Source organism: Miscanthus floridulus, chromosome 14, assembly GCF_019320115.1.
Source record: "Miscanthus floridulus cultivar M001 chromosome 14, ASM1932011v1, whole genome shotgun sequence".
NCBI lineage: Eukaryota > Viridiplantae > Streptophyta > Magnoliopsida > Poales > Poaceae > Miscanthus > Miscanthus floridulus.
In genome coordinates this window covers 79,598,713-79,670,801 of record NC_089593.1, presented here as the reverse complement: position 1 = coordinate 79,670,801, position 72,089 = coordinate 79,598,713, and the positions used below count along the sequence as shown (strand labels likewise).

Sequence of the window (72,089 nt, the reverse complement as noted above, 5' to 3'; positions counted from 1 at the left end):
TTGTAAATTATGTTATTGTAAGACTTCCGCTGTTTTTACTCTGGTGCTGATATTTGAATAAATGTTGTAATACTACAATGACTCTGTAACGTGATCCTGCTCGGAAATTGTGGATGATTCGGGGTTCCCCGAGGACACCCGACAGTCTTTTTAAGTTATTGGAAACGTATGCATAAATGTCAAAGGTCATCGGACAGTGACAGGTGCATGTGGGCCCTATAACTTAGGAGGTTCTGCCACAGTAGGTTGAGGCCCTAGCATCGCAAGCGTAGGTGACCGCGAGCGTGACAAGCCAGGTGCAGTCAGACATAGCCATGGTGGTGACCGAGGAAGCGGCATGATCCATGCCACTGGCGGCCTAGGCGACGGTGCCCGAGGTGGGCCAGACGGAGGGGGATATGACCGGAGGGTCCCCGAGCATCATGGCGGTGGTGGAGAGGATCAGCGGTGGGTCGCCCTTTGCCCTAATGTCGGGGGGTAGCCGCTCGCCGACGTGGGGTGAGCCACCACTCTAGTGGATGGCTCCTCAAGACCCAACATCGACTCTCTTAGACTATTCACCTATTTACTATTGATGACATGAGTTCTCTCTTAGATTGTAGTGGTTGTCATATGCCTGTGTTAGTATTCACGCCCGAGGGCTGATGGCGGCGCCTACAACACTGTAGGACAAAAGTTGACGCCTACAACACTGTTCGGGCTCTGTTAGGTCAGAAAGGGCTTAAAGCGCCCGTCCCATCGTATCCTGACGGTACCTTCCTATAGGCGTGCCGGGCATGGTCCTCGGTACTGTGGTTGACTCGAATGTCCTGTCGTACCCTGTGCTCATCATTTTGAAGGAGCAGGGTGCAGTCGTTGAGCGAGGCGGAGCCTTCCCTTAGACATCGGGCAAGGTGGAGCTAGCCCTCAGCCGTCAGGCGAGGCGGAGCCAGCCCTCAGCCGTCGAGCCAGGCGGGGCCTGCCCTCAGCCGTCGGACGAGGCGGAGCCTGCCCTCAGCCGTCGGGCGAGGCGGAGCCAATCTTCAGTCTTCTGGGCAAGAAGTGTAGCTGCGTTCTTGCCTGTTTGAGAGCATCAACGTTTGATGGTTATTAGTTCCACCTCATTGGGTACCCTAGTATTAGGTCCCCGACAGTAGTGGTGTTCATTGATGACATATTGATATATTCTAAGAACAATGAAGAGCATGAACAACATCTTCGCATAGTCCTAACTCGATTACGGGAACACAAGCTGTATGCCAAATTCAGCAAGTGTGAGTTTTGGTTGGATCAAGTATAGTTCTTGGGACATGTCCTGACACCTGAAGGCATCTCTATGGATCCTAGCAAGGTACAGGATGTGTTAAATTGGAAATCTCCAAAGTCAGTGCATCAGATTCATCAGTTCCTTGGTCTTGCTGGTTATTATCGGCGCTTCATCCCCGAGTTCTCCAAAATAGCTCAACCAATGACCAAGTTGCTCTAGAAGGATGTCAAGTTTGTGTGGAGTCTAGCTTGTGAAGAAGCTTTCCAAGCCCTAAATAAGTTTCTTACCTCTACTCCTATTCTTGTCCAACCAGATATTGATAGGCCGTTTGATATGTATTGTGATGCCTCTAGGACTAGACTGGGATGTGTGCTTATGCAAGGCGGACATGTGATTGCTTATGCTTCACGTCAGCTGAAAAAGCATGAGTTGAATTATCCCACCCATGATTTAGAGCTAGCTGCAGTTGTGCACGCTCTAAAAATTTGGAGACATTACTTGTTGTGAAATAAAGTGCATATCTACACGGATCACAAGAGTCTCAAATATATATTTCACTCAATTCGAGCTAAACATGAGACAATGGAGGTGGCTTGAGTTAATCAAAGATTATAACTTAGAAGTTCATTATCACCCTGGAAAAGCTAATGTGGTAGCTGATGCCTTACGTCAGAAGTCGCATCAAGTTGATGAAGAATCTTTGTCCCTCACCCATTCTAAAGTGTTAGCCCATATTGCTCTAGTCTTGGATTTACTTGAGCAAATTATTATAGAGCAAAGGCAAGATGCTTCAAAAATTTCGCATATCAAGAAGTTAATTACCGAAGGGCGTGGTCCTTATTTTAGTATTGATGATCAAGGTGTGGTGAAGTTTAAGAACCGATTGGTGGTTCCCTCAAGTGATGAGCTTAGGAGAAAAAATTTGGATGAAGCCCACGACTCCAAATTATCCATTCATCCAGGAAGTAACAAGATGTATCATGATTTGTGTCACTTGTATTGGTGGCCAAATATGAAACCGGATATTACCAAATACATCTCAGAATGTGACATTTGTGGAAGGGTTAAGGCGGACTATATGCGTACGCCTAGATTTTCACAACCCTTGCCTATCCCTGTTTGGAAATGGGAGGATATTTTCATGGACTTTGTTGTGGGTTTGCCCCACATGTCAAAGGGCTATGACTCTATTTGGGTCATTGTGGATCGCCTCACCAAGTCAGCTCATTTCCTCCTGGTGGATACAAGGTATTCAGCCAAGAAGTATGCCAAGTTGTATTTTGATCAGGTTGTGACCCTACATGGAGTTCCTCTTACCATTGTTTCCGATAGAGGGTCAGTCTTTGTCTCTTGTTTCTGGGAGCAACTCTAGAAATGTCTTGGTACTCGTCTCCTTAGAAGTTTAGCTTATCACCTACAAACTGACGATCAGACAGAAAGGGTCAATCAAGTACTTGAAGACATGTTGAGAGCTTGTGCCATTTTTTATCCAGAAAAATGGGATGAATGCTTAACTTTAGCTGAGTTTTCCTATAACAATAGCTATCAAGAGAGCATTCAAATGGCACCTTTCGAGGCTTTGTATGGCAAGAAATGTAGGACACCTCTTAACTGAGTTAAAGTGCGTGACCATGGTTACTTTGGACCTGATTTCATAAAGGAAGCAAGAGAGTAGGTCAGTGTTATTCAGAGTCATTTGAAAGCGGCTTAGAACCGGTAGAAAGCTTATGCGAACAAGAGGAGAAGGCCCTTGCAGTTTGGAGTTGGTGACCATGTGCACCTAAAGGTATCCCCGATGAGAGGTGTGCATCGGTTTGGAGCTCATGGGAAGTTAGCTCCTCATTATGTTGGACCTTATAAAATTTTGGAGCGGTGTGGTTTTGTTGCTTACCGTCTCCAACTCTCGGATATTTTGTCAGCAGCCCATAATGTATTCCATGTTTCTCAGTTAAAGAAGTATCTGAGGGTTCCCGACGAAGTGGTGGAAATTGAAGGACTCCCTCTCCAACTTGATCTTTCTTATATTGAGCACCCTATCAAAATCTTGGATGAAAAAGAGAGAGTCACTAGGAACAAAGTGTTAAAATTCTATAAAGTCCAAGGCAAAATCATTCGGAGGACGAAGCAACTTGGGAACAGGAGAGTTATATTCTGGAGCATTATCCCCATCTCCTTTCTAGTTCACCAAGGTAATTATGTAAATTGAAATTTATTTCTTATCTCTTTCCCACACTAGGCACACACATGAAATCTCGGGACAAGATTTTGTTTAAGGAGGGTAGAGCTGTAACACCCTTGGTGTTCTGCCCAAAACAAACTACTAAATCATGTCATGAGCATCATGTTTATGTGATAATGTATGTGATGGAATGTGTAGATAACATTTTTGTAACTTCAGATGATCAATAAAAATGTTAAATGATAAACTATTCCATAACTCATATGTATCAAGTAGGGTTTAAAACTAATTTTTATTGAAAAAAATGATATAGAACATATATGTGGCACTAAATAAAGTTTGGAACATGAACTTTGTAGATGACAATGAAATACTTGCCGTGGAAAAATAACAGTGCTAGCCAACATTTCTAATAGCCTAGAAATGCAATTTGAAATCAAGTTCAGCTCAAAAATTTAGAATATTTTCAAGTATGTTGACAGCTAGACAATGCAATGTTTGGCGATTTATTTTGTGAAATCAAGTTAGGAGGTGGTGTCTCATTTTAGCTCAGGTTGGTAGCCTCATATCCCCTCTGGAGCAAGGTGAAGATGGTTTGGGTTCCAGAGCAACCGTTTAGTTTTTATAGGCGCTTTAAAATTCGTGCAAGACATGATTTTGGGCTAGTTCACCGGGTGAGCGCGGTCACCACATCTCGGGAGCGCGACGTCACCATGCCTGCTTGCTCTGTGTGCGCACACGCGCTGCCGCGTGTGTCTGGCTATAACTGCCTTAGCCTGGCCACCACTGGCTCTACCACGTGGAGCTGCTGCTGCTGCTCGCACGACCGGGCAACGCTGCAGCCTGCCTCACCACGCTGCCGCACCGCCGATCCGCCCCACGCCACGACGCAGCTGCTGCCGGTGCCGTCGTCTCGCCATCATGTCCTTGCCTCCCTCTGCACCTCTGCGCCGCTGCCGGCCCAGTTCGATGCCGCCACTGCCACGCACACATGGTTGAACTCGCCGTCACCTTGTCATTTATGTCACTGCCATGCCGATCGGGGATGCACATGCTTGTCCATTGTGTCTGCACGCACGTTGCACCTAGATCACGCCGGCCACATCCTGCCAAGGCGAGACCGAGACGAGCCCACTTGCCACCTCGTCTCTCTCTCCCCCCTCTGTTGCCGCCGTCGAGCCACGCCATCCAATTAGCCACCGAGTGATCACTTCCATTTAATTCAGCATGTCTACGACTTCATCATCAAGTCCTCTCGCTGCCTGACCCCACCCAGCCTTGAACCGTGCACGACCAAGCTCTAATTTGGAACTTTCCTCACCGCTGTGCCGATAAGGTTGTGCTCGGCCATGGCCGAGGGCAGCCCTCCATCACTTCACCCCAAGTGAATTCCTATGCACCACTAGATTTGCTTTCATCCCCTCTTTGCCCTGCGCGCCATAGCCAAACCTCTACTGCCTACCCGTCATTGCTGACGCGACCGTGCCACCACGGTGCGCCGCCGCATGGCTCGACCGCACGTGGCCACACCTCCTCCGCCATCCTCCACCCCAACCGTCACCTCGGCTAGGTCCACGGTAGTCTACTGATGCTCCCTCGCTAGCCAGTTAGGTTCTTAGGTGCTCTGGTTCGCTGGGGCAGCCGCGCCACCGTCGCGGACGGCCGCGTGTCGCTGCAGCTCGCTCCAGCAGGTCCCGCCGCCTCGCGTTGCTGCTTGGTGTAGGCGGTTGGACTATAGTCGAATGTTGGCCTGACCAACGGGACAGCGCGAGCCTCTAGTGGCCGACATGGTCGTGTTGTGTCGTCATCCGCCGCGCCGCCGTGCACTGAGCCGCTAGGGGTGCGCACGGGTGAATTAGGGAAAGGACGGGGGGGGGGCTAAGTGAGAAGGTATGAGAGAGGGAGAAATAGTGTTAGCACTTAGTTATGATTTGGGAGAAGTGCGAGGCCTCTTTTGCAAAAGCGCCAGCGCACGCGGGACTCACCCGCCGCGGAAATAGTGTTAGCACTTAGTTGAGACAACTGGGTCGCACGGGCCGCGCGTGTGGGCCGTGCGGGAGATTTGCTTTTTGTTTTCCTAAGGAATTAGAAATAGTTTTCTAATTTAATTTCTGATCTGATCTTTGGTAATTAATATAAAATCATGTAGGTGTCCAAAAATTGTGAAACACATTATGTTAGTATGCGTATTCTTATTTTAAGAGTTGCTATTGCTAAATGCTAAGTGTTGCATTATCATCGCATGCATGTAGAGAATGAGTTGGTGGAGATCGTGACCACCGGCAATCACGAGTTCGAGGAGATCATCGAGGATTACAAGGAGGAGATTCTCATGTAGGAGGAGGTCCCAGAGCCACCACTGACTGACACAGTTGACACCGTGCCTGCCCAAGGCAAGCCCCGGTGCATAACCTCTATTTTATAATTCACCATACATATATGTGTTGTGCATTTACGTTACAGGAATTTTATGGAAACCACATGCATAGATATAACTGTCCTAAGAGTCTTACTAGTGCAGGTTCGAGTAGATGCTATGCTTAGGTCATCGATGGCGTGAGTAACCTGCCGTTGCTCACAATAGGGGATTATTATTACTCTGATAATAAAATGTTGAAAGGAGAAATGAAGACAGGATAGTGATATGGTATGGGTATTGGTGGGTATAACAGGTTGTGTCCCGCGGCCAATGGGGCTTAGCTTGGTTACACTGTTTTCCCTGTCGTGTCGATTAAGGACCGTCCGTTGCTGTGGATGGTAGTCAGGTCACAGACTTATTATCTTGAGCACATACTTGCTTATGGGAGCGGGAAGGCTCATTACACTCTTGTCGTGGGTTCCGGGTCTTTTCGGACCGATTGATTGGAGGCGGAGAAAGGTGGAGGTCTAAGCACCATGTTGAGATCGGGTCTCAAGTGTGGGGGCTTGGAGTCCAAGTTTGGACGGGGACCTAGACCCCTTGACAGGAGTGGAATGGGTTGGTCTTGTTTGTGCCTGGGGTACAAATGAGGCGTGTGTTTCGGAGTACCCAGCTCAGAAACATTGGTTCGCCAATCGCCATTTCCATGAGACGGTACGACTTGGCCATGGTCTAGCACCATAGTAAGAACTGGAAGATAAAAGATGGTGAAATAGTTCTGATTGCTTAACCCTTGCTTGAAAGTAGAACATGTGCTTACCTAGAATGGTTAGCTAAGGAAGTAATCATGACTGCTAATAAAACTTGACTGTAAGGATAAACTATTAGTAATGCTTTCCGCAAACAAAAAGAAAACAACAAACACATATTGCCTATCATATCCTTGAGAGTTGGGAAACTATTCCCACTTGTCGGATAAGTCTTGCGAGTACATTGTGTACTCAGGGTTTATTTTACCCCTGTTGTAGGTGCAGCTTGAGGAGTAGCTCTTGTGTGGAGGATTCTTCTGGTGGGCACAGACAGATCCTTATGTCGTTTCCGCTAGATGTTTATTTTCATTTCGTTGTTTAATTATCGCACTCTGAACCCTGGTATTGTAATAAATAATTTCCAAGAACTCTTGTTGTATGAAATAGACTAAGTATTGTAAGCTCGTACTCATTATTGGATTCTGGATGTAAAACGTGGATTATTTTGAGTTCTCCCTTGGGGTGTGCTCGACGGAACTATCCGATGTAGCTCACTTTCGAGGTGCTTAGTGTCTAGTGTAAGACGAGCGCCTCCGAATGCGTGTTATTTTGGGCGGTTCTGCCATAGAGACGTAGGTACTCTCTAGTGGAGGGGGTGAACTTTAGTAACAAATCTCTGTGTGCTTACTCATGTATTGTTGGGATTTCACTTACACCATGTGTAAAATCTATTGCAAGTAATTAGCTCAAAAGTTCTCTAAGGTGAAAATACAACTTTTGATTCAAGTGGAGTTTAGTTAAATCTTCTTATCCTTTTAGTTCTTGCAAGTTTATATTTCTTATGGGATTGTTCAAGAACTTGACAGATACTCTGCCTTCGAGGTAGCCAACAAGGCGATGGATTGTCTAGTGTTTAATTCTGCTATTTAGATTGATTTTTTTAGGAATTACATGTTCACCCCCTCTAAGAAACATAAAAGTTCTCTCACATATATATGGACAATGTCATACCTTTTCATTTATTCGAGTTTTCTCTACCGATTTATGCATTTCACAAACAACCATGTTATAGGATGGAAAATCAATTAGAGCAAAGTGCATAGGATCTCAACACAACTCATAATGCACCACTATTCTAACTGCCTAGGTCACACAATTCAACTTGTGTACCATCTAGCATCAACCTTATGAACGATTAGGAAGCTTGAAAGAATCCCAAAAATGCTACAAAAGTGCCACACAAAAACATGGAAAAGTGAGAATGAGCATCCAAGCCAGGCACCAAATTAAAGGACTCATGATAGCTACACAAGTGCATTTACGCTTCAAGCAAAGTTCGACTACATTGGAATGATGACCATCCACGCCGCATATGTGGTTTTTAGACAAAATTTCGCAACCATGCATTCTTGATGCTTGTCAAAGCTTGTCTTCATTCTTGCTTCCACCCTAAGTAAGTCCTCTCAATATTGAAGCGTGCCACCTTGTTCTTTGATAGTCCATGTTGGCAACTACCATGCTCTCTGCTCTCGGGTTGCCTTTCCGCTTGCATTGACTACTTGACCGCTTTTGACTTCAACACCATCATCATGTATTCAAGTTTCCATGTCTCTTGTACACCCATGTGTGTATCGTGTGGATCAATCGCGACTTCACTTGGCTTGAGCATTCCAAGTGATGGTTTGTTTTTACCAACAAATAGGAAATCATCAAGGTTACACTACTTTATCGACTAAGGATTTATTGGTAATTATCTACTTTTAGGGATCGATGTGGACCTACGCATCAAGACATCATGTGTCATAACACCATACGCAAGTCCTAACTGAATAAGCATGCATGCACCAATAACACATAGTCGCCATATAGAAACCAAACCTATTCTACAAGCTTTCATAAGGGCGCTTCTATCCATCACACCATAACCCATTTTGCTCAACTATGCATAAATCATCCCAAAAGCATGCATGCACATGTAGATTAGATCATCCAATAAACAAGTGCTCCGATCCCTCCGTCCATAAAAGAATGCACTCCTCACTTTTCGAGAAGTCAAATGATTTGAAGTTTGACCAAAGTTATGTAAAAAATATAATAATATTTATGATACAAGATAAGTACCAATAAATTAATTATGAAATATATATTTCTAGTAAACCTAGCTAGAGACATAAATGTTATTAATATTCACTATAAACTCAGCCAAAGTCAACTAGTTTGATTGACCCCAAATTCTATAGTTCCATTTTTTTTTGTGAATAGAGGGAGTACAAGCATTTAGCAACTCATTTGTTACTACCATTATATTATAAATGATGGTGAGGGTCGCCAGCCTACTAATTCAATGCCATGAACAAACCATGGCACATGATTTGCATGCACGTATGGTCCAGAGACTCGCTCTACGGATGACCATAGCACAGCAAAAACGTATTGCAGCATGTATATGCACTGAAAAAAATGCTTTCATAGCACAGTAACACTGTATGTACCATTCGGTCCCGGCCAGTTAACTATGATCAGACTGTGTACTGCCCACCTCTCACTGCAGCACCGCCAGATCAAAGATAATGGTGCGGCCTACATGAACCTGTCGGATGATTTAAATTATTGCATTGATGCACCATATGGTCCATGCATGCCCATGCGTATGCATCCTTGTGTGAGTGCGGTGGCGTGTCTGAATTTAGGCCTGTTGGCCTAGTATATTTGGATCTGATCTGAACATGTATGCCTACTGTAGCAATTTAGAAAAAAAATATGTGACGACTCTGACTCACTTCCTTCACTCTCCGGACTGGATTGTGTGCGTCGTTTGCATACTACAGCTCACATGGATGGCCATGGCCGCCCCCAAGTTTGGGTGGTTGGTTGCATGTTACTTGAGACTGTGTATGTGAGTTGCCTCACTTGTTTTCTGCATGTTTCTTTGGACCACTTGCCTATTGCTGCTGGGGTAGAAGGTTCTGATTCAGCCACATTGCCAACTGCACATTGGTGCATGGATGGAGATGATTGACAGGTTGGCATGGAGTGTGGTGGTTTGCAACTTAATGAAAAGCTCATTCTATTTTATTTATCAGTCAACAAATGCATTTCTTTAGGAACTCCATCTTATAGTAGCATCATCTTGTTCATCTGGAATTAATTATTTGTGGTTAAAAATCATCTCTATGTTTAGTGATATAAAAAAATAGAAGACAAATAAATTAAAAGAACCATGCTGGTTTCTTTAACCAAACATACAAGACAAACTGCATGGAAAAACTGCGGCTAGCCTACTGGGCGTGTACTATCCAACGCTCTCGTTTGGGCCGCCATCGGTTTGCTGGACGAATTCTTGCTTTCTTGGGCCAGCCTACTGGGCTTGTACTATATCAGAAGAATATGCCAACCCAAATGACAGGTCAACGTGTAGCAGCCGATTTTTTTATAGCACTGACTGTGTGCGTCTCCTGTGTACACTCTAAGAAGAACAAATGCTCTCCTTTGTCCCTAAAAAATTGCTCTCCTTTCAATTAAGGAACCATATCTTATGTGATAATGCTCTTGTGAGGATGTCCGTCAAGACAAATCCGTCTGGACGCCCTGTCCCAGGCCTATGCAGCGATCGGGCCAAATAGTTCTGCTCCGCTCCACCTTTAGCACGGTTTCTCAAAAAGAAAAAAAAGACAGCGACATTTCCTTTCTCACCGCAGCAGGCATGCGATCTTTTCCCCACTGCCATACGCATGCGCTGCCACGGGTGCCTCCATCGCGGGATACGCTCGCCGCGGCCTTCTCTAGCGCGGTGGCGCCGCACCTAGCCCATCCCGCGCTGCTCCGCGCCCAGCACCCCATCACCATCCTGTGTTGCGCCCCCATCCACCTCGTTTGTCGCAGCCATGGCGTGCACCGTGACTGGCCGAAGACACCACGACAGAAAGGGGAGGCCCGTGCCTGGGTGTATGCTGGGCCGTTGCTCGAGGCGTCCCCCTGAACCCGAGCTTGCTGGGTACCGTAGTTCCCCACCAAGGACGTGGCCGCCGGTGACACTGTCTTTCAAGTGTTTCAGACGCTATATTTCAAGTGTTTCATCTAGATGCTTCAGATGTTCCAGACGTCTGTTTCAAGTAATTCATCTAGATGTTGCATATGTTGCTTTGGCTCTACCTCATGTTTTGAGCATATGTTTCAAGTGTTTCAGATATTTTAGACTTATGTTGCAAGTGTTTCATACCAATTTGTCACACCCAATTTTAAGGATAAAATTGAATGCACTAACTCATGTGTGCCCAGGGATCAATCACACACACAAGCTGACAAATTATAAAAGAGTATCATCACAGTGTATCTTACATCACGATAATAACATAACTTAGTCTTATACATCACAGCGGAAAATAAAATATAACTCTCTCTCGTGGAACACCATCACAGGGAAGGTCAACTGGTTGACCACAAGCCTAATAATCCTCAGGAAATTTCTCATACCCGTTGTCATCTGTTACCCATCCGGGATTTTATCCAAATAAAGAAAATAAACAAGTGTAAGTACTTCCCGTACTTAACAAGATAACATGGGGTTATGTAGCTCAAAAAGGACGACACTGGTTTACTGCAGTTAGCACTTTTAGTAAGTCAGGATTTTATTACCAATTATTATCAAGTTATGCTTAAGCTCCCATTTATACCCACATAATCAGATATCAGAATCTTTTGCATCGTATTATCATCGTATACCATCATAAATGAACCACAATGAGTAACCAATTATTCTGTGAGTTTCTCGGGCCGCTCGTGACCGTGAGCACGGCTGTTATAACAGTTTGTAACCCTTTGCAGAGGTGGTGCACATTCACCGCGAGTCATGATTCTGATATGCCCGGGTTAATTACTCCAATGTCACTGCCAAGGTGAGCGGGCAGGGTACACTATGAAGCCATTTCATAGGTTTCTCTAACAAGTTAGGGCCGCTCGGTTTCCTCGGCAGACAGATATAGGAACCCCCCTTTCCTATGGCACATATCCATCACGACTATACACATAGGAACAGAGGCAGCCTTATACCCAACGTGGCAAGCCCCTCTTGCGCCATAAAGGTAACCTCTAACATGCTAGAAAAGGTCCTATCACTGAGCTAAAGTCAAAGCCATATGACTCTCACGGTTAGACTGTCAGTCCCAGCTTTTGCCGACAGATAAGTCCTTATGGAGGGCCAGGAGCAACATGATCAAAAGTCATTTGCACCTTCGCCCTAAGGATCAGTTGTTACAAATCATGTTATACTTTTAGTTCCATAGAACCATTAACCATGGTATAGATCATGTTCAGTTAGAGCACTAGCAATCTACCCATATGCAATTAACCCATAGGAGTCAAGGGAACAAGTCATCAAATGACTAGAATGTCCTTATGGTTATCAAAGTTAGACACGTGCACATGAGTAAATGATTAAAGTGAATAGGACATCAAGGTAGGCCCATGCTATACTTTCCTTGGTTCACAAACTCTTGCTAGTCCTGCTGGTCATCGAAGAACTCTGGATCTCCAACGTTCTCCTCACCGTCTAAACACCACCATCACGGCAACACACAACATTCCAGGAACATTCATGCAAAGCAAACAACCCTACAATTAGAACAGTACACCAATAGTATAGAAAACAAGATAAAATGTTTATGAAATTAATCTACGTCTCGCTACGATCACGTCAACGCGAAGTTCACAAAAATCGGAGCTAAAATGCGAAAGTTATGAATTAAACGAGTTTTCCTATAGCACTTTATTTAATTAAACCTAACCATGAAATTTAAAAAGTTACAAACTTGATTAACAGTGGTACTAACACGTAGATTATGAAATTATGAAGCTAACGCAATTTGAACGGGTCAATTTAGAGCTAAAACGAAGTTTTTATGAGCAAAACAAATCTAGTGGCATTTCTGTAAATACTGAAAACGTATTTTGGACTAAAACAGTGCACTTTATGTTTTCAAATCGAGGAAGCGTACTCTGGAAACTACGCTAGGGACGGCGGGTTCAATTCATCCGAAAGCGAGAGACTCTTTAGCAATTTTACATGCGAAAGGGTATCTTCTAATCCTGGGCGCAGATCTGGAGATGGACGGCTTGGATCGGCTCTGGGGAAGGAAGAGAAGAGGGGGGGGGGGGGGGGGTCCGGCCGGCACAGTGACACCGACGGCAAGCTCCATGGCCGGTGGCGTGGAGGTCACCGGCGAGCGCGGTTAGGGGCCTACGGGCCATGGTTCGAAGAACCGACAGCACCGAGGAGTAGCGGGGGTACTCGCGAACTCATCCAAGCCGAGAAGGCGGCTGGAGGGCGCGGCTGGCGAGGTGGCGGCCATGGCCGGCGGCCGAAGCTCGCGGGTGCACGCAAAAACGGGTCTACGGGCCACGAATCGAGAAACAAACTGCACGGGGAGAGAGAGAGGGTTCTCACCGCGGGGAAAAACGGGGCGGAGGCGGCTCGGGGACGACTGCTTCCGAGCGGCGGATCCCGATGTTTCTTCGGTGCGGCGGTAGTTGCTTTCGTGAGCTCAGCGAGCGCGAAGGAGGGAGCGGGGCAACAGAGGGAGCGGTGACGGGCTCGGGACCGCCTTTTGTAGAGGCCGAGGCGCGGGGGACGCTCCCACGACGCGAGACGTGGGCGCGGAGCGGTTGCGGCTGACCGGCGCGGGTGCGGGACGCGCGAGAGGAAGGGGGCGGCACTGACACGTGGGCCCGAGCGGTCAGTGGCTGAGGGAAGGAGGAGGGCGTGGCGGTGGCAGTTGCCCGAGCTGGGCTGGCGCGGTGGCGGTTGCTGGGCCGGCCCAGGAAGGAAAACAGGAGGAGGAGAAGAAGGAGCGAGCGGGCCGAGTCGGAAAATTGGGCCAACAGGCCGAAATGAGGAAGGGAGGAGAGGGAAAAGTATTTCTTTTTTCTTTTTCCAAATCAAATTTCCAAATGTATTTTCAAATGAGTTTTGAATCGTTTTGAGTTTAAATAAAAAACCACTCAACATATTAAATACAATGCTCCAGCATGAGTGCATCAACATGTTACTAACCTTATATTTGATTTTATTTTCACCAAAATTATTTCTTTCCTATATTTCAATGCTCACAAATTGCTTAAATAAATCAATTTGGCTATTTTAGAAAATGCAAAATTTTCAGGGTGTTACAATGTTGCAAAAGTAGATCTGGATGTTGCAATGCCTATACACGCATGTTTCAAGCGCATGTTTCAAGTGTTTCATCTGTTTCAGACGTATGTTGCAAATGTTTTATCTGAATGTTTCAAAATAGATCTGGTATTGCACAACGCCGGTGGCCGGCGGACAGCGCCCTGCCACAACCGCTGCTGTGGCGCGCCATGGGTCACCAGGTGCGTGCCCGAGGCTGGTAGATGCGTCCGCGATGCGCGTCCGCAGGCAGGGCATGTGAATGGGACCCATGTGGGGCACTGGGCGGGATGTAGACGTGTGGGGCGTGGGACAGGATGTGGGCGCGAGCACGGGAGCTGCGTTTGGACGCGACATCCTTTCGGACGTCTGGGCGCTAGCCCTTCTGTGTCTTGGGTCACATGGAATTCTGTCATTTGCACTGCTTTGTTTGTTATGCCTAGTTTCTTTTTGCCCACCCTTCCATCTCAACATCAGTTGACATCAATAAGACTTACTAGAAAAATATTTGAAATTTCAAAAGAAACCAAGGGATATACTGGGACACAATAGAAAAATCACTACAAAAACATGCTAAAATATTCCCTCAATTTGAAACTCCTATGAAAACTAAAATTTTTGTTTAGTTATCTCGTTTTTCATTCCTACACCAGTTTAATTCTGGTATCTAACTCAATATTTTCTTAAGGTTTCTATGAAATTTTTTGTATGTTACTTGATGGTTCAATGCTCGTTGACCGGATGGGATTGTAGAAAGGAAATTAGAAAAAGGCATAGCAGTGGTAAAAGAGAGAACACGAGTTCTTTTATTGGCGAAATGACAAATTTTCTAGTTAGTAATCCTCAGAGGCAGTTCTTAGTTTCACTTTTCTTGAAGACAAATGTACTACTACCTCCGTCCCAAAATAAATTAATTGTTAAAATCACCTTAAGTCAAATTACCTTAAGTTAGGGTAACATTATCTAGGCCACGTGTCAGTATATTATAAAAATATATTTTATGATCTATTTAGTGATACTAATTTAGTGTTATAAATATTGGTGTTCTTTTCTTAAAGTTTGTCCAACTTAAAATAGTTGGATTAGGACAACTGTAAAGTTGATTTAACTTGAAAGGAAGGAGTAGTTTGCAAATATGATAAAGATGTAGAGCATGACAGGATCGATGAGAAAAGAAGTTGTATGCATTTAGGCCATGTTTAGATTGCAAAAAATTACAACCCGATGAATAGTAGCATTTTCGTCTTATTTGGTAAATATTGTCCAATCGTGGACCAACTAAGCTCAAAAGATTCATCTCGTGATTTCTAACTAAACTGTGCAATTAGTTATTTTTTACCTACATTTAATGCTCCATGCAAGCGGCTAAAAATTGATGTGATGGAGAGAGAGTGAAAAAACTTGGAATTTGGAGGTGATCTAAATAAGGCCTTAGTTCGATTCCACACCGTTTGGTCGGCCGTCAAACAAAAGAACAAGTACGGAGTATTTGAATCCTTATATATAATACACAAACACACATACACCCAAAAAAACTGTGCCATGTCCCACCCATATATATGCAAGAACAATCCAAGAATAGCAAGAGAGAGGTACATCAAAATTCATATATATCTCATTGAAAAACTGGAAAGGGGAGGTTACACAAAACCTCGCAGGATCTCATCATCAATCAAAAAGGAAAAGTTCTCTCAACCCAACGACCCGTTGTGATCGGACAGTCCAGATAGGTTCCTCATATCTTACGATTAGTGAACGCACTCTATAGCCTACCCATGCATATATATGAACGACATCAGTATCAGTATATACGTACTTAGCTCTTAATTTAAGAACACCCCCCCCCCCCCCCCCCCCCCCCCCCCCCCTCCCAGTAGGATCGGAGTATTTAATTAGTTGCATGCATGGAAATAAGGTGCAAAATTCGGGGGGTTACGTTACGTTCCAGCTGCTAGCAAAATTCAGAGCCATATGGCGTCGGGGCACGAGCTTGCCGGCGAGGTGCAGCGACATGATCTTGTGGGTGGAGCCGACGAGCCTGCCGCCGATGAAGAAGGCGGGGACGGGTAGCGCGCGGCCGAGGCGGCGGGTGAGCTCCCGCTCCATCTCACGGCCGCGCGGGTCCTTGTCGAGCTCGTGCACCGCCGCGCACACCCCCAGCTCGGAGAAGAGGCTCGTCACCGTGTGGCACATCGGGCACTGGCTCGTCGTGAAGATCACCGCCAACTTCTCCGTCCACAGCCTTGACACCCTCTCCGCCATCGGGCACTAGCACGACAGTCGATCGAGCTGGCTATCTAGCGAACAATGAGCTAGCCTGCTAGCTCTAGCTAGTGCTGGTGTTTGTGGGCTAGCTAGATGTGTGCTTTGTTGTTGCGAGTGCAGGGTGGGATCGATGCCCTTTTTATAGTGTTCATCCAATAGAGGATGAGGAGAACAGTGGGTGCTTGTATGAGATATGTATCGATAGGGAGGACAGAGATTCGGAGATAGAGATCTAGAGAGAGAGAGATGTGGCCTGTGGGCATAAAGAATCTTCGACGTGTGGATTGCACGCTCAAAATGAGCAGTGCTATAGAGCATAATCATATCCCTGTCGTTTAGCTCCTTGTCATTTTTTTTTCTTCAGAGAAGAAATGCTCCATTTTTTCATTATTTTTTGTATTGTATTCTCATGGTGGGTCAGGTCTGAATCCCAGCTACTCTCCTAGTCATCTGCCCGAAAGCAAAAGCACTGAGAGAGTACGTCTATGAGGAGGGAATGGGATCTACCGCCTGAAGAAACAATATAGTTAAGTGATCAAGATTGGCTACTTAATCCTTGAGCATTGTGGGAAGACAAATTAAACATGAAGGAGCTCCCATGTCGATTGAGGGTTCTGTACGTATTTCTGGTTAGCTATCAGCAAAGTTTGGTGGAAGGCCGGCAACAGGTACCAAGTGATAGAAAAGGAAAGGCAGGAGTGAATACCATCCCACTGAATCACAAGTCTAGTGCATAGGGAGATCGGTTGCAATATTGGTGGCAACCACCACAACCTGTGCATGTGAAAGTAAATGCTGATGCGGGCCTTAGCGATAGTCATGCTGGTTGCAAATTGCAGTTTTATTTGCTTCAAGCCAAATTCTCTTTCATTGTTCTGATCCTGAAGTAGCTGAACTTATGGTGCCGACGGAGGGGTTGGGATTGGCGATTCAATGGATTGATTTACCTGTTGTCTAGAGATAAAAAAAGATTTACCTGTTGTCTTGGAGACTGACTGCCAGTCAATTTGCAAAGCTCTAATCTCTAATGAAGACAATCGATCCAAATTTGTAGTACAACCGAAATAGGCTAAGTTGCTTGGTGATGAGCTTAGAGAGGTTGAGTTTGTCCACTGTAATAGAATGTGTAATATGGTTGCTCATGAATTAGGCCAACATGCTTGTGAACATCTCTGTTAGACTGTGTGGATCAAGAAAGCACCAGACTTTGTTGTCCATTTAGTACTGTAACCCTGTTTATCTATAATATAAAGCTCAACCTTTCCCTGCAAAAAAAGAAAAAATGAAGACGATTAAAAAAATATCTGTTTAAGAGTGCTGAGCAGATCTCATTAGCCTATCTCCCAATCTCTTTCCTGGCAGCCAATTAGGAGCGACGATGGCACGAGCGTTTTTATGAGGGACATACAAATCTTTTCCCTGACACTTCATCTGTAATAACAAATACAAAACATCTTGGGCACGCTAATGCTAATATATATACATGAACGGAATGAGTAATTAACATTCTTGAAATATAGAGTGATGAAATCCAAAAATGGGGACCATGAGGTGGTAAGTTGCAATTCAATTAATCACTCTAGTGTTCTGTTTTCTTTACCCATCCTGACCATTTTGGTATAAATTTAGCTACCTAGATTTCACACTAAAATAATAATTAATAGACACTCTTCATTAGTCAGATCAATCACTCGGATATTATATAGTGCATGCGAATCCAGTTCTTATCTTATAAAATATTAATAGCCTCCTAACATGAAAACCAACATATAATAATTAAACTGTTACATCATGTGATCACCATAGTCTACATGCAGGCATCAGAGACGCATAGTTCTCCTACATATGCATGTGTCCACGTCCGTTTGATAAAGTTGCTAACGGATCGGACGACATGCGCGTACTCTGGATAATGTTTGGAACAGCTAGCTTCAAGTGGGGTCTAGCAAGATATAGGGAGAATATTTAGATATTTATTATAATTTACTTGGCTCCAACTTGTGCAAAAATAGGGAATCTTTTCAAAGCTTGAAAGATCCCCAAGTTTATGATAAGGTTTAAACAATCAGCCAATACTTTTTCAAGACCAGGGCCACATACTTCGGCATTGGATGCTATGTATGTCAATATATATATATATATATATATATATATATATATATATATATATATATATATATATATATATATATATATATATATGGTTCACTGGTTACTTCAGCAATATACTTGCATGAACCAATTTTAATTTACAAACACATCCTTGGCCCTTCCACTTGCACAGAGTTAATTGGCCACGTTTGGCATGGCTTAAATGGCTTCGGCTCATAGGTACAGTGCGTGGAGGAGCCGGAGCCAGTGAAGTAAAAAATAGTGCAACGTCTCATAGTTCATTTTGAGAGGAGATAAAAATGACTCCATGCTGTGTCAAAGTATGAGGTGCACATAAGGTCAAAATTGATCTGAGGTGTGCAAACTTCAAAGTTTGAGTTAAGTTAAATGGAACTAATTTTGAAGTATATCCATTTTGTGAATGATGTGCAAGTCCCCCATGTGAAAATTCTGTAGCAAGCGTATACACCAAAAATATGCTTTCAAGCATTTTTTTTTGTTTTTCAAACCACGTACTTTATGTATTATTAGAATTATTTTATGGTAATATGGAAGACAGAAGGTTTAATATTCCCTCCAAAACAATTGAATTTTTCATCTATCTCCACGAGCAATGATTGAATGGAACATATGAGCCCACATATTGTTTTATGTAATTTTGAATTTTGTTGGGTGACACACGGTACGAAATTTATTTTGATAGGCACACATAAATTTATTTAAACTATAAAAATAGTGAATCATTACCAAAATTTATGAAACTCCCGGACAACAACATATGACAAAGAACTTGATCAAGTAGTAACACATATAACTCAACCTAATAATGTGCACTGTCTACTGCTAATATATGGATGTAATCCCATTAATCGAAAGGTCAACAAAAATATAGTTTCTTAGTGAAAAATACACAATAGACATATAGAAATAAAGATGAAACTTTTGCTAAGGTTGTAAATTTTATCTGGCCAACAATAATCGGCATATTTCAGAAAATGAAAGGAGACTGAACCATGGCCCATCATGTCGCTAAAAAAATACAATATTCAAAGTGAAGTGGGAAATAAATGATGTTCATATATTCTCATATGCTTATCTCAGAAAAGAAGGAAAACTACTCATTGTATGGCTTTCCAAAGTTGGAACGCCCAGTATGTTTAGTTGGGAGAATTTCATCTGCTTCGTTCCTGCCAATCCTATGAGCCATATACCATCCAAGGACACAATAAAACTTTTCTCATGAATAAAATCTATTACTAACTTGTTCTCATCACAGTGTAGCATCAATTTCTACACGTGTATTAAGCCAGCTAACTTTTACAATTAACATCCTCGCAAAAATTAAAGAAATTTCAATGCATATATATCTTAATTAGAACGAGGGTGGGATTTCATCTTGTTTCAATTTTGTAGGAACAAAATAGTGGAAAACTAATTTAAACTAAAGCACAACAAGAACAGAAGATCAAGTGAGAATGACATCCACCAAGGAGTGAAGCATGAATTCGATCGTACTCGCACAGATGTACATCAATCGGAGTATTTGTACCACTTTGCCATCACTGTCCTGCCCCTAGAGCAAACCAGTCGTTGCATGTAGAAGAATAGAATCAATAAATATATATGGGATTCCACAAGAAAGATACATTTTTTGCATAAAAGAAAACGCAAATATAAAAGTCAGAACAAAAGTGATTCCACTGGGAGCCCTACCTACCATGCATATGCAGAGAGGAATTTGTGCTATAGCTCTCGATGCTTGTTGCAATGTGGCGCCCAACAAGCCACACCTTTAGCTGCCTTGCAAATCTGATCTTCACGTATTTAGTACATCCTGTTGTGGTTTTGGAATCTAGAAAGATATAAAGGCATGCATTGATGCAAATCAAAAGACAAAGAATAATAGTCACCAATGCCTCTAGCTAAAGAATAGGCATCTCTCTCCCTAGCTCGTCACTGTTACCTCGGCCAGGCCAGTGCGCATACGTACAGTGGATTTGTGTGATGCCGCGATCCGAAACCGATTGCATGCAATCTATAATACATATCCCATGCATGGATATTATATTTATATGTCACCTTTATATCTTATCCATCTGTCGCTACTAGATCTATCTAAGTTGTACTAGTTGCATACATGCAGATCAACTATTTTATAGAGTTTCAAAGGCAGCATACCTCATCACTTTCTGGCCGTTCGCTGGTCTGGAAGTTATAGACCAGCCGGCTGCTCCCCCTCATATTTTACTATTCACTAAACCAGCCAAACAGTGTTTCTCTCTCACACAACCAGCCAGTTTCAGCTAAGTTTCAGACCAGCGAACGGGGCATTTGTCTGGCGGGCTTTCAACCAGTTGAGTAATCGACAAGTGGTGGTCCAAATCCATCCTTAGAGATAGTTAAGTACATACGTAGCCCCTTTTTATTTTTTTCCAAATGGCACCGTCGTTACTACATTCTTTTTGTTAAATATTCATAAAATCACGCTAACTTTGATTTGGCAAAGATTCTATTTATTTTAAATTGTGACTTGTGAAAATGGGTAGCTATGATTCATAGCTAGTGGGTACATATAATCATTATCATCTGGCCCAACATGACACAAAGATCAATATGCCACTGAACTTTAGTTCCATTTGAGGGAAGTACTTTAAAACAATGTGATTAGAAACCACACAAGAGAATAAAGACTATGCACCCACCCATTAATTAACTGTTCATGGTTTATAAATAAATAAGTAAATTGTACATTTCTGGATAGTAGTATTATCCTTTATTTTTATTGTAGACTTTCTAAATTTTTTTTAGTTCACTTTGATGGCACCATATCAGATTAGTCGGACCCTCTGGTCATAATGGAAAGTTCTGTTGCTCTTAGCAAAAAGGTACGGTGTATCAGGAATAAGATAATTGGAGATATGTTCCATAATGCAGAACATGATGGCAAACAACAATATAAGAACCTAGTTAGCTTAACTTTACCAACTTTATTTTTTTGAAAAAAAACTAATCTGGCTAATCTTACTATTACTAATAGGAGGATATCCATGTTAATCAGTCATCACGAGATGTGACAAAAAGAGAAAATCCTAGAAATTCTTAGAGAAAATAGAAATATCCTGCCATCAATTACATAAACTCTAATCAACAGTGACAATAATATATATTGGATCTAATTTGTTTATTAACCTGCCACCTATGCAACAAAGTAACCTCCTAAATTTGTATTTAAATTATCTACCTATACCATTATCAAAGATAATATGAAGCAACCCTCTAAATCTATCGAGGCTCTTATTTTGTACATGCCTGTTTGTTGGGAACATGCGAACAAATGGCTCATCCTTCTTCCTTTTCCGTTCTTACCGAAACACCTCATCGTTGGCTGCACCACGGCAGGCGAGCAGCAACAACGCCGCCAGTGAAGCTACCCACCTAATCGCCCAACATCCTCCACCCCGGCCCGCCCTCAGCAATTACAGTTCAGTTACAGCTGCAAAAAGCATGTGTTACTGTTACTGCTACTTCATCTCCGGCCCTGCTCTACCCTAACAGATGTGTCATGTGCCGCTAACAAAAAGCATGTGTTGCGACGCACATGAGTAAAATGACAATTTAGCTAAATCTTTATCAAAACTACCCACCTCTGCCATTGAAAGGTAATATAAAGTATCCCTAATTTGCATTAAATTACTTCACATATGTCATCAATAAAAATAAACTAAAATAAATCCTTAGACTACATCTAAATCAACCCACCCCCCAACACACACACACACACACACACACACACACACACACACACACACACACACACACACACACACACACACACACACACACACACACATATATATATATGAAACAATACCATAAATTAAAGTAGCAGTTTTTAAACAAAAAATCAAAAATTTGCACATCTATATATAGAGCAGCCCTATATGCATGGGACATGCCACAAATATTGATACGTAAAATATTTTTGTTCTTTTCTGCTAGTACACATGGAGCTAAATTTTGTTGTTTTGTATGTATTTTTAAAAACCAGTTTGTATACCAACTTGTGTGACATGTCACTATGGATGCAATATGGATGTGCTGATTTTCAAACACTTTGAGAAACACTTCTAAGTTGGGGAAAATATCCGGTGGAATGGTGAATTTGTGAAAACCCCTAAAAATGATTCTTAAAAGTTTTCATAATTCCACCATGGAGTTGTGGCTTCCATTGAATATTCTCTCCACCTTTTGTTACTACAATATATGAAAAAGTAGTTCAAATTAAAGTAAACATACTTAGTGTACGACCCCATGTATGTAGAGATCAATTATACATACATATGCTAGCTAGAGGCAAGTACGTACAAATCTATAACGAATCACAAGCTAATGACTAGAACAATGCATTTTAAATTGTAATACTGCTCCAGGACAGTAAATTATGTGTCGTGCTATTTTAGATAAATTTATATTTACTTGTTACTATAAATTACTTATCGTCAATAATGATCAAACCAAGAAAATGACTGGTATGGAAGATTGTTTAATCTGTATACATTCATAAGACAATACATGTTACTTAACTCTCAGCATATATGTATATATGATATATATTCATATAAGTCCGTCGAGAAAGGGTCGGTCGATCGACCGATCGGTACACGCAGTCACCATATATAGCAAGTTAGAAAGAAAACATCAAAAAGGAAGAAGCTAGCTAGAAGACGAAATTAGAAGCTAGGTAGGCCACCATTTCATCCTCTCGCTCACTAGCTAGCTCCTACTTACAAGCTAGGCATGCTTGAAGCTAGCAGGAAGCTAGTTGCCTTATTCCTGTCAACTCTCTCATCAGAAGAACAGGACGGGAAAAACCTGCCCTTAATTGACACACACGCTACTAATCAACACTGGTATAGTGGTATACTCTTCGACCATGCATGATCTATTTATTTTCTCACGCACGCATGCACACGTATATACGTACGTGACGTGTACCGGTGACGATGCCCTGGTGTCTAAACCCAGAGCGCGCCAGCGTTTATGAGCATGGGCACGAGCTCGCCGGCGAGGTGGAGTGACATGACGCTGTTGGTGCCGCCGACGAGCTTGCCGCCGATGAAGACGGCGGGGACGGCGGGGCCCCTCCCGCCCAGCATCTTGAGGAGGGCGCGCTCCATGTCCTTGCCCCTGGGGTCTCTGTCCAGCTCGTGCACCAGCGCGTTCACGCTCAGGTCCGCCATCAGCTGCGTCACCGTGTGGCACATGCAGCAGCTGCTCAGCGTGAACACCACCACCGCACGCTCCGACGCCAGCTGCATCACACGCTCCATTTGATATCACTTGATCGGTGAGCAAGCTAGCTTGCCTTAGTTATCTCTGTCTGTCTTTTTATGAGTGTGTCAATGCAACAAGCTGCTAGCTGTGGATGCACGTAGAGATATGAGTAGTATGGACGACTGATGGTTTGGGAGCACAGGGGTGTGGCTGCCTTTTATAGAGTTTGCAGGCTGCCTAGGTTTCCCATAACGGGTCCGGGTCGACTACCACTCTAGCTAGCGCTGCACGGAATTCATCAACTTTTTTGAACAGCCCAGCACGATCTAGTTTACTGAGATCAATTTAGGTGTTTGGATAATGCATGAGCCGTCTTTGCAACAGGGACCAAGGAATATATCTTTGGAATTGTGTTGTATTGACCTAGCTAGCTACTGAGAATCTCACAAACCTACACTTTTTCCTTCTCTTAGATCTGATTTCATTATTCAGTAATGTTTCTGCAAAATATTTGAATTGATCAATTTCATGTCCTATTTGTTCTGGACAGAAGAAGGGGTTGCCTTTGCAAGGTACCATGCCATGCAACATAATACGAGGGCATTCAATGGGTTAGGATCTAGGTTAGTTCACCAAGCCTATACCCCAACCCTAGAGTTATTGTTGCTAATACTGGCCTCCAATTATTCCAAATAAATCTTAAAGACCCATTCATGCATGTGTGTATATGGGGAAGTGCAGAAACTTTAGTCCCACTTTGCTAGTTGAAGCAGAGGATATTCATGTGTGTATATGGGGAAGTAGAGAAACTTTTGTCCCACTTTGCTAGTTGAAATGGATGATGGCATCCTTAAATATGGAAGCCATCTTCACTTCATCAAGTCTAGTATGGGGGAGAGAAGGGAACTCCACATGTGCTCCCTCGCTGGGACAAGCTCAGGCCAGGGCGAAGGGCACAGGCATGTGGCACTTCCTTGAATGGTCTACCAAAATTTGACTCGTGACCTTGTGGGAGCGCAACCTCCTTTTGAAGTTTTAGTTTTTGGTTACCTTTAAGTTTGCAAATTGGAAACCTCGTTGGTTTATATCATGATTGTGACAACACGAGATCGTGCAAGATATCCCTATACAAACAACCTATCCACCACCACCTCAAACATGTCTATCTGAGTAACGGTTTTGCCTCTTTTTCGCTACTGTGCCATCGTCATAGCCTCTCCATCCCGAGTGCCTGCACGCATGGGCAACCGGGAATGCAGATCTCAAGAATTGCTCATCGTTTTGAGATCCTACATTGGGATAGGGAGTATAAGGTTTTTTAAAAGCGCCTTCGCCACACACACACACACACACACACACACATATATATATATATATATATATGAAACAATACCATAAATTAAAGTCGCAGTTTTTAAACAAAAAATCAAAAATTTGCACATCTATATATAGAGCAGCCCTATATGGGACATGCCACAAATATTGATACGTAAAATATTTTTGTTCTTTTCTGCTAGTACACATGGAGCTAAATTTTGTTGTTTTGTATGTATTTTTAAAAACCAGTTTGTATATCAACTTGTGTGACATGTCACTATGGATGCAATATGGATGTGCTGATTTTCAAACACTTTGAGAAACACTTCTAAGTTGGGGAAAATATCCGGTGGAATGGTGAATTTGTGAAAACCCCTAAAAATGATTCTTAAAAGTTTTCATAATTCCACCATGGAGTTGTGGCTTCCATTGAATATTCTCTCCACCTTTTGTTACTACAATATATGAAAAAGTAGTTCAAATTAAAGTAAACATACTTATTGTACGACCCCATGTATGTAGAGATCAATTATACATACATATGCTAGCTAGAGGCAAGTACGTACAAATCTATAACGAATCACAAGCTAATGACTAGAACAATGCATTTTAAATTGTAATACTGCTCCAGGACAGTAAATTATGTTTCGTGCTATTTTAGATAAATTTATATTTACTTGTTACTATAAATTACTTATCGTCAATAATGATCAAACCAAGAAAATGACTGGTATGGAAGATTGTTTAATCTGTATACATTCATAAGACAATACATGTTACTTAACTCTCAGCATATATGTATATATGATATATATTCATATAAGTCCGTCGAGAAAGGGTCGGTCGATCGACCGATCGGTACACGCAGTCACCATATATAGCAAGTTAGAAAGAAAACATCAAAAAGGAAGAAGCTAGCTAGAAGACGAAATTAGAAGCTAGGTAGGCCACCATTTCATCCTCTCGCTCACTAGCTAGCTCCTACTTACAAGCTAGGCATGCTTGAAGCTAGCAGGAAGCTAGTTGCCTTATTCCTGTCAACTCTCTCATCAGAAGAACAGGACGGGAAAAACCTGCCCTTAATTGACACACACGCTACTAATCAACACTGGTATAGTGGTATACTCTTCGACCATGCATGATCTATTTATTTTCTCACGCACGCATGCACACGTATATACGTACGTGACGTGTACCGGTGACGATGCCCTGGTGTCTAAACCCAGAGCGCGCCAGCGTTTATGAGCATGGGCACGAGCTCGCCGGCGAGGTGGAGTGACATGACGCTGTTGGTGCCGCCGACGAGCTTGCCGCCGATGAAGACGGCGGGGACGGCGGGGCCCCTCCCGCCCAGCATCTTGAGGAGGGCGCGCTCCATGTCCTTGCCCCTGGGGTCTCTGTCCAGCTCGTGCACCAGCGCGTTCACGCTCAGGTCCGCCATCAGCTGCGTCACCGTGTGGCACATGCAGCAGCTGCTCAGCGTGAACACCACCACCGCACGCTCCGACGCCAGCTGCATCACACGCTCCATTTGATATCACTTGATCGGTGAGCAAGCTAGCTTGCCTTAGTTATCTCTGTCTGTCTTTTTATGAGTGTGTCAATGCAACAAGCTGCTAGCTGTGGATGCACGTAGAGATATGAGTAGTATGGACGACTGATGGTTTGGGAGCACAGGGGTGGCTGCCTTTTATAGAGTTTGCAGGCTGCCTAGGTTTCCCATAACGGGTCCGGGTCGACTACCACTCTAGCTAGCGCTGCACGGAATTCATCAACTTTTTTGAACAGCCCAGCACGATCTAGTTTACTGAGATCAATTTAGGTGTTTGGATAATGCATGAGCCGTCTTTGCAACAGGGACCAAGGAATATATCTTTGGAATTGTGTTGTATTGACCTAGCTAGCTACTGAGAATCTCACAAACCTACACTTTTTCCTTCTCTTAGATCTGATTTCATTATTCAGTAATGTTTCTGCAAAATATTTGAATTGATCAATTTCATGTCCTATTTGTTCTGGACAGAAGAAGGGGTTGCCTTTGCAAGGTACCATGCCATGCAACATAATACGAGGGCATTCAATGGGTTAGGATCTAGGTTAGTTCACCAAGCCTATACCCCAACCCTAGAGTTATTGTGGCTAATACTGGCCTCCAATTATTCCAAATAAATCTTAAAGACCCATTCATGCATGTGTGTATATGGGGAAGTGCAGAAACTTTAGTCCCACTTTGCTAGTTGAAGCGGAGGATATTCATGTGTGTATATGGGGAAGTAGAGAAACTTTTGTCCCACTTTGCTAGTTGAAATGGAGGATGGCATCCTTAAATATGGAAGCCATCTTCACTTCATCAAGTCTAGTATGGGGGAGAGAAGGGAACTCCACATGTGCTCCCTCGCTGGGACAAGCTCAGGCCAGGGCGAAGGGCACAGGCATGTGGCACTTCCTTGAATGGTCTACCAAAATTTGACTCGTGACCTTGTGGGAGCGCAACCTCCTTTTGAAGTTTTAGTTTTTGGTTACCTTTAAGTTTGCAAATTGGAAACCTCGTTGGTTTATATCATGATTGTGACAACACGAGATCGTGCAAGATATCCCTATACAAACAACCTATCCACCACCACCTCAAACATGTCTATCTGAGTAACGGTTTTGCCTCTTTTTCGCTACTGTGCCATCATCATAGCCTCTCCATCCCGAGTGCCTGCACGCATGGGCAACCGGGAATGCAGATCTCAAGAATTGCTCATCGTTTTGAGATCCTACATTGGGATAGGGAGTATAAGGTTTTTTAAAAGCGCCTTCGCACTTCTCGCAACCACCATGATGGCTCATCATTCATCCAAGTCAACGGTGCCATGTTGAAAGCCCTAGTTTGGTTTTGGCTAATTGATGAAACCTATTTGGACTAATTCTTGCATCTAAGTGTGTGACTAGATAGGATAGTCCAATCCAAGTGGTGGAGCAAGATGAAGTCCATGGTGTTGTTGGTAGACATGTGATAAAGGTGATCAAGCTCCGGACTTGCAAAAGAAGAAAGAGAAAAACAAAATGGGCTCAAGGCAAAGGTGATATCCATAGGGCCATTTTATTTTTGGTGATCGAGACACTATAGAGAGTGTGATCACATTTAGGATAGATGGTCGTACTATTAAGAGGGGAGCTCTTATCGGATAACTTGTTCATCTAGTGCCACCAGGTGTTGAAATACTTGCATTGCATTTTAGGCCTAGTGCACAATCGGTGAGAAGTGAATAACCTTTGAACAATATTTGTGAAAATGCTAACACACTTGCACGTGATGGTAAAACACTTGGAGTGTTAGCACATTTGCAAAGGTGGTGAAAAAAGGTGAAGAAAAGGAGGCGTAGTTGGGCTTGTGTTGCTGCCCCGAGGGCACCGCCACCCTTGTGACGGTGCACCGCCACCCCTGTGGCGGTGACCGGCAGAGGAGGCTGAGAGGAGGTGCTCTGGGGCTGTGCCCACCTGGACTCTTTCGAGAGCGAGGTTGTGGAGGCTGGCACCGCACGTGGTGGTGTGCACCGCCTCTGGTGCGATGGTGCACCGTCGGGGGCATCGCCACCTTGTCCGGTGGCACCGCCTCTTTTCAACAGAGAGCAGGGGAAACCATGATGGGCACCGCCACCCCTAGGGCGGTGCACCGCCATTGTTATCCAGAGAAGGTGGTTTCTCAGGCAGTGGCTGGGTGGTCACCACCACCCTAGGGGCATGCCACCGCCGCCTGTCCAGTGCCCCAATGGCTAGTGGATGACCATTGGAGGGGCACCGCCACCCCATGTCTGGTGCCACACCGATATGTCCGGTGACCCCACAGAAGCTGACTCAAAGGGGTAACGGCTCTATTTGCTTGTGGACTTATAAATAGATCGAGCTAGCTAGTGGCCGGCCTTGGCCACTCTCTTGTCACTTCTAACAGCTGCATACACCCTTTGAGAGCTGAGCACACCACTCCACTCACTTCCACACTTGATTTCATCATCTTGAGTGAGATTGGAGAGCCTTTAGTGCATTGCTTAGTGTTCTAGCATCTTGTGACACTAGTTGGGCGATTTGGGCTAGTGCATTGCTTAGTGTTCTAGCATCTTGTGACACTAGTTGGGCGATTTGGGCTAGTGGAGTTCTTGTTACTCTTGGTGTTTACCAACACCTAGATGGCCTGGTGATTGGTGGATCGTCGAGGGGAGGAAGGTGATTATCTCTGGCTCCGATCATTATGATTGTGAGTGGTTTTTGTGCCTTTCCCGGCGGAGCACCAAAGGCAACTCTAGTGGATTGCGCGTGGCTTGTGGATCCACATATTGTGTTGGTTGTGTGGCACCCAGTTGCGGGTTTGGCGTGTGATGCTAGTTAGCTTATGAACCTCCAAATGAGTGAATTCACCACAACAGGGATTAGCTTTCCGGCAAGCAAGTGAACCTTAGAGGAAAAATCATTGTGTCTTGATTGTCTCCTTGGTATTCATTGATTTATCACTTGCCATGGCGGTATACCTGTTTACCACTCTCTTGTATTACATTGTGCTTTTACTTGTGTAGAGTTTGTGGTAGTTGAAACTAGTTAGTGTAGCTCTTAGTTGTAGTTCTCTTGCTAGCTTGCTCACCTTGGTGTAAATTAGTGACTTAGCCTTGTTGTGATGTACTAGAGATCATAGATTTTAGAATTGGGTAGGTGGCTTTGCAATACAAGTGTAGTGATAGCGCAAAATTCGCTTCGCCATCTTATTTACTAATCACTTGCCTTAGTGTTGTTGTAGAATTTTTTAATAGGCTATTCACCCCCCTCTGGCCATTAGGACCTTTCACATGTACCATCGTCTCTGCCGCCAAAGAGCCACCTCAGGGAGACAGAGACCATGCCGACAATTATATAGTTTCTTAATTTTTAAAATGAGAAATTGTTTTGTTAGTTGTGTAAGAAGATTAGGATTAAAGAACTTCAGTGTGTCGAATGTTACTCTTACAAATAATCTTCCAATTCTACCAGAAACCATAATTTCGGTTCATGCCAAAAAACCTAACTACAAGTCTACAACTAAACCCTGTTTATGCTACTTTTACTCTTTTAGTGACTATTATCTTGAAATAAATGTACACATCCTTATAAAAAATTGGCACATGAAATTTAATCTAATATGGCCCATATATAGGCTACAGGAATATGAATTTATATATGTGTCGATTTCTTGTCAACTCCAGATGTGCCTAGCTAGCTAGTTCTAGCTACGTACAGCAATGGAATAGACTGAAAGCAAGCACAACGAACATTCTTTAGAGATAGATAGATAGATAGGGCCAGGGCACTAGCGTGTCTCTATTTTTTGTCTTCGCAAATAAAATCGATCACAAAGAGAATCAACCAATTGGTTACATCTAGGAAAAACATTATTAATTAATTGTAGAAAATAAAGGGGTGGGAGAAAAAGAATATATTGATGATATGATTTGGCCGTGTCGTCGTTATTAGCTTGCTATTGTTGCAGCGGTGCAGATACCACCTGTTGTGTGCCCTGTTCAAATCACATGCGCCAGTCGGATATATCAAGTTGATCAATCTATCTAAGAAGATAAATCCGCCTTATATCAAAAAAAGGAAGAAGATAAATCTAAATAAAAATGAATATGTTCATCTCCTTTTTTTTCTCTCCTCTCCTATAGTAGAACACCATAATACTTCGTCCGACCCACACTATGTTTCTGTTAGTGACATGTCATTGCCAAGATATTAGGGCCTGTTTGGGACTGTTCTGCTCCAGTTTTTTCAGCTCTGCTCCACCAACACCACCATGGGGTAGCTCCACTGTGAAGTTCCTGCTAGAGCAGTTGATCCTGTTTGGCACGCAGTCTAGCTCTAGCTCCACTTTTGTGAGGTTTCCTGACAAAGGTCTAATATGCCCTCGATCCTCCTTCGCTGGTGTTGTGCGGTTCCTTAGCTTGCAGCTGGCCCTTGGGAACCTGCGGCCTGCCTTGGGAAGGAGTGTCCGGCCGGCAACGGCGCCTGGCCGGCCGTGGCTTGGCTGCCAGTGGTATGGGTGGCTGTGGGTTGGCCGACCGCGACCACTACACGAATGCCGGCTGTGCCTGGCAGCTGGCTGGCCGGGGAATTACCGGGCCAGGCCGGGACGGGTCCTGCAAAGGAGGGGGTAGGGCCATAGGGGGCCACGGCCGCCGGCAACGGATGAGGGGCCAATGGAGCCCGACGGCGCTGGTTGTTGAAGCTAGAACAATTGCGGCAATGCTAGGTTTTGTGGGGAGGAGAAGCAGCGAGAGAAGGAGCATCGCGGGAAAGAAAAAAGTCACGGTGGAGGTGTGCATATGGCCCTAGGTGAGGGGAATAGTTGCAGGGGTGTTTTTATTAATGATTGACAATTGTGGGTATTTTTTCCCAACTTCATGAGGGAGTACAAAAGTCTAAATCCACCTTTTGAGGTGATCGAGAAAAAACTTGGAGTTGGCCCACCTAACTCTACCTCTTTTCTTGGAGTGGAGTTTTAGGAGCCGGAGGTATTTGGCAAGACGGAGCTAGAGCGGACCTGCAATTTGTGAAATGGAGCAGCCCCGAACACTCCCTTACTTGTTGCTATAACATGTCACGCTTGTCATCGGTTCCTATGGTTAACTTTTGAGGTAGTAAATGTACAAGTATATATGAAATGGTATTAGCTAGGTGTGCCAACTAGTAACCCTTATCCCACCTTCATCGGTTCCCTAAGGTCGTATCCAAGACCACCTTCACCACATTTCAGGGCATGTTTTTGAAAACCTAGTTATGACTGTTTAACTTTAAATGACATTTGAAATGAAAGATAACTCAATATTACATCCTCTAAACAGGATCACTTCGTCTAGATACTCGTACGTAATCCTGGTATCCAATGGTAATAACCGGTGGATTATACTACCACTTGGATTTTTTCCAGAAAGTGTTAACTTATTACTACTACTGGGATTTGATCACCCTAGATTGTGATACCTCAGATATCTTTACATCTGGCATATGACATGTGAATTAAATAATGCTAGAGAACCTAAAACTGCAGCGGAGATTGGATTGTGATGGCTGGAATATAATCCGTAGCAGGAAGAAGGATAATGTTCTTGATGTTACAAGCATAAACCTAGGTAAATCAATAACTCGGTCATACATACTCCATTGAATCTGAAATTTTTACCATAGTCCAAGCTTACAATGAGTAGTCTACCATAAAACTTTCACCACAATTGGAGTACAGGAGCTGCAGTTATGAATTAAACACATAAACACATAGATCTATAGCTACAGCAAAAACTTTAAACTGAAACATAGCATATTATATATCTATTGCATAATTTTCTTTTTACGATTTTATACCATTTTCTAAAGTTTCAGCCTGATTATGAAATAAAAAAAGAGCACGTGGCACTATATCAGCGGCTACGTTGGCAGCAGAGTCCTATGTGGCCTGCTCTGGACAACGGCTAGGATGTAGATAAAGTTTATGGACCTAGATGAGTGAAAATAGTTCATGGACCTAGGTGAGAAGTGACGAAAAGTTTAAGGACCCACAGCGCAATTATCTCTTTATTATATTTGCTCTCTTTCTTAACTAAAAGGCAGAGCTCCTGCCATTGCATTTAAAAAATTTATACTAGCTACCACAGCAACAAATTGCTCCGCTTAATTAGTCATACGACATATATAGTAGATGCATTGCTCTCTACACTTGGACACACACCACAACGGCTAGACCAGGGAGGGTGTTGGGGAGTCGAGGCTAACTTCACCGGACTGGGGAGGGTGTCGGGGAGAAGTGGCCGAGTGGATTCCCGGGGTCGGTGAGAAGCGATATGATGGAAGTTGGGGAAGAGCGGCCGTGGTTTGAGGAGCGACCGAGAACACCGGATCTAGAGACCATCGGAGAGGAGTTTGCGTCGAGGAGCGTGCTGGTGGGACAGGTGTTGGGCGGTGGTGGTACCTGGGAGAGAAAAAACTGTTATAGCTTTAGGATGGGGGCTTCAGGCTGAGCCCCCTAGAATAAGGGCCGGTGGAAGGATTTATCTATCCACCTAAATTTGAGAGCCCTGTTTAGCTAGAAGGGTTCAAGTAGAAATTCTGCTGGAGTGAGTGTACAGTTGATGCATTGCTCTGCACGCACACAACACCGGCCAGTACAAAAACTAGAATGCATGCTGTGTCATAGGATAGGATAGGATATGATAGGAGGAAAGCAGTAGTACCGACAAGGAGAAGGAATACCCGTATGGTACGGCCTGTGCTATGTCATACGATCGACACAGGGAACCGATTCCAGCCGGGATTTAAAGGAAGCAGGGATGGATCAATACCCTCAGCAGGTCACAGAATATAGCATCACTGAGAGTGAGACCGCCCGGCCTCATGTGCTGCACGCGTACGGAATCTGCCCAACTTGCATGCACGCGGCTTTTCTCAGCAGATTGAGCTGCTACTGCTTTGTAAAACGACCCAGCTTGACCTTATCATATATGAGGTTCTGTGATGCCAGGATGCGAGGGTGCGAGATCTTGCTTTTTCATATCCAACCTTCTGCAGAAATCTTGATCTACACTTTATCTGATAAAGATATAGGAAGGTTAGAAAAATAAATAAAAATGTTGTGGTACAATTGTTATATGCCACTACCAGACAAATTTTTTTTTACAGAGGATCAAAATTGTTTTTTAGATTGGTCTTCAAAACCGTTATTACCGATTATAAACATTAGGTATTTCTAGGAATGGTTTAAAAACTGTATGTAAAAATCTATTTTCAGCGGCGGTTTTCTTAAGTCAACCAACCCTACAAATGATTTTCAGTAGCGATTGACTTAGTGTCAACTGCTTCTAAAAGTATTTTAAGAAATTCTAAAAATTATAAAAAATAAGAAAAATATTTTATTGTGCTCAAGGGCTACTGCAACTTCCCCGACCACCACACCACATAGTCACTTGTGACTGAGTATATGATGCTATTCTTTTATGCTAGCATATACAAATTTTATATTAAATATTTCGGCTTCTAAACGATCTTAAATGGAAAAGTTTTATTTTACTTGATAAGTTTTGTATTAACATATATACAAGTTTTTTTAGACTAAATACTTGACAAAATATAATGTTTCATTTAGTTTCTATTCACATAAAAATTAAATATTTTAGAGTGTGACGAATGCATCAAACATGGTGAGAAATTTAGAAAAATGCCAAAACCAATTCTATGTTAGGGTTACTTATTCTCATCTCAAAATTTGAAATTTTGGAATGTGATTGTTTACACCAAAATTTGGAAGAAAAATTGCAGGGACTCGAAATCTCTCAAAATCATGTCATCAAGGAATCGATTGCACGAAGGTCGGTATCAGCTGATTCAAATGTAGCACTGAAATCGACTTTCTTCATATAGCGCCAGCAGATAACGACAAAAGCTACGATCGGCGCCGAGAAAATCATGTTGGACTCTACAAAAAGGGAAAGATTAGGGTCCAAGTTATCTTAAATTAGGAATGTTTTCTCTTAGGCCAAAAATTGTGATGAGTCGTGCTTAAGTAGGATTCACGCGTAGGTTCCGGGGTATAAATATTGGACCCGGCTATTGTAAAAGACTCACAATCAATCAAATACAAGTTACTTACTTTTTTTCGGCTCCAGCCACCCCTTAGGAGTATGAGTAGAGTAGATCTCGACGAGTTCTTCAGCGAGCAGGGCTGCATCGGTCCGGCCGACCTCCGGCTTGTTTGTAAGTACTGTCATGGCTTATACTTCTGTTCGTAGGGCTACATCGATCCGGTCGACCTCCATTGCGACTCTAGTATAAGCTATTTATCGACTCTTGTTTAGTTCTTGTACGACTGCATCAATCCGGTCGACCTCCACTGCTCGAACTAGATTAAGGTCAAGTTATCGGCTATATCTAAGGGCAGCGTCCTTCAGATAGATTCATTAAGTTACAGATATTGCTTATTGCTTTTATTATTTATTTAATTACAGCAATATCACTTCGCCCGATTGGGATTGATCTAGATCGGCCTTATATCCTGTTTAACCCATCGTTTGTTAATCTAAACTGATCTAATCTGTATCTTAAACGATGAGTTATGTTTTATCGGCTGTTTTATGTCAATCTTGATCGTGCATAGTTTGCGGTTAAGGCATGTCTGGTCTTGAATAGATCTATTGGCTAACGAGAACCGTTCCATGGCCTGTTATCATGGTCTGTGTGATTCTGCCTCACACCCCACTGTTAGCACCGTGGAGTGGGGATCGTTATTTGGTAGATCTATTCCTGATAGGGCATGACCTTAACTGTGCGCTATGCCTGAATCAGCTGTTTTAGCCGATATCGAGTGCTTTCACATATGAAGTTCACGTCATGAGACCGTTGAAGTAAAGATAGGTTGAAAGATGTGTTAGCCCCATGATCTTATTATTGTATTATGGCTTGCATAATTCTGCCTCATGCCTCACTGATATTAGTAATAAGTTAGGGTCATCGAATTTATCGCTGTTTCTACGGCCTGCATGATTCTGCCTCATGCCCCACTGGTCATAGCGGTAGATGAGATCTAATATGTTCATTAGATTTATCTCTATTAAATGGTTAAATGATGATGAGCTGCTTCTTTTATATAAAAAGGGATTCGGTTACTTGCAGTCATCGGCTTAGCATAAAATGATTATTTTTGACATCCTATTGCCATTGCTAATATTTATCTAAATAATGATGTTTATCCTGAATGATAACTGATTTTTCTTCCGTAACCCCATGAGCTTTAACTGATTTATTCTTATGAGTATGCTTTCCATATCGGCTCTCAGAGCCGCATATTCAGGACTGTCTGGCAACACTGGCATGTTCCACCTTAAATTACTGATTAGCTTTTTCTCCTTATCAATTGCAGGGTCAAATTGACTGGCATGTCTCGGGAGGAGTGTGTAGGATCAATAATCCCTGTGTTGAAGCAAGGCGGATCTCCAGCTCCATCGAGCGGACCCTTCTGGCTTGCTCGTGTGCCCCCGACATGGGATAAAATTTAGTGCCGACACACGTTCTGGCACGCCTGGTGGCACCCCAGAATCGTTATGGCGGTTTACAACAACAACGACATCCTTATGGTACCTTACGAAGACTTATCTGATTGAGATAAAGGTGTCATCAACAAAGCTATAGAAGAATTTTAGAACAAATGTTTGTTGTTCTACACCAAAACACATGACAATACAATTGTTCAGAAATATCCACTACCAAGAGTTCTATTGCACGGGTAGACAGATGCAGATAAAGCTGAAGACAGGCGTTTCTTCACGGAAGCTATAAACAAATCTGTTCGTGATGCCATATCAAGCCATAATAAAGCTTTCTTGGACACATTCCACAACACCATGAAAGAGGTGTTTCATGGGTTTCCAGTTGATCAGATCGGGCCGGCTTATTACAACATTCCACATCCATCGACCCTGGGGACTAATCAAGTCGGTACCAGCCACCAAGAAGCAACACTAGCTGGCAATGATGATATCCAGGTAGTTCATAGTTCATCTGAACAAGCTTAAGGTGTTACTACAAATCAGATATAGTATAATCCTAGATTGTCAGTGCAGCATGTGCAACAGCCGGTGGGGCAAGGTCAGAACCAGGTGATTAATTTTGGCATATCGGGCCACATACCGTCGTCAGCTCAAAAAATAGCACCATCAATTCAAAGGATCCGTAGAGATATAGATCCTAATATCTATAACTAGAGACTTCAAGCAGCAAACTAGCAAAGGACCCAACAGATAGAGATTCCACAGGGATATCATTATGGCACAGATTATAACACCCTTCACATGATTCTGAATCCAGGGTATCAAGGCACACGGGATTTCAATCCACAGATGGGTCAGCAAGTGCATAGAAATCCAAATTCACATGCTGACGAGTTGTTGCTGAAGGTGACCGAGATCATGAAGAATCAGTTCGGTCGGAAGCCAAAAGGGTTGACCTTCTCATATAAACGCCCATATCTAGAATGGTATGATTTGGTCGCTCTTACTACAAATTACAGACTCCCAGAGTTTGCTAAGTTCACTGGCCAAGATAGCACAAGCATAATATAACATGTCAGTCTGTATCTTACATAGTTGGGCGAAGCATCCATTGAAGTGGCCCATCGAGTTCATTTCTTCTCCTTGTCCCTGTCAGGGCTAGCTTTCACTTGGTTTTCATCACTACCAGTAAACTCCATTGCCAATTGGGCTGACCTGGAAAAGAAATTTCATACATATTTTTATACTGGGACTGGAGAAAAGAAGATTACCAATTTGACAACTATAAGATAGAAAACTAATAAATCAGGCACTGAGTTTCTTCAGAGGTTCTGAGAGACTAGGAATTTGTGCTTCTCGTTAAATTTGGCTAATGATCAGCTAGCCGCTTTGGCCGTTCAAGGGATGCTACCAACATGAAAAGAAAAATTGCTAGGACAAGAGTTTGACAACTTGGGTCAATTGGTTCAATGAGTGGTGGCGATCAATAGCCAATTCCAGAGTATGCGCAGAGATACCTGTTTCCCGAAGAGTACCACAGTGGCCGAAGCATATAATCCATATTCAGTCGATGATGGCTACGAAGATGAAGAAGAAGAGGTTGCCGTGGCTGAATGGAATTGGGGCAAAAAGACAGTAATGGTGTCAAATCCTTAGGGAAGAGGAGTCGAGAGAGCTATGACTTTGACGTCACAAAATCAGACAAGCTCTTCGATTTCTTGCTTGAGAAGGGATAGATCAAGTTGCCCGATAATCATGTTATGTTGCCCCCTGATCAGTTGAAGAATAAGAAGTTCTGCAAGTTCCATAACACTACTTCTCATTCCACTAATGAATGCAGAATTTTCCGATAGCATATACAGAGGGCTATTCAATAAGGAAGACTCAAGTTTGATACGCTTTGGAAAATGAAAGTTGATGATAATCCTTTCCCAGGAGATCAAAACATGGTCGATGCTAGGTTGCTCAACGAAAAGACTAAGGTCATGACATCAACCAAATCGAGAGAAGTTGGAACAGTCGATCCCGAGATGCAAATATCAGCTGACTAATACAGAGAAATTAGAAGACGTCGCGACAAGCAAAAGAGCCGATATGAGCAGGGAGAAACATCAAAAGGTGGGGCGACAAAGCTGTGGGTTACATCTCGAATTCTGTTGAATAAATGTCAGTGGTAGAAGGAAAAGAATTATTAGCGTTGGTTAGAAGAGCAAGAATACCAGCACCAACAGGAAAAAGAGAGGTATGAAAGAAAGCAAGCTGAGTCACATTAGAATTGTCCTTTCTTCAGACATTGCTGGAATGAAGGTTTGAAGTTGCCTACCAGGAATAACTGTCTAGAGTGCAGTGATCAGTATTGGGAGTTTAGGTAATCTCAAATAAACCGCTGGTCTATCCATGCTCAAGATGCATATCATCATAATAACATGGATCAGCGCTTAAAAAATGGAAGTATTCATAATCAGCTTGGAAAGAGAGTTGTTGATCAAGACTAGGCTGATTATGAAGAAGGCAACAAGAGAGAATATGTTTGGCAGAAAGGCCAATGGTGTCCAGGAGGTTTGACAAGAAGTCAGATGAGAAGGGTGCAACGCCTAAGGAACAGAGAATTGGAACAGGCTCAGGCATCCAGTAAACCTCAAGTATGGCGTGCTACAGCCGATAGAAGGCAACCATCGGCCGATATTCAAATGGCTTTTCTGTTGCCATCAGAGTTCAAAGCTCTAGCGGATCAAGGAGTTTACTCAGATTTTGATGAATCGGAGTATGAGTAGATAGTTGCCAAGCTAATAGTTATATAGCAGGCTATATTTGATAAACCAGTCAAGCATCGGCACTTAAATGCTTTATATGTGAAAGGTTTTGTTGATGGGAAGCCGATGAACAAGATGTTGGTGGACTGAGGTGCTTCTGTCAATCTCATACCTTACACCACTTTTCGTAAACTTGGCAAGGGACTAGGAGATCTGATTGATACTGACATGATGCTCAAGGATTTTGGGGGTAATGCGTCTAAGACCTGGGGGGCCAATGAACGCCGAACTAACAATTGGGAGTAAGACTCTGCTTACCACGTTCTTCGTCATCGATGGAAAAGGGTCATATAGTTTGCTCCTTGGTCGTGATTGGATTCATGCGAACTATTGTGTACCATCGACAATGCATCAGTGTTTGATTCAATGGCATGGAGATGATGTTGAGCTGGTTCGCGCTGACAAGTCTGTGAGTATCGCAACAGCCGATCTGGTCTTTTGGGAACTAGGAGACTTCGAATGCTTTTCTGGCAAGATATGGGAAGGAGGCTTCGTTAGAGTCAATAATGAAAGCCAACAGCCGATCCAAGCAGTCGGCTTTGAAATTTTGTCTTAATGGATAATCCAATAGATGGTACAGATGGCAAACTAGGACATGGCTTCACGTCGGCCGATGAATTAAAAGTAGACATTGGTTCTGGAGATAGACCTAGGCCGACGTATGTAAGTGCCAAGTTGGATCCTAAGTATAAGCAAGAGTTAGTTGATTTATTAAAGGAATTTAAAGATTGTTTTGCTTGGGAACACTATGAGATGCCTGGTCTAGACCGATCAATTGTTGAACCTTGGTTGCCAATCAAACCTTGATATCGGCCGTTTAAACAAGCTCCAAGGAGATTCAACCCGAACGTGCTTGATGATATCAAAAAGGAGACTGAAATGTTACTGGTAGCAAAGTTTATCCGACCATGCCGATATACAGAATGGATATCGAATGTTGTCCCTATGTACAAGAAGAATGAAAAATTATGAGTTTGCATCGATTTCAGGGATCTAAACAAAGCCACACCTAAGGATGGTTATCCGATGTCGATAGCTGATATATTAGTGGATGCAGCAGCCGGGCACAAGGTTATTAGCTTCATGGACGGCAATGCAGGATATAACCAAATTTTCATGGCTAAGGAAGACATAGCAAAGACCGTTTTTAGGTCCCCCGACACAATCGGTTTATTCGAGTGGGTTGTGATGACCTTTGGTCAGAAGAATGCCGATGCAACTTATCAAAGGGCGATGAATTATATTTTTCATAAGTTGATCGGCAGGATTGTTGAAATTGACATCGATGATGTGATGATAAAATCCAAAGGATACAAAGAGCATCTAGCTGATTTGCGGTAGACTCTGGAATGCACAAGAAAACATGGTTTAAAGATGAATCCTAATAAGTGTGCTTTTGGAGTGTCAGCTGGACAATTCTTGGGTTTCATGGTCCACGAGAGAGGAATCGAAGTTGGTTAAAAAAGTATAAAAGCAATTGATGAGGCAGTTCCCCCGACTACTAAAATAGAGTTACAATCTCTGCTTGGTAAGATTAATTTCATCAGAAGATTCATTTCAAATTTGTCAAAAAGAATTCTATCGTTTTCTCTCTTGTTGAAGTGGAAAAATGATCAAGAGTTCAAGTGAGGTGACATACAACAAAAGGCGTTTGAAGAGATAAAAGAATATATGAAATGTCCACCTGTGCTGGTCCCTCCTCAGTGGGGTAAGCCTTTTAAGTTGTACATATCGGCTGATGATAAGACAATTGGATCGGCCTTGATGCAAGAGTTTGAAGGAAAAGAGCGAGTTGTTTTCTATCTAAGTAGAAGGCTCCTGTATCCGGAGACAAAATATTCTCCCACCAAAAAGTTATGCTTGTGCTTATATTTCTCTTGCACTAAGTTGTGACACTACTTATTATCGGCCGAATGTATGGTTGTTTCCAAGGCTGATGTGATTAAGCACATGTTATCAATGCCAATACTGAATGGGAGAGTGGGAAAGTGGATTCTCACGTTATCGGAATTTGACTTGAAGTACGAATCGGCTAAAGCAGTCAAAGGACAAATAATGGCTGATTTTGTCACCCAGCATCATAAGCCAAGCATTGATTATGTAGAGCCGATGCCTTGGACGTTATTCTTTGATGGATCATCATGGAAGCAAGGTGGTGGCATTGGTATTGTTATTATTTCGCCTCGGGTTGCAAGTTTTGAGTTTGCTCTTCCAACTGAACCAATGATTACCAACAACCAAGCAGAGTATAAAGCTATTCTTCAGGGACTTCAACTTCTTCATGAAGTAAAGGCTGAAGCAATTGAAGTATTTAGAGATTCACAGTTAATTATTGATCAGTTGATTGGCCTATATGAGTGAAAACAAGATACTTTGAAAGAATACTATGATGAGTGCCAAAAGTTGCTCAAAGAATTTCTTCATGTCTCTTTCCAACATATTCTGAGAGCACAAAACCAAGAGGCTAATCATCTGGCTCAAAGTACGTCAGGATATCGAGTGTTTTGAGAAGTCTTGAGTAGTGAAATCTCAAATGATGATTGGAGAGTCAAAATAGTCAATTACCTTAGAAATCCATCACAGAAAGTTGCCAGAAAGCTAAGATATAAATCGACTAAGTATGTTTTACTGGATAATCAGTTGTATTACAAAATAGTTGATGGAGTATTGCTCAAATGCCTAAATCAAGAAGAAGCTAAGGTGTTTATAGGTGAGGTGCATGAAGGGATATGTGGAGCTCATCAATTGGCTTATAAGACGAAATGGATTATTCGTAGAACTGGATATTTCTGGCCAACAATATTGGAAGACTGTTTTGAATATTATAAGGGGTGCTAGGATTGTCAACATTTTGGTATTGTCCAGAAATCGCCTGCATCGGCCATGAATCCAATAATCAAGCCATGGTTGTTTCGAGGTTGGGGAATTGATTTAATTGGCTAGATTTTTCCGCCCTCAAGCAAATGACATAAGTTCATATTGGTAGCAACAGATTACTTCACTAAATGGGTTGAGGCAATTCCTTTGAAGACGATAACCTCAAAGAACATGGTCGATTTTGTCAAGGAGCACATTGTGTATCGTTTTGGGATTCCTCAAACTATAACTACCGATCAAGGGACAAAGTTCACATCAGAAGAGTTTGGAGATTTTGCTGCCAGTATGGGAATCAAGCTACTAAATTCTTCTCCTTACTATGCTCAGGCTAATGGCCAAGCAGAGGTGTCCAATCAAATTATGATTAAGCTGATCAAGAAAAAGATTGAGGAACAGCCAAGGAAGTGGCATTCAATGCTTAATGAGGCACTATGGGCATATAGGATGGCCTATCATGGATCAATTAAAACGTCGCCTTATGAACTTGTGTATGGCCATAATGAAGTTCTTCCTTGGGAAGTTCAGACTAGATCAAGGCGTGTTACATTATAAAATAATTTGTCAACCGAAGTCTACAAGAATCTTATGATAGATGACTTAGAGGACTTAAGTTACTTTCGGCTATGTGCTCTTGAAAATATCAAAGCCAATAAACCGAGGGTTGCAAAATATTACAATAAAAAGGTCAAGATTAAGCAATTTTCTGAAGGAGGCTTGGTCTGGAAAGTGAAATTGCCGATTGAGTCAAAGGACAGTAAGTTCGGCAAATGGTCACCTAATTGGGAAGGACCTTATCGGATCAAACGTTGTGCGTCTGGTATTGCTTATATTTTGAAACACTAAAAGCAGAGGAAGAATTTGGCAGAGCAATCAATGGGAAATATCTAAAGAAATATTACCCTAGCATCTAGATTAATACTTGACAACCGATTTGTTCGGTCATCGGCTCTAATAGCCGATACCAGAAAGGTATCGCCTCTAGTGCAAAAATAAACCCGAAGGGGTAAAAGCTGGTATGATGTGTATCGCCTATAGGAGCAAAGCAAACATGGACAAAGTGATGCATATAATATGAAGTACGAAGCAGAGGAAAATCACCCAAGACAGAGAAATTGTTTGCTAAATATCACCTACTACAAACTACGGGCCAGAAAACACTTTGGTTACTATATCATCGGCCTAGGAAATAAAGGCTATGGAGTTGGCGGTGCTGAAGAAATCCTCAACCAAGCGCTCATGATCCCCAGGGTGCGCCGTGGTCGGAAAACCGTGGGGAAGAAACCAAAGTTTGTGGCCAGAACGGGCTTGCGTGGCAGCCAACGCCATGGCGGCACCATGACGAACGCCAATGCAAAGTGACCTCCCTGACATGGTTCAGGATGTCGTGCAGGCGAACCACCAGGACGGCACCTCAGGCGAATCCCATCGCGTAATACGCAGCCAATCGGAGGCTTTCTAGTTGAGCGGACAAATCTAAAAGATTCAAAGGGGGAGAAGATCAGAATCTTGAAGATGAGATTGATAGGAAGCAAAAGTTATGATAGATATCTCACCCGCGATTCTGGCCTCGGCCTTGGCCAACCTATCCTCCACCAAATCGGCCTTAGGTGGCGATCGACATCGGACCATGGCCAGAGCCGATTCTGCGAGGGAGAGACAGTCAACGAGATTCTGGCCATACCTATCGATGGAGGCGAGCAGGTCGTCATTGTCGACCCACCTCCGCGGATAGTAGGAAGCTGGTGGCGAGCTATTGATGAAGAGAACCTCGAAGGCTGAACGGAGTCGGCCCTATGCCCCGAAGCAGTAAGAGCATCATGAGTTGCACCCTCCTAGTGATGAAGGCGCTGGCATGATGATGCGGATCCATTGAGGGCCTCCTCAGCAGACCTCTTGCTGTTCTCCATGATCTCAAACCTATGGGAAAGTAGAAATCACACTAAAAACGTGAAAGGTTTGAGACGAAGCAGGATATTTTTTTGATACATAGCCGTGGCCCGTATATATAGCCCGAGAAGGTGAGAAGATAGATTTCGCCGGGGGTGTGAAATTGAAGTTAGAAAAGGAAATGGATCGACACTCCAGAAATTTAGGGGATGAATAACGAAGAGATAACAGATTCAGATTTATTGCTTTCCATAATTGAAAAATATCATGGGATGGATACGAAAGAGTTACATTGATCAGCGAGCGACCCATCGAGGCTTCTTTGGATTGAAGGGAGTCCAGATCCCCACAAGGACGAAGGTCATCATGAACCGAGTTATATCGGCCCGTTGATAAAATTATGCCAGAGAAGGAGAAAAGCCGTCTGTCTAATAGATGCCTAGCTGATTTCTCGGTGACTGGGAAACTGTGGGAAAGAAGCCTGTGGCTTTCCTAATGGGCATTTGATGAAGCAAACAATGTCCACATATTTTAGCCCTTGCAAACACTAGAATAGCTCTGTGAGCATGGAGAGAAGACTCAAGTGATATCATAAGAATTCTTCTAACCGCAGTAGCTGATCCTCTTGCTCAACTAGGCGCTAAGATGAGCAACACAATCACCCTATGCATAAGAATTCTTCTAACCACTCAAGATCTTCATGGCAAAAAGATGGGTCATGGAGGGTCCGACGAAGTCAGAGGCACTTGAGGAAATAGGTAGAAGAGAAACATTGCTGAATCGTTGAGTTGCTCTTGCTAGAGTCGGATAGACATTTTATAGTCGGCCTGGAAAGATGGATCCAAGTGCCCGTGAAGCAATGATGCTCTTGTAAAAGTTTTGAAGCATGGGCTCATAAGCTGACATAGACGGTGACAAACAGTAGACCCCAGATCAAGATTATCTACCCATGACTGCGGACCTATCGAGGGTACAAACGTGATAATTTTGGAATAAAATTACTTTTATCCCAAAATTGGAGGTATGTGTTTACACCAAAATTTGGAATAAGAATTGCAGGGACTCAAAAGCTCCCAGGATCATGTCATCAAGGAATCGATTGCATGAAGGTCAGTATCAGCTGATTCGAATGCAGCACTGGAATCGGCTTTCTTCAGATAGCGCCAGCAGATAACGACAAAAGCACTGGAATGCAGCACTGGAAAAGTCATGTTGGACTCTACAAAAAGTGAAAGATTAGGGTCCAAGTTATTTTAAATTAGGAATGTTTTCTCTTAGGCCAAAAATTGTGATGAGTCGTGCTTAAGTAGGATTCATGCGTAGGTTCCAGGTATAAATATGGGACCCTGGCTATTGTAAAAGACACACAATCAATCAAATACAAGTTACTTACTTTTTTGGCTCCGGCCACTGCTTAGGAGTAGGAGTAGAGTAGATCTCGACGAGTTCTTCAGCGAGCAGGGCTACATCGGTCCGACCAACCTCTGGCTTATCTATAAGTAGCATCATGGCTTATACTTCTGTTCGTACGGCTGCATCGATCCGGTCGACCTCCACTGTGACTCTGGTATAAGCTAGTTATCGACTCTTGTTAGTTCAAGTACGACTACATCGATTCGGTCGATCTCCACTGCTCAAACTAGATTAAGGTCAAGTTATCGGCTCTATCTAAGGGTGGCATCCTTCGGATAGATTCATTAAGTTACCGATATTGTTTATTGCTTTCATTATTTATTTAATTACAGCAATATCACTTTGCCCGATTGGGATTGATCTAGATCGGCCTTATATCTTGTTTAACCCATCGTTTGTTAATCTAAACTGATCTAATCTGCATATTAAACGATGAGTTATGTTTTATTGGCTGTTTTATGTCAATCTTGATCATGCATAGTGTATAGTTAAGGCATGTCTGGTCTTGAATAGATCTATTGGCTAACGAGAACGGTTCCATGGCTCGTTATCACGGCCTGTGTGATTCTGTCTCACACCCCACTGTTAGCACCGTGGAGTGGGGATCGTTATTTGGTAGATCTGTTCCTGATAGGGCATGACCTTAACTGTGCGCTATGCCTGAATCGGCTGTTTTAGCCGATATCGAGTGCTTTCACATATGAAGTTCACGTCACGAGACCGTTGAAGTAAAGATAGGTTGAAAGATGTGTTAGCCCCATGATCTTATTATCGTATTATGGCCTGCATGATTCTGCCTCATGCCCCACTGATATTAGTAATAAGTTAGGGTCGTTGAATTTATCGCTGTTTCTACGACCTGTATGATTCTGTCTCATGCCCCACTGGTCATAGCGGTAGATGAGATCTAATATGTTCATTAGATTTATCTCTATTAAATGGTTAAATGATGATGAGCTGCTTCTTTTATATAAAAAGGGATTCGGTTACTTGCAGTCATTGGCTTAGCATAAAATGATTATTTTTGACATCCTATTGCTATTTTCTAATATTTGTCTAAATAACGATGTTCATCCTAAATGATAACCGATTTTTCTTCTGCAACCCCATGAGTTTTAACTGATTTATTCTTATGAGTTTGTTGGAATCGACTATTTAGTCGATTTCCTTCCACATCGGCTCTCAGAGCCGCACATTCGGGACTGTCTGGCAACACCGGCATGTTCCGTCTTAAATTACCGATCAGCTTTCTCTCCTTATCGATTGCAGGGTCAAATTGACTGCCACATCTCGGGAGGAGTGCGCAGGATCGATAATCCTTGCGTTGAAGCTAGGCGGATCTCTAGCTCCATCGAGCGGACCCTTCCGGCTTACTCGTGTGCCCCGGCACGGGACGAAATTTCGTGCCGACAGTGATATTTGAGACAATAATATATTGCGTCAAAACACATTGTCTTTCGCTTAGTGTTAATTTCAGATTGGTTGTGACAACAACATTTGATCAAAACATTTAATTTCATATTGGTTGTGACAGCAACATTTGATCATAACATTTGGTGTACTAGTTTATGACATTTTGGTTTGGCGTTAGTTATGTTTTTTGTGACGCATTTTTCTATTTATATCACTATAACAACCATATGCTGGTTATTTTGACAATATACAGAAATATCATAAATCGATGGTAATATCTTCTATTGTCACAGGGAAAATGCCAAAGAAGACTAGATTTGTCATAATAGTGGCTTAGCGTGGCAAGCAGGACCCACGCCTCCGCCACGTTGGGGCTGCTGCGCCACGCACACTAGTGCGGTAGCATGGCTTTTTTATAAGGACACTCCACTGTCACATCTGATATATCTCATGAAAAACAAAGGCCGGTATAAAAGATGGATAATAAAACATAAAATAGCCTTTAAAAATAAGAGTACATAAAAGACCAAATCGGTCATCTTCTTCCTTCGAACGTCCACTGCTGCTGGAGTTTGAAGATCGTACTATGAAGACAGCAAAGAAAAGGGACACCTACAAACACCCTCGCCAAAAAAGACTTTGAAGACTGAAAAAGCCACTCTGACAACGAGATATAGTACCCACTTAAAGAAAATCGGCTGGAGGAAACCTCCAAAGGACACAGGCTTCTAATCGTTCACCGTCAAAACAATGTGTTGAAAATATCGGACCTTGCTGTAGAATAGACCAAAAAAAGAGATCGAGATCACCGCATCGAAAGCCATCCAACTGCTTCGTCCGGTAAGAACACACCAAAAGCCAAGATTTGAAGAACAACAGATTGGACTAACCAAACTCTCACTGGCCCTTCACCGATGCCAGATTGAACATCGTCGAAGTAGGGAGAAGCCGGTGAGATGTTATTCCAAATTATCATCGTCGCCACCACTTCGACAATAAGACCAGAAACCAAAACCTAGACCAATAAGGATCCATAAACCTAACCAAGAACTACGAAGGGGAAAATGAACGGGTCCCCGCTCCTCTATCCACCAACGAGATCGCTGGTTAGGAGACAGGAGGGGGATCGAGCGGTGGCCTGGAAGAGGACGGTGGCGGAGGCTAAATTGGAAGCCGAGAGATGGAGGTGTTTGGCAGTTGCGTGTTTAGACAACCAGACATAGTCTTAGTTGCGCTTGAACTCACGGTAGCATGGTTTTGCCAAGGTGCATGACGTCAACAAAAAAAGCTATTTTAAATTAACTACGAGGGATTAATTATAAAGTTTTGTTTAAGTAAGGCTAAAATCATCTTAGATTTTTTTTTTTTTTTTACTATTTTTAATACTATATGTATGTAAGTTACTGTGGAAAGCTTTTTCAAATGCGACTAAAATGGGTTTGTAGAGGCGGCTGCTTGGTCCTCTACCTGTGAATTCTAAAGGTGGGTACCCAGTCGTCCCTATAGGTCCATTTCAAGAGACATGCTGGAATCTAGCCACCTCTAGTGACAATTTTAAAGAATTTGCAAATCAGGCTGAAGAATATAGCAAAAAAAAAAAAAAAAAATTGACCCCAAGAGAAAACCACGCGATCACGTGTCAGAAGTCTTGATCAAACGACGGATGTCACGCCTTCTTCACCTATCAGGATTCAGCGCTGCCCCGCGACGACTGGCAACGGCGGCGTTGTCCGAGGTGTGAGAGAAGAGAAGCACCTGCTCTCCAGCTGTGTGATGTGTCTGTGTGCGTGGGAGAGAGAGAGAGAGAGAGGACAGAGGGTGGATGGCTGGATGCAGAAAGGTCGTGTGATCTTCAACTGCAACAGCGGCGGCGGCAGCAGGCAGCCTTTTCGTCCTCTTTGGCCCCGGGATGATTCACACCAAGCTTGTCAGCCGGTACTCTACTGTTTTACTCCAGTCATCGTCCCATATGGACCATGGAGGAATCAATGCATTTTCAACTCCTCTCGTTTATTGATTGCACTCAATGTCACCAATAAATTATTCTTTTAAATAGTCTTACGAGCCGAACGAACAATATTTTTCTCTCACAACAAATTAGCGAACAATACTTTCAGTCATGGTTTTTTAGCAAAACGAACAAGGCATACATGATAATATATATACATATCATTTATAATTAAAAAAAAGTTTCAACAGAACTGCTTAAGTTCATTTGTATTTTGGTCTCTATTTCAGAAACAGGAGACCTAACAGGAAACCCAAACCCAAAATGGATCTCCAATAAAATATTTATAGCCTACAACAGAGTAACTATATGGAAGATCCATTTTGGCTGTCAAGAGAGGTATAACCTAAATTTGAGTATCCTCTCTCTTGGAGACCCATTTGCAGAAAGGGTTATCTTTTGAGTCTTGTTATTGGAGAAGACAAAAAATAGATATTGAACCCTTTACCTTTAACTTATTTTGGGTAGGGATTGATGGAGACAGTCTTAACAACTTGGTTAGAAATTCTTGTTTAAATTGCAGTGAACTTCCTACATTTGCATATGTATATGTAAGTATATGTTGTGGTCCATGACTCCACGTTAGTTTACCTTATCGTCTTCTTGACACTTGTATGCAGGTCCTGGTCCTAATCCTAATAAGTACAGTCAATGGTCCATTTCTCAGTCATTTGAAGTACATTTTGCACACGATAATCTTGTTTATCTGGACCTTTTTGGGCTCCCCTGTGCGGTTGTCAGTCGGTTGTTTGCGATGGAGACGAGAGTGGGAACGGCGTTTTCAGTGAGCATCATGGACTGTAGCGGGCCAGCAGCGGCCACAATCAAGCCTCAATGACTACACGCACGCAGAGTCATGCCAACCGTATGCGTACGCTTCGGGATCTTCTGCCGGGGTCCGGGGACCATTGTAATTGTTACTACCTTTAAAAAGATCATTGCTAAATCAACTACAGTTCACACAAATTAGTACTACCTCCATAAAAAAAAAAAAGAAATGCAGTATAACATTTGGATCGAGTCAAACTTTTACTAAAATTATAGAAAATATTACTAACATTTATGACTCCAAACACATATAATAATATTAAAATATATTCCATGATCAATCTAATGATTCTAATTCAGTATCATAAATGTTATGATCTTTTTAGATTTGGTTAAAATCTAAATAGTTTGACTCTTTAAAAATAGGAATTATGTTTTATTTAATAAAGGGAGTAGTATTTACGAAAATGACCTCAATGGCCTCCATTAGTACTATGTTCTTTTTTTAAACTACTATGATTAATGCTAATTGTTCGATGGCCAAAAATCATATCGTATTACTAATCACCTTCAAACATATAGGAGTTGAAGAAGATTGGATGGATATGGAGTTAGTTGAGGGATGAGTTTATGGGGTGAGTGGTTAGTAAATAAAATGCAAGATGAATAGTTAAAAGGGTGATTCGGCAACTCCCAACACTGGTTTCCATCGGTATTTGTTACCTCTCCATGTCACCATTTTGATGACGTGGAAGGAGAGTAAACTAAGAAAGAGATGCAAAACACAATAAATCGTTTCTCACATGAGAAAATATATTGGGTTGCCATCCACCAACGGAGAAACTAGTGATTGGGTGTTGAGGAAGAGGGTGGCTTGCATGCTATGGTAGCCAAGCCTTTTGCACGTCCTAACACCGTTTCCCCATGACGGTCGTCCTGCTCGACGCTTGCAGGCAACACTCACCATGCTGCACGCCATGACCGATCTTTGCCTTATAGCCTAGTCCCACAACCTTGGACTCACTCCCCTCAAGAGAACCATTGCTCTAACCAGTGCAGGTTAGGAAATGAGCAATGGGCTCTCATACCAATTGTAAGGACCGAATGGCCCCAAGAGTGGGGTGTTGATTTTGGACTCTAAACATTACCGCGACAAACCTTAGCCTATGCATAACTATAATTCCCCACTTGCAGTTCTTGCCTAAGAACTAAAAGATTCACACTAACACCAAGTCCTTAGGGAAATCACACTAAACATGTCTTTAGCAAAGGGCACACTATGAGATAGTCCTTTGTTGCGAAATTAAGCCCCACACACTAGTAGGTAATCCTAGTTGTCACACAAACTAGCAGCACTAACCACTAAGATAAAGTAAGTAATGCAAGACACGCTACTACAGGAATCAATTTGCGCAGCGTGGCCAAAATGGGCTCCGTGGCGGGCACCTCTTTTGCCCGCCACGGTTAACCGGTGGCCGGCCACCGAGGCACCCGCTGCGTGAAAAGGGTTTACCGTGGCGGGCCACCTTACTTGCCCGCCGTAGGAAATCGTTATTTACCACGGCGGGCGGTATGAATCGCCCGCCGCGGTTAATACGATTTACCGTGGTGGGCTCTTTAAACTGCCCGCCGCGGTAAAGAGTTGATTTACCGAGGCGGACGCTTTATCTTGCCCGCCGCGGTAAAGCCTGTACAAATACATAGCACCACCCCTTCATCTTCTCCACGGGTCTTCCTCTCTCAAACTCATGGGGGGAGGCTTTGCCCTAAAATTTGAGGAAACTTTTGATTTGAGTTGAAGGGCTTGGATTTGAGGGAGGAGGACATCATAAGAGGTTCATAAAGGCTCTCCCTCTCTCCTTCCACCCTCTCTCTCTATTTCCATCACCTAGAGTTCTCTCTAGATCTAGATCTAGATCTAGATCTAGATCAATTTTAATGGAAAAAATAATGTCATATATTTCTTTAACTTTAGATTCATCATAGATGCATGCTTCATCTTTCACATCGTCATTTCCTCTCTTTTTCATGATTTTGGACGTAAAAATCATCAATTTCTCCTAATTCTTCTTTATTTAATGTTGATTGTGACAGATAATGTTCACAGGTATGATGGATAAGTCGGAATGGATGTACCGGATCGATAGAGTGAATGATCTGCGGTACATCTTTGAATTAAGGAAGTTTAATTATTGCTGCTGGTAAAGCTCACCGTGAGAGACTGAAGCGGATGACAACCATATGTCCATGTTCTCGTTGTAAGAACCTGAAAGCCCACCGAGACAGCGAGGTGCAAACTCATTTGATCATGTATGGTTTCGTCGAGGGCTACACAGTCTGGACATTTCACGGTGAAAGAGTTGGTGCGAGTGGCGGTGCATCTGGAGTGAGCTCTTCAACGCCGACGACGACAGCACCACCGGTGAATAAAGATCCTTTAGGAGCACCCAGCTCCTCATCATCTTCAGTAGTAGCTGCGCCAGCCGACAGTGACAACAGTTGTCGTGATTACATCACGGTGGATGATCTAATGCAAGACATGGCCGACGAAGCCGGCGACGGTGGGGATGGTCAGGATACTGTGAGCCAACCCGAGGATGTGCAGCTTGTTGAAGATCTAGTCAAACACTTCGATGAAGATGATGTTGTGTTGGGTTGCCCAAAGTGGTTGGAGAATTTCAGAGAGTTAAAGCAGGCGGCAGTTGATCCTCTCTATAAAGACGGCGGCGATTGTCCAAAGGAGTGCACGGCGCTCCGTTTTAACCTCCATATGTTGATGTTGAAGGCTCGTCATGGTTGGTCTGACACTAGCTTCAATGAGTTGTTAAGCTACCTTGCCACCACGTACCCAACGGCTAACAAGGTGCCCGCCAATACTTATCGGGCCAAGAAGCTGATCCGGCCAGTGGCGATGAAGCTTAGAAAGTTTGATGCATGCCCTAACCACTGCATCCTGTATCGGGGCAATGAGTATGAGAATTTGACGAGTTGTCCACACTGCGGCTTTAGTCAGTACAAGAAAAATGCTGGTTGTCGCGTGGATGCAGAAGACGAGGGAGGCTTGCGGGGTGGTCGGAAGAAGAACAAGAAGGGGGCAAAGAAGAGCAGTGCGGCCAAACAGATCTCGGCTCAGCAGGACGATGAAGAAGAGGGTTACACGCACAGGAAAAGTCTAGCACTATCGGTGTGGTACCTGCCCGTGACCGATCACCTGCGTGCAATATTCGGGAACCCGAACGATGCTAAGCTCATGTCCTAGCATGCATCAGCTGACCGCCTGAAAGACGATGGCAAGCTACGGCACCCATCCGATGGCAAGCAGTGGAAGGATTTCGACGAGGCCTACCCGGAGTTTGGCAAGGAGCCCAGGCATGTTAGGTTTGCGCTAAGTACCGATGGGATGAACCCGTTCGGTGAGCTTAGCAGCTCGCACAGCACTTGGCCCATCGTACTCACCATGTACAACCTACCTCCCCATCTATGTTAGAAGCGTAGGTACCTTATGCTGACCATGCTTATCTCTAGACCGAAGCAGCCTGGCAACGATATAGATGTGTTCCTAGAGCAGTTCATGGAGGAAATGAAGATACTATTTGATGTTGGGGTCTAGATGGTGGATGCATTCCGCAAGGAGAAGTTCACACTAAAAGCAATCATCTTTGTCACCATCACCGATTACCCCGGTCTCTTCTCACTGTCAGGGCAGATCAAAGGGAAGACCGACTGTATAATTTGCATCGACGGGACCTGCTACACTTACCTTAAGGGATCCAATAAGATGGTGTACATGAGGCACAGATGGTTCCTCACCAAAAATCATAGGTATAGAAGAAGTATTATGAACAAATACTTTGACAATCAGGACGAGCCGCAGCGTGATCAACCGACGCAGACTAGTTGGGGGACAAAGGTGTATGAGATGGTCAAGGACATGGATCAGGTGGAGTTTGGAAAGAAGAAGAAGCCGCCTGAAGAGGGGACCAAGCAGACAAGGAAGCGAAAATGGGACCAGATGGAGGAAGTCCCCGCCACCGTTCCTTTCAAGAAGAAGTCAATTTTCTTCAAGTACTTGTCGTATTGGAAAACACTGAATACACCCCATGCCATCGACTGCATGCACCTAGAGAAAAATGTCTTTGATAGCACGATCGGTGTCCTACTGGACATCAAGGGCAAGACAAAGGATGGTATCAAGTCACGGACGGATCTTGTCAATCAGGGCATCAGGCCGGACCTTCACCCGGGACCGCCTTAGAACGGTAAAGTCGATATCCCGGGTGCGGCCTACAACCTAACACAAGATGAGAGGACGGCTTTTCTTAAGTTGCTTAGGGGTATCAAGGTGCCGACTGGTTTCTCTTCCAACATCAAGAGCCTGGTCTCCATGAAAGACCTCATAATGACCGGCTACAACTCACACGACTGCCACGTCATGCTGACGGTGTTCCTACCAATTGCGATTAGGGCTATCCGTCCAGAGTACGTGAAGATGGTCATCACACAGATGTCATACTTCTTTAACCACATCACCCAGAAGGTCATTGATCAGGCTGAGCTGCCTGCCCTAAAGGAGTTCATCGCAGAGACCCTTTGCCAGCTTGAGATATGCTTTCCACCATCTTACTTTGATATTATGCCACACCTAATGATGCATATGGTCGATCAGATCCATCAACTGGGCCTCGTGTACCTACACCAGATGTGGACGTACGAGCGGTTCATGTCCGCCCTCAACAGATATGTCCATAACCGCGCTTACCCAGAGGGCTCTATGATCGAGGCATACACAATGAAGGAGGCCATGAACTGGTGTATGAGGTACATAAGAGATGGGAGGGTGATTGGGCTGCCTGTCCATCACCACGAAGGCAAAACCTCGGGGATGGGGTGCACAGGCCGAAAAGTACGCACCGATGTGGAAAACCAAACGGTGCAAGAAGCTCATTACAACATCCTTCATCAGTTAGTGAGCATGGAGAAATACATTGAAAAGCACCTGGAAGAGATCCGCGCCGCTAATGATGGACAGCGCACGGAGGCATGGGTCCAGAACCATCACAAGAGCAATTTCATAGAGTGGCTCAAAGAGCAACACATACCCCTTGAAGGATGCCCTGATAAAGATACGGAGACCGTTAAGAGGCTTGTGTTAGGCCCATCTAGCCAAATCTCCACGTGGCAAGGGTATGACGTCTAGGGCTACAGATTCCACATGAAAGACAAGGACAAGAAGAGCTCGGCACAGAACTGCGGTGTTCGATACGAGGGCGAAGAAGAGTCCACGGGCCAGAGAAGGCAATACTATGGGAAAGTCGAAGAAATATGGGAACTTGACTACGGCCAAAACCTACGCATAACCGTCTTCCGTTGCCAGTGGGTCAAACCGAATGCGGTTGCAGTGGACAGTTATGGGCTAACCACCGTGGACCTCAAAAGTATCGGCTACAAAGATGACCCGTGGGTACTAGCAACCAATGTCACGCAAGTGGCCTACTATATATATGCAGAGGACCCAAAAAGGCATGTGGTTTCGTCCGGAAAGCAGCGGATTGTGGGAGCTGATGGGGTGCAGAGTCCCGAACAATACAACAACTACGCAGAGCTCGAGCTTTTTACCGATCATCCAAAGAAGATCAAGGCCGTCGAGGACCGATTCAACAAGTCCAGGATGATGCTGTGGGCCCACCCCGACGGTGAGAAGAGGACGGTGAAAGCACCTGCACCAAAATGATATATGTATCCCAGAGACATATATGTAATAATATAGCTCGATCTATTGAAGACAAGTTTTGTAACTTATTATTAATATCATGGAACCATACTACTCTACTAGTACTACTGAATCTACTACTACTACTATACAATACTACTCTACTAGTACTACTCAACCTACTACTACTATCTATTGTACTAATACTACTCTCTACTACTCACATGTACTCTACTACTACACAGCACTACTCTACTACTACTACTACACAGCAAATGCAAAATGCAAAAATAAGTTTTAGATTGATAATAAATATCAGTGTTAGATTGAATGAGCAATGCAAAAATATTAACCGTGGCGGGCACGTAACAGCGCCCACTGCGGTTAATAGATTAATCGCGGTGGGCAGTCTAAGGTGCCTGCTGTAGTAAACATTTACCGCGGCAGGTGGCTTATATTGCCCGCCGCGGTTAATCCGTGGCTATATATGTGCCCGTGCCTGTGCCCAAAGTTTCTAAGTCTTTCGAGCCCATCCTCCTCCCCCGTGCCCGTGCCCACTACCGAGCACCTCCGCGGTGACCCCCGCCGCCATCCTCCTGCCCCGTGCCTGTGCCCCGCCCCCGTCCTCCTCTCCCCAGAACCCTTGCTCCGGCCGCCGAGCTCCTCCACGCTAGGCCCCGTCCCCAGAACCCTAGCGCCGGCCGCCGACACCGAGGGCTACCATTCCCGGAACCCTAGCGCCGGCCACTGAGAAGTCTCGCGCCGCCGCCGAGCTCCTCCACGCTGGGCCCCATCCCTGGAACCCTTGCTTTGGCCGCCGAGCTCTTCTGCGCTGGGCCCCGTCCCTAGAACCCTAGCGCCGGCCGCCGACACCGAGGGCCGCCGTCGCCCCCGCTATTATTATCAGGCATACTTGTATTACCTAATACCTATTTCTCTCTACCACTATTGTCTTACTACTGCTGCTGCTACTCTGAATTCAACTGAACTGCTATACTACACTTGGTGAATTTTGAACTGCTATACTACTGATCTATGATGCTTTTGGTGAACCATAGCATTTGAATTCAATTCTTTTTGCTGCCTATGATGCCAAAGAAATTTGTGACAAAATTCTGAGCATATGCCACTGCCTATGATGCACCTTGCCTTTAAACTGATCGCATGCTAAATTTGTGAGAATTTTGAGATGAATTGGTCACTCTGCTGCAATTTTGCCAAATTTGATATAATTTTGGTGGTGGTGCTACCTATTTCTCTACTTAATCTATTCCTATACTGTCTGCTACTACTGTCCTCCTATACTACTCCTATACTACTTCTATACTACTATTGTATACTACTACTAGTATACTACTTTCTAGTAGTATACTACTACTACTGCCTACTACTTTCTAGTAGTATACTACTACTAGTATACTACTACTACTCCCTCCTCCTCTACTCCCTCCTCCTCTACTGCCTACTCCTCTACTCCCTCCTCCTCTACTGCCTAGTCCTCTACTATGCTCTTGCTGACTAAATTGAGCAGTTCCTCTACTACTCTTACTCTTACTGACTAACTTTGATTGAGCTGTGATGGGGGTTTATTGCTGCCTATGATGCCAAACAAACTTTTGAGCTGTACAGCTCTTACTCTACTCCTCTTACTCTACTCTACTCTACTCTCACCTCCTCTAGTCTTCTACTCTATCTTGATGGCCGACGGACTTAGCCCTTTGGGGCCGAATTTTGAAACTATCTTGATGGCTTTTGTTTGGTATTTGCAATGATGATTCTTTTCGCACTTCTAAGCTGAGGCAGTGGCATATGCAATGATGTGAACCCTTTTATGCTGAGGCAGCGGCGATGATGATCGAGTGCCCCCGCTAAACTAGGATGGCTTGTATACCAGATACATGCAACTAGTTTAAAAGCGATGTGATGACAATGGGGCAAATCTGAGCCAACTACTACTACTTTACTACTCTAGTACTACTCTACTTTACTACTCTAGTACTACTCTACTCTACTACTCTATAACTGTGTCTATACAACTGAAATATGTATTCATTATAGCTTTCCAATGGTGGAGGAACCGATAAGCGAATGGCGCAACCCTATCCCTAGTGCATCATCATCGACTAGCCTCGAGAGCCAAGTGTCCGTGACCCTGAGGCCAACAAAGAAATGTCATAGAGAGGACGAAGATGATCCAACCTACCAACCGAGGGACGACGAAGTTGAAAGTGCGCGGTCTCCAAACCCTGAACAGATGCCGGTGGTGCCTCAAGAATTGAATTTCGAGGAGGAACAAGTTAGGGACAAAGAACCCCCCGCTCCATCTCCAACCACTTCAGGCAAGTCTAGGGGTCAGAGGACAAAGCTGAGAAGGGGGGAACACAGGAGGCACCGAAGGGAAACCCACGATGAAGTCCATGTGATGCATGAGGTGGGACTAGAGGGAAACCCGTTGTCACCACCCACGGTCCTTGCCAAGTTCAGCAACCAGGTGGCATGTATAGTCAAGGACAAGGTGGAGATCACTTGGGAGGAGTGGAACAATGTCCCGGTCGACTACAAGACACATATCTGGGGTGAGGTGACGAGGAGCTTCCATTATCCCGAGGACGCCGATCTCAACAAGTGCAGGGAGTGGGTCATAAACATGGCAGGAAGAGCCTTTAGAAACTTCAAGTCCATGCTGACCAGGTACTACCTAAAGATAGGCAAGTCACCCTGTGTCAAATACACTATGGTGAAGGAACATCACTAGGAAGAGTTCTGCAAACAAAGAACAACAGAAGAAGCAAAGGCAAAGAGCGCCAAGTTTAGCGCACTCGCGAAGAAGAACCTGCACCCCCACCACTTGGGCATGACTGGGTTTGCTGGTAAGAGACCCCAGTGGCGGGAGGAAGAAAGGGCTAAAGCTGCCGCCGGGCTTCCTGATCCATATGACGGTGTAGACTTGAGGGCTAAGGACTTCATCTATGCCCGCAAGCCGAAGAAGCTCAAGGAGGGCGCGAGCAAGTTCAATGAGCCCAAGTTCAAGGAGGTGGAGAGGGCTCTCATTGAGGCCGCTAAATCCAAGGACAGCTTCGAGGTTCGCAGGGGCTAGGACTTGCTGACCCTAGCGCTAGGAACCCCCGAGCACCGTGGCCGTGTCCGTGGCATGTCGTCGAAGATGAGCTAGAACTCAGTGGAGTCATGGCAATCTGACGCTGCCACATACCGGTCAAGGCAGAGGTACAAGGAGGGCATCTTTCAGAAGGGCTATGATCAAGGCGTGGCCGAAATGATCAGCCGGTCCATAAAAGAAGCCTTCATGAGCAATGACCCAGATATGGTGTCGATGAGGTCACAGATGCTTTGCCAGGCTAGCATGGCCGTGCCTCAAGTTCCACAAGGGCAGACACAAGGGCAGCCACTGCCGATGATCGAGGATCGCCCAAGGCACCCCATCGATGACATCCGGGAACCCATGCGCGTCCACCTCATGATCCCGTTCGGCAGGGTGAAAAAGTTGACCATGGGTCAGGGTTACATGCACCCCAAAGAAGATATCAAAGATTTCAACCAAGACCAGATCCCTACCAACTATGCTGCCGTGATACTTACACGATATGCAACCGAATACGAAGAATTTGAAATGGAATATCCAACTGCAGAAGGGGTAACGATCCTTGGAGCTACCATGGGTTCTGAAGTCCTGTGGAACAAGGATGACATAGAGATCATTCTCTCGACGCTGACTTCTACGCTGATAGTGACACCAGCATCACAACCATCCGTTGCTGGATCTTGTCCCCTCGATGATCCAGATCATGGCGACGGCGATGACAAAGGCAATGGCAGGGATGACAAGGGAAGGAACTCACCCCGAGGCACAAGCCCTCACCCTCGTTCTCCTCCTCCAACAACAAGTCCACCTCCACCTCCTGGCAGTCCATCTAAGGGCACGAGCAAAGGACCGGGAGGCACAAGCCCTCACCCTCATTCTCCTCCTCCAACAACAAGTCCACCTCCACCTCCCGGCAGTCCATCTAAGGGCACGAGCAAAGGACCGGGAGGCACAGAGGAACCGGGGGCAAAGTCACCGCCTGCTGCCATTGCGAGCACAAGCCACTGTCCTCCACCACCGGCGAAGACTAAAGGCGACCAAGGGCAGCTCACATACTCACTTGAGTTCAAAAGGTATGGTAGCAGCGAGCATAATTTGCTAATAACTTTTCTTTGCCATAATATGGTACTAACATTTCTATCCTAGGCCGAGATCACCTTTCCATCTATTTCCTAAATTGGATGACTGCCCCGGCCATTACGAGCATGGGAAGTTCATGATAACCAAGGCCCAACTCATCGACGAGGAAAGGTGGGAGACAAGGAGGTTTCATCTCTGGTACATGGAAGTGGCAAAAGCTGGCCTGCATGGTTTTCTAGTCAAGGTTGTGGCGGAGTACTTCCACTTGCCCGGCAACGATGTAGAACTCCCCGTGGACTTCCACGACATGTACAGACTACTATGGGAACAAGACCTTGACATCGCCCAAGTCACCTTGTTCTCTATGTAAGTGATGAATTGCGAGTTTCACATATCACCTGCCTTTGAATCAGTCAAGACTACTTATATATGCCACGATGGCTTGTCCTTGCAGGTTGATGGCCTATATATCCAAGGAACTAAAACTTGATGTTATCTATCTATCTCCAATGCATATTGCTCAAAGAATCATCATTGGTTACCACCTAGATGACAATCATCCAACCATGAAAGACTTGACCAAGCGACAGAGAGAGGCGCACAGGAAGAAACTGATGGACAATGAGAAGTTGAACATTTCAAGATACATACTAGGAGCAATGAAGAAGATTAGGGGAAATGGGTGTATCCTAGCTGCCTACCACTTTGGGTAAGTCGAAGACATTCCTGTAGATATAAGTGGGTAGCTAGCTAGTATTATTATTTCTCGTCATAACCTATATTTTGTTTCAATGGCGCAGCCAAGGCCTCGAGGGTCACTGGGTTGCATTTATCATCTACCCTTAGGATGGCAGGGCCTGCGTATTTGATTCATTGACAGTGCCAAACTTAAAAGGGTACAAGGCCTTTGAAGATTGCCTCAGAGTGTAAGTGACTGAACTGTCTTCTCATATGCGTTCTAATGCCCTGCCTAATACTAGTACATTTCGTATAGCGCTTATAAGGAGTACGTGAAGGATCCTGAATGCTATGATCGAAGAACAGAGAATTTTAAGGCTAAGCATAAGAACCGCATCAAAATCAGACGCAACTTTCCGGTAAGTATTTGAAAGGTTTAATTGTGCTTTCCGTTCATATGCGTTCTAATGCCTGTGTTGTAATGCTTGCGTATCGATCATGCAGTGTGCCAAACAACCAGTAGGATCACGAACCTGTGGCTTCTACGCCTGTGAGTTCCTGAGGGTGTGCAAGTAGTACAGCAGCAGTTGGAGGGTGCTCAAGAATGGATTGAACTGGTCGAGAGACGTGCAGAGCACCCAACACAGCTTCAAGCAGACAAAGGCGGACATATGTAAGTTTGTCTTAGACAAATGCATGCTTGAAGGGGGCACGTTCTTCAATGAGAACAGCCCGCTAGCGATTTTACCGGAGTACGAGAGGCTGAGGAAATGGCCCACGATGATGCATCCGCAGGATTACACCTTAGCGCATGTATAACGACTTTAATATGTAAATGTAATGAATTAACGATGACAAGAATGACTAAGTGAATGTATATATATGTATACTATCTCATGTGTAATGCCTGCATACTTTTTAAGTTTAATCTGTGAAATCTGGATGTGATTTGAATTTGAATTTATATGCCTGCTGTATTTTTTTTAATTCAGGAAATAATTTACCGAGGCAGGCAAATAATAAAGCCCGCCACGGCTAATGAACATAACCGCGGTGGACCACAAAAGGTGTCTGCCGCGGTAAAATAATTTACCGCAGCGGGCGGTGTAACGTGCCCGCCGTGGTAAAAGTATATTTACCGCAGCGGGCACGTTACACCGTTCGCCGCGGTAAATCAGTTAACCGCGGTGGGCAAAGCCGCCCGCCGTGGTTAAGCCACGATTTACCGTGGCCTCTAGGCCGCGGCGGACGGCTTTGCCCACCGTGGGAAACCAAAAACGCCCGCCTCCAGTAAAGTTTATGTAGTAGTGACATAAATGAAGCAAAGAGACAATCAGATTTATCACATGGAATTGGTTGCCAAAACACAACCCTAGTCCATGTTGGAGCTCTACCAGGGTATGCTCTTGGAAACCATGTATCTCCTAATCACAGTGTTTGCTACCGACCAAAGGCAATGGAGCCGTATAGTCTCCCTATGCCACCCGACTATTCTAAACTCATTGATGGATTCACCCAACCAAAGACAGTGTCACAAGTCACACAGTCTCTCCATTAACACCATTGTCACCAAATTTGATCAAACCCTTTATAGTGATTCTTTGTAAGACTTGGTTCGGATTCATGAGAGGGATAAGATTTGGAAGGGTAATTAAGTTTCACCTTCCCCCTTTAAGCTTTGGAGACTTCGTCAAGATAGTGGTTCATCTTTGTTACTCTTGGAGGTTTGGGATTCTAGATGGCTAAGCATCGCTCGTGAAACTCCCAAGCTGTGTGGTGTAGCTTCAAGAAGTTTGTATTATCCACATGTTTAGAGGAATTTTAGTAAGTGACCCAAGGCTCATCTTTATGGTTGATTGGGGGAGGATAACTCTTTGTTAGCACCTCATTGGAGACTCTAACACCCTCGGTGTTACGCCCTAAACAAACTACTAAATTATGTCATGAGCATCATGTTTATGTGATAATGTATGTGATGGAATGTGTAGATAACATTTTTGTAACTTCAGATGATCAATAAAAATGTTAATTGATAAGCTATTCCATAACTCATATGTATCAAGTAGGGTCTAAAACTAATTTTTATTGAACAAAAATGCTATAGAACATATATGTGGCGCTAAATAAAATTTGGAACATGAACTTTATAGATGACAATGAAATACTTGCCGTGGAAAAATAACAGTGCTAGCCAACATTTCTAATAGCCTAGAAATGTAATTTGGAATCAAGTTCAGCTCAAAAATTTAGAATATTTTCAAGTATGTTGACAGCTAGACAATGCAATGTTTGGCGATTTATTTTGTGAAATCAAGTTAGGAGGTGGTGTCGCGTTTTAGCTCGGGTTGGTAGCCTCATATCCCCTCTGGAGCATGGTGAAGATGGTTTAGGTTCTAGAGCAACCGTTTAGTTTTTATAGGCGCTTTAAAATTTGTGCAAGACATGATTTTGGGCTAGTTCACCGGGTGAGCGCGATCACCATGTCTCGGGGGCGCGACATCGCCACGCATGCTCGCTCTGCGCACGCGTGTCCGGCTACGACTGCCTTGGCCTGGCTGCCACTGGGTCTACCGTGTGGAGCCGCTGCCGCTGCTCGCATGGCCGAGCGACGTTGTAGCCTGCCTCGCTGCACTGCCGCGCTACCGCACCGCCAATCAGCCCCGCACCATGACACAGCTGCTGCCGGTGCCGTCGTCTCACCGTCATTACCTTGCCTCCCTATGGGGGGTACGACCCCGGATACCCACGGCAAACTACATGGGCTGCGCTCCCAGGGGCAGTCCAGCCCACAAAATGAAGACCTACGATGCACGACACTGCTCGGCGTGCACCGCAAGACATCAAGGGTGATATCCTGAAGATACTATGAGATCTGTTAGGATACGTTCGATCCCACGATTCATGTAATCTGTTATTACTTTCCGGTTATCTCCTAGATCTAACCGACTTACAACCCTACTCCCCAGACTATATAAGGTGGGTAGGGACTCCCTCAAAACACACGCAACATCATACGATCACCAATACAAACCAATAGACCACAGGAGTAGGGGTATTACGTCGTGCTGACGGCTCGAACCTGTCTAACTCTTGTGTCTCTGTTGCCTTCTTGTTCTCGATTACACGCATCTCTACCGATCAATCTACCTTCGTGGGATACCCCTCGGAGGACTGCCGACGATATTCTATCGACACTCCCTCTACACCTCTATGCTGCTGCTGGCATAGTTCGATGCCGCCACTGCCGTGCGCATGTGATTGAGCTCACCATCGCCTTGTCATTTATGGCACTACCATGCCGGTCGTGGACGCACGTGCTTGTCTGTTGTGTTTGCGCACGCGTCGCACCTAGATCACGCCGGCCATGTCCCACCAAGGCAAGACCAAGATGGGCCCACTTGCCGCCTCGTCTCTCTCTCTCCCCCTCTGTTGCCGCCATTGAGCCGCGCCATCCAATTGGCCACCGAGTGATCACTTCCATTTAATTCAGCATGTCTACGGCTTCATCATCAAGTCCTCTCGTTGCCTGACCCCACCCAGCCTTGAATAGTGCACAACCAAGCTCCAATTTGGAACTTTCCCCACCGCCATGCTAATAAGGCTGCGCTCAGCCATGGCCGAGTGCAGCCCTCCATCACTTCACCCTGAGCGAATTCCTGTGCACCACTAGATTCGCCTTCGTCCCCTCTTCGCCCTGCACGCCATAGCCGAACCTCTACCTCCTCCCTGTCGTTGCTGACGCAATCGTGCCACCATGGTGTGATGCCGCACGTGGCCACACCTCCTCCACCATCCTCCACCCCAACCGTCACCTCGGCTAGGTCCACGGTAGTCTACTGATGCACCCTCGCTAGCCAGTTAGGTTCGTAGGTGCTCTGGTTCACTAGGGTAGCCGCGCGTCGCTGCAGCCTATCAACATGTCCCGCTGCCTCACGTTGCTGCTTGGTGTAGGCAATTGGACCGTAGTCGAAGGTCGGCCTGACCAACGGGCCAACGCGAGCCTTTGGTGGACGGAGTGGTCGTGTTGTGTCGCCGTATGTCGCGCCGTCATGCACTAAGCCGCCGGTGGTGTGCACGGGTGAATTAGGGAAAGAACGGGGGGGTTTAAGTGAGAAGGTCTGAGAGATGGGGAAATAGTGTTAGCACTTAGCTATGATTTAGAAGAAGTGCGAGGCCTCTTTTGCAAAAGCACCAACACACGCAGGACTCACCCACCACGAGCCGCCTCGAGAGCAGGCCAGTTAGCATTTTTGCAAAAGCGCCAACACATGCAGGACTCACCCGTCGTTTGGGTCACACGGACCGCGCGTGTGGGCCACACGGGAGATTCACCTTTTGTTTTCCTAAGGAATTAGAAATAGTTTTCTAATTTAATTTCTTAGCTGATCTTTGGTAATTAATATAAAATCATGTAGGCGTCCAAAAATTGTGAAACAAATTTTGTTAGTATGCGTATTCTTATTTTAAGAGTTGCTGTTGCCTAAATGCTAAGTGTTGCATTATCATCGCATGCATGTATCGAACAAGTTGGCGGAGATCATGTCCACCGGTGATCACGAGTTCAAGGACATCGTCGAGGACTACGGGGAGGAGATTCTTGTGCAGGAGGAGGTCCTAGAGTCACCAATGACTGACTCAGCTGACACCGTGCCTGCCCAAGGCAAGCCCCAGTGGATAACCTCTATTTTATAATTCACCGTACATATATGTGTTGTGCATTTATGTTACAGGAATTTTATGGAAACCACATGCATAGATATACCTGTCTTAAGAGTCTTACTAGTGTAGGTTCGAGTAGATGCTATGCTTAGGTCATCGGTAGCGTGAGTAACCTACCGTTGCTCACAATTGGGGATTATTATTACTCTGATAATAAAATAATGAAAGGAAAAATAGAGATAGGACAGGGATATGTTATGGGTATTGATGGGTGTAACTGTGGCAGAACCTCCTAAATTATAGGGCCCACATGCTCCTGTCACTGTCCAATGACCTCTGACGACTATGCATATGTTTTCGATAACTTAAGAAGACTGTCGGGTGTCCTCGGAGAACCCCGAATCATCCACGATTTTTTTCGAGCAGGATCCATTACAGAGTCATTGCAGTATTACAACAGTTTATTCATTAATTTACATCAGAGTGAAACAGCGGAAGTCTTACAATAACTTAGTTTACAAAACAGTTGTTTCAAACCTTACAACTAAGTACGATTATTATTACAAACCATAGTAGTGGAGTGGCATTTGTAACATAAACATAACACACAAAGAAAGTGCCCTGCCCAAGGACCACATATTTACTTGTCATCTTCGATTTGAAAAACAGTCATGCAGCACGGTCCAAAGCCGACCTGCTCATGAGACTCACCTGCAACAAGGGTTAACGAACCCTGAGTACAAAAGTACTCAACAAGACTTAATAGGAATAAAAACTGATAAGACTCAGGAATGCAGGCTCAGGGATTCAAGGTAAGGCTTTAGCAATACACAAGGTTCTTTTGCATAAAAGCTCTTTAAAAAGATTCTTTCTTTCAACATTTAATCCTTATCAAAATCATATATGAATCTGCCATGATCCGTATTGAGATCATGACCTTCATATCAAACTTTTTCTCAAAACTTCCTCAAGTTTCATTTATTAACTACGATGATGAACAGTGAGTTGAGTCTCCATAACCGAGGAGCAACGATGATTCAAACCGATTATAACCCAGCTGGGGATTCCCAACCACACGACATACGCAGGTCCCTGACCTACATATACCAACCCACCCTCAGATCCTCTAAAACAAGAACAGGTCCACGCCACCCGAGAGCATAGTACTCCACCAATCCAGCCCATTGCCATGTGGGTACATGCTACTCCCGCCATCTCTCCACTCCCAATGCGCGAGTAGCCATTCTCGTAATAGAATAGCCGAGTTAAGGCTTACCGAAGCATGTGGCCAGTACTACAAAGTCTCACCTCATACAATTCAACAACGGATGGTTCTTAATCGACACAGGCGGAAAGAACCCGCTCACAAGACATCCATGTCTTGTGGCTCTCATACACCGAGTCCGCCCGGTCTAGATTTATTACTCCACATGCTCATATCTCATGATAACATAAATAACCAGTCGTATCCAAAAATCCATTTATACCTCGTAGGTGACAGGTAATCACCCGTCTTTTATTGGTCTAAGCATGGCTAAGCATAAATAGGCATTCTCGAATTAAAACTGGTAACAAGGTTGATATGGAAAAACAAGGTTGGTAATGCACCAATTAGGTTTCCACTCAACTCCTAATCACTTAATGCAGTATTTTAAAAGCAAAAGCGATATAAATTTGTAAAACACAAGTTAGGTTTATATGCATCCGGGGCTTGCCTTGATTGTCGGAATAGTCAGGTTCCTGAGATGTTCCATAGATATCAAACCCGACCTCAACAGGTGGATTAACTTCCTCAACAACTTGGTTGACTACCACGTTCTCACTTTCGTTCACTACACATAGTAACAATGCCATGTTTAATATGATGCGTGATATAAACATGATGCTTGATGATGGATGCAACTACTTGAATACAACTCTCCTTCGCGGTACAGTTGCAAACCAACAACTGAATAAACCTTTTCATAAACTCAAACACTTACTTTAATTGCCAAGGATCATTATATGCTAATGACCCAAGGTCATCACTCAATCCCAAATTCAAACAAAACCTAAATCATTAGGGTTTACTATTTGTTTTTATTAATTAATAACTAATAAATAATTATGAAATGAATCAACTTTCTCCAAATGAGGTCAAAATTTTTGTGAAGACTCATCACATGATAAATAAGTGGTAAAACAATTTTCATAATTTTTGGATAATTATTTAAGCCTAGAAAAATCATGGAAACCCATTTATTAATTAATTTGAGCAATTTTTATCACATTCAAAATGTATTGAAAAATAACATTTAATATTTTTACTAAATAGTTTACATCTCAGACAGGTCACACAAAATTTTTCATAATTTTTGGAGCTCTATTTAATTCTACACAAAATAAACAAATCACAGCACTATTTAATCAATTCTGCAAAATAGAAAATTTTCATTTTCAAATAACGGTCACTGACATCGGGGTCCCACATGTCGACACAGTACTCCTGTGCTGACCATGGCGGTGAGCCCTCTGACCGGTGATTTCTCGCCGACGGGGAGGTCTCCGGCGACAGCGAGGGTACCAGCGTGATCACCACGACAAGGCACACCCATTGGTGGCACTAATTGCACCAGCCACGGCTCAAACCGAGCTTGACGCCGGACATGGCGGCACGGCCAAGTAGTGCATGGCGGCGCTATGACGTTCTAGTGGCTAGAGCTCACTAGAGTTCCCAACAACTACTCGAATAGCATTAGCGGCTCACCTAGATCGGGCTAGAGCACTTGGTTGACTGCGAGCAGCAAAGGGCGCTTCTGTCGACGTTGATGGCGATGGCGACAATGGCAAGCACGATGTTCCGGTGGCTGTAGTGGACGAAATGATCAATCAACAAGGCACATAGCGTTAGGGCAACACGGAGAAGCTGGAGCTATGCTTAGCAAGGGTAGAGACGCACCGTAGAGTGCTGGCCATAGAGAGGCAAGCTCGACGACGTTGCGGCCGGCCGCGGGGACGAACGACGACGCGTAGCGTTTCTCAGCAAAAATAGACATCTAGGACCGGTCGGCTGAGTTCGCAAGGAGTAGGCTGAGCTGTGGTATGCTTTGCATAGACTAGGAGGGCGCTACGGCGACGGTGCGAGCTCGACGGAGCTGAGTGGCGACGTCGGGAAAAACAGAGGAAGAAAGCAGAGGAGAACGGTGACGGCACAGGCTTTATAGCGCGGCCAAGAAGCATGAAGAAGCCACGCAGCAGCCTTCCCATGCAAGCGCGAAGCCAAAGATGGCCACGAGCGCGCCTGGAAGACGTTGGAAGCTCACCGACGCTGAGGTGTCGGCCTACTGCACTGTTCCCACTAATTACCGAATTGCCACTCGTTTTAATTCTCAAATTACTCCCAAATTTGTATGGTAACTCAAAAATCTCCAAACATAAAAGTTGTTCCAAAATAAAAGTTCTACAACTTTTCTTTAATAACCATTCCCAAATTATGTCTACATTTTGAAATGCAAGTTTAAAATCAAAAGGGGACACTTTAAGAATTTATCCCTTTTCAAATTACTTCAAATTTTATATAACAACTTTGAAAACTCCAAAAATCAACTTTGTACACATTGACAAGCTCTACACTTTTGCTTTTAGGCTCAACCCCAAAATGTGCTTAGATTTTGAATTAGGTTTTCTAGGGTAATATTAAATGCTGGAAATTAGGGTTTTCGGAAATTCCAATTCAATGCTAAGGTTTTGAACTTGATTCGTCCATACAAGTCAACACATATAATCATAAAAATAAACTTGTTTTAGTGAATGCATATCAAAATTTTCACTAACACAAAAATGATGTGCAATGCATATGATGACATGACATATTTTAGGGTTTAAAACACTAGAGGTGTTACAGTAACAGGTTGTGTCCCGCGGCCAATGAGGCTTAGCTTGGTTACACTATTTTCCCTGTCGTATCGATTAAGGATCGTCTATTGCTGTGGATAGTAGTCATGTCACAGACTTATTATCCTGAGCACATACTTGCTTATAGGAGCGGGAAGGCTCGTTATGCTCTTGTCGTGGGTTCTGGCTCTTTCTAGACCGACTGATTGGAGGCGGAGAAAGGTGGAGGTCTAAGTACCATGTCTAGACCCCGTGACAGGAGTGGAATGGGTTAGTCTTGTTTGTGCCTGGGGTACAAATGGGGCATGTGTTTCAGGGTACCCAGCTGGGATACATTGGTTCACGAATCACCGTTTCTGTGAGACGGTATGACTTGGCTATGGTCCAGTACCATAGTAAGAACTAGAAGATGAAAGATGGTGACATAGTTCTCATTGCTTAACCCTTGCTTGAAAGTAGAACATGTGCTTACCTAGAATGGTTAGCTAATGTGGTAGAACCGCCTGGAATAGCATGCTTCCGAAAGCGCTCATCTTCCACCAGAGTTGAGCAATCAGATCCATTTCACCATCTTTAGTCTTCTAGTTCTTACTACGGTGCTAGATCATAGACAAGTCATACCGTATTACATGACAATTCGCGAACCAATGTAGCCTAGATGGGTACCCCAAAACACACGCCCTGCTTGTACCCTAGGCATAAGCAGGACTAACCCACCACTCTCCTATCAAGGGGTCTAGGTCCCCATCCAAACTTGGACTCCAAGCCCCCACACCTGAGTCCCGAACTCAGTGTGGTGCTTAGACCTCCATCATTCCCGCCTCCAATCAGTCGGTCCAAAAAGAGCCAAAACCCACGATAAGAGAGCAATGAGCCTTCCCGCTCCCATAAGCAAGTATGTGCTCATGATAATAAGTATGTGACCTAACTAGAATCCAATGCAATGGCCGATCCTTAACCGACATAGACAGGGAAAACAGTGTATCCAAGCTATGCCCTGTTGGTCGTGGGGACACAACCTATTACACCCACCATTACCCGTACCATATCCCTGCCCAGTCTCCATTTCCTTTCACCATTTTATCATGAGAGTAATAATAATAATTACCCATTGTGAGTAACGACAGGTTACTCACATTATCGATAGCCTAAGCATAGCAGCTACTCGACCTATGCTAGTAGGACTCATAGGTAGGTTTATCTATGCATGTATTTTCAACAATAAGACTGTAATGTAAATGCACATCACACACACACACACACACACACACACACACACACACACACACACACACACACACACACACACATATATATATATATATATATATATATATATATATATATATATATATATATATATATATATATATATATATTGATTATTCAAAATAAGGGTTATGCACTGGGACTTGCCATGGGTAGGCGCGGTGTCAGCTCAGTCAGTCAGTGACGGCTCTAGGACCTCCCTCTGCACGAGGATCTCCTCCTTGTACTCCACGATCACCTCCTCAAACTCATGATCTCCGATGGTCATGATCTCTGCCAACTCGTTCTCTACATGCATGCAATGATGGTGCAACACTTAGCATTTCGGCAACAGCAACTGTTAAAGTAAGAATACACATGGTAAACTACTAAGCTAGATCTAATGACTAAGATACTAAGCTAACTATCATCTTCATCAAGTAAAGTGTCGGGTTCCACTAACAAACACCTAGCTTTACAAATGAAGGATATATCTCTATTTCTACTAATGATTTAATGTACATTTAAAACAAAGAGCATTTAACTACCCTTATGTTAAGTCTATTCTAAAGCTGCAAAAATTATAGTGAGCATATAATAATACCATGAAGCTACTGTAAAATTTTCAAAGCTAAAGCAATCACCATTTTGCCACAAAAATTCCGACAATATTTAACCTAATAATATTAAGCACTCTCAAATGATTTAATAGCTCCTGGTATCAACAAGTATATATATGAACTAAACACACTAATAGATAGAACACAATTTTAGGAACTTAACAAAATTGGTTTCGCAATTTTTGGATACCCACATGATTTTAAATTAATTAATAAAGTTCAGCACAGAATTAAAATCAAAAGTTATTTCTATTCTCCACGAAAAAACTAAACTGATTTCGGCCCAACGCGGCCCACACGCGATGCAGCGCGCGCGTGCGAGCGCACAGCAGCCCACGGTGTGGCCCATGTGGCACCGGTCCACGCACGTGAGGTGGCCCGCGGCGAGGATTCCTGCGCGTGATGGCACATTAGCAAAAACACCCTCTCATTATCAGAAAATAGCGTGAACACTACACATATTATTTCTATAGACAACGAATTTGCAATGGAACCCTCAGATGTTTCTCCTCTTTACAATGGCGTGGCGAGTGGTGGCACTAGTGCTTACGCCGACCACACGGGACCCACGCTGACCTATCTACGAGGCCAGCACTCACCTAGGGTTCAACGTGAGACGATGGGCGATGGTTGCACGGGCCAGGACGCCATTGAAGGACCTCTCCCTGACGGTGGGCACCCTATGGCAATGGCGATGGTGTTCAGGTGAGCCGCAACAACAACAAGTCGCTAGGATAGTGGGTGAGCAATGACAACTCACCAATGACCTTACCGAGAAGCCGGCTTGGCCGGAGACGACCCGAGCGAGGCTGGCCACGTGCGCGCTGTGAGGTGAACGATGGACCGCAAAGCCACGGCCACGTCAGCGGTGAGGAGGCAGCACTAGAGCTATGACTAGCATGCACACAACAAAGAGGATGCCAAGGTGAGCTAGTGGTGCAGAGGAATTAGTGCGGGGTGAAGTGGTGGAGGCGGGCCACAACACGGGCGGTGACGGTTCATAACGGCACGGTGGCGGGCAAAGCTCCAAAAATTGGAGCTCGGCCCTGCCATAATCAAGGCGGGGTGGGGTCAGTTGGAGAGGGGGGCGAAGACGGAGATGCAAGCACGAGGAATTGATGAGACGTGCTCGTTCTCTGACTCGCCGTAACATGACTCGACGGCGGCAAAAAAACAAAGAGAGAGGAGAGAAAGAGAGAAATGGAGCACGGCAGTGGGCTCGGCTCATCCATGCCTTGGCAGGACGTGAGCGTCGAGCTCAATAGGCCCACATGCCGGTGCTATGGACAACGTGTGTGTGCATCCGACCAGCATGGCCCATGCGCCGTAGTGCCATAAATGCCATGGCGACGGTGGCTTGCCCACATGCGCACGGTAGAGACGACACGCATGAGGCCAGCAACAGCGTAGAGATGCAGTGGACCAGCATGGATGCGATGATGATGCGACGACAGCGGCAGCATCGTGACACAAGGAGTGTCGGTAGTGCGGACGTGATGGCAGCGCAGCGCGGCCGTGGCGGCACCCAAACGGTAGCGTGAGGCAGTGCAGCTAGGTGCAGGGCTAGCGGCTTGCTGCGGCCGGCCTCGGCTAAGCCTGGCGATACGATTTACCACACGGGACATGGCCATGTGCGTAGTGTGAGAAGGTCGCGCGGTGACCGTGCACCTAGTGCCAACCAACCCGAGACAGTGACACACACGAATTTTGAAGCGTTCAACACGAGCAAACGATTGCTTTAGGACCTAAACCATCTTCACCATGCTCAAGATGGCACATGAGACTACCAAATCGAGATATAACACTACACCACTCCTTAACCCAATCTCTCTCAATAAATTGCTAAACATAGCAGTGTCTAACTGTTGGTAGACTTGAAAATTTCTAAGTTTTTGAGCTGAATTTGATTTCCATTTGCAATTTCTAAGCTAGTGGAAATATTAGCTAGTAATATCATTTTTTGACCATACATATTTCATTGTCATCTACAAAGTTTGTTCTTCAATCTTTATTTAAGTATCACATACATGTTCTATAGAATTTTTGCTTAATAAAAATTGGTTTTAAACCCTAAGTGATATAACATGACCATCGACTCAACTTTCGTTTCACATTTATCTGATCGTTTTGAGTTACAAAAATTGATCTACATACTTTATCACATGCATTAACACATAAACATGATGCTCATGATATGTTTTAGTAAATGATTTATAGTGTAACACCGAGGGTGTTAC

The 72,089-nt window shown here is 44.1% G+C and overlaps 3 protein-coding genes across 3 annotated transcripts; all 3 read right to left on the bottom strand.

The window, feature by feature from the left end:
* Window positions 1-15,630: 15,630 nt before the first annotated feature.
* LOC136503842 (glutaredoxin-C15-like) lies at window positions 15,631-16,085 on the bottom strand. Its single transcript, XM_066498790.1, has one exon. The coding sequence runs from the start codon at window positions 15,958-15,960 to the stop codon at window positions 15,631-15,633; it is 330 nt and encodes a 109-aa protein (XP_066354887.1). The 5' UTR covers window positions 15,961-16,085.
* Window positions 16,086-22,669: 6,584 nt separating this feature from the next.
* On the bottom strand, window positions 22,670-23,479 carry LOC136505328 (putative glutaredoxin-C14). Its single transcript, XM_066500480.1, has one exon. It carries the CDS (start codon window positions 23,403-23,405, stop codon window positions 23,091-23,093), a length of 315 nt encoding a protein of 104 aa, XP_066356577.1. The 5' UTR covers window positions 23,406-23,479; the 3' UTR covers window positions 22,670-23,090.
* Window positions 23,480-25,461: 1,982 nt separating this feature from the next.
* On the bottom strand, window positions 25,462-26,271 carry LOC136505309 (putative glutaredoxin-C14). Its single transcript, XM_066500463.1, has one exon. The coding sequence runs from the start codon at window positions 26,195-26,197 to the stop codon at window positions 25,883-25,885; it is 315 nt and encodes a 104-aa protein (XP_066356560.1). The 5' UTR covers window positions 26,198-26,271; the 3' UTR covers window positions 25,462-25,882.
* Between the last annotated feature and the right edge of the window lie 45,818 nt (window positions 26,272-72,089).

Coding starts and splice junctions, on each gene's coding strand:
- LOC136503842 (XM_066498790.1), bottom strand. CDS start 15,960: ATGGCGGAGAGGGTGTCAAGGCTGTGGACGGAGAAGTTGGCGGTGATC.
- LOC136505328 (XM_066500480.1), bottom strand. CDS start 23,405: ATGGAGCGTGTGATGCAGCTGGCGTCGGAGCGTGCGGTGGTGGTGTTC.
- LOC136505309 (XM_066500463.1), bottom strand. CDS start 26,197: ATGGAGCGTGTGATGCAGCTGGCGTCGGAGCGTGCGGTGGTGGTGTTC.